Below are 51762 nucleotides of genomic sequence, written 5' to 3' on the forward strand. Positions count from 1 at the left end.
GAAATCAGCAACATAATCCTCTATCTCTTCCCCATCCCCCTCCATCAGGCTCCTTTCTGGCTGCACCTAGAATGGTTCCCTGCCCCTCCCCATTTTCTTGGAAATTTGCCATTTCTTTGTGTTATGTTTGTGCCTTGAATTCTGTGGCGACCCGCTTCATGAATCCACTCCGAAGGTGCAGCCTCCACGGCGGTATAGACCCGATCCATATACATCTTATTAGGTTCGAACCGAATACGAAGAGTTAAGTATTTTGGGGGTTTTCTCTCTTGTACACAGAGGCTTAGTCTTGTGAGAGACAAGTGAGACATTGGGTGTATTTGGGGCTTAGGTTTTTGCTGTGAGGGCACAGCTCTGTATTTCTTCTATATTGCCAACTTCATAGTGAATTTCTGTTCCTCCTTCGCCCGTGGACGTAGGCTATAAGCCGAACCACGTAAATCTGTGTTTTCTCTGTGCTTGTTTCTCTTTATCTCTACTTTTACTTTCAGTTTGGGTGCCATTCGGATATGCTTTCTTGGGTTTCTCCACAACACTTTTGTTTTTTTTTTTTTTTTTAAATCCTAAAAAAAGAACTAATTAGCTCCCAAATCTTTTCTCCATTTTCTTTCTCTTCCTCTACTCTCACCCCCTCAATCTCCACTACCTTCTTAAAACCACCACTTCCAAAGTTCCACCACATTTAGTACCATGGACTCTAATCTCAATGGAGCGGTTTAACCTTGGAGCACCTGTTTAAGGCAGAGAAGAAGGATTAGTACCACAAACTGAAGTGATTGGCATATCTGGAGGGGGGGGAGGGGGGGACCAGGAATTGCCAATAGAGCAGTCTTTGAGTTCACAACCAAATCAGGTTAAGGGGTGCGGCCTTCTAGACCATTTCGTGCACTGATAGGGGAAGTTGACATGTCCTTAAATGACCTTTGTTCACTTCCAGACCTCTCTTGTTCAGCCCCCAATAAGTGATCTGCGTCTGGCCTTTGGTTTACAACAATTGTCTTTTCACTAGATCCTGAACACTTCTGTAGCATGGCTCTGGTCACCTCTTTATCCAGAGCAGTGCAATTATCCTCTAAAGCCGTCCTTGGCACTATTGTGTCCCCATTCTCTTTCCTGTTCGAAACAACAGGGGTAAGGGTTGGAAAAGCTTCTCTGTTTTCTTGCCCAAATAATAAACTAGTATTTAGATCGTCAAGCTCTACCATAACAATTTTTTCTCCTATGATGCTGTCAATGGAAGACCCTTCTTCTGAAAAGGTATCCTCTGTATCTGAGTCGTTGCAACTCACCCAACCCACATTGAACTCTTCCTCATCCTCTGATTTGGTCCTGGAATATATGGGATTTGGTTTGTCTGCCCCTTGGCCACTTGGAAGTTGGTGCATCTGCCATTGCATGGAGCTTTGAGACTGTGAAGAGGGGCGGAAACCAGAGTTGTTTCTTCCTTGAGTCGAGGAGGAAGAAGATAGATCAAACTTTTGGTCTGCGGTCATAATACTCCCCTTGGACTGCACGTGTTCATTAAGCTTGGTGGGTGACTCTGATCCACCCGATCTTGGTTCAATTTGAAGTGTGTGGTTTAATGGTTGAACCGGTTCATTTGATTTTGGGTTCTTTAATTCACTGCCAGCATTTACACTTGCAGTTGGCTTGGTCAACATCTGGCCTGTACAGAATGCCTCACCTTACACACCACCGCGAACATAAGATTTGAATATGCCCATCAGATTGGCTTCAGGTTGTTGGGATTTCCTAATAAAATCGAGAATCTGCCCCACCCCTTTCTGACTTCTAGATCGTTGCTCTTCCAAACTTAAGTAATTTCTTTTTTCTCTTTGCGTAGCCTCTTGTTGTAGCCCACATATCATCAGATGGTCCACATCATCATCTTCTCTGGCCAGACCTTCCTTCCACCACTGAACATTGACGGAGGACACCAACCAGACGTTGAATATCAATCCATCAATGAACGCCTCCATTCCATGCGGAATCTCATATGGTTTTGCTTCCGCCAACTATAACCTCGCGACTCTAAGGTTGGAGATATTAAATGAATCTAACTCTCCTCCATAGAGTTTTGCAATCTTTATAAAAATATCCTTAGCCACAAGTGAAAAGGTAATCCCAAGACCAGGATCATGATACCTTTCACTGGTTCCACCACTTTTTCGTTGCTGGAGAAGGACCATCTCTGTAGTGTAACCAAGCCTTGTTTTGTCAGACTGAAGTCGTATCAAACCTCGATAAAGCCTATGGGGAAATTAGTAAAGCTTTGTTTGCTTGGAACAGACTGATCTTCATGTTACCTACAACCTAAAAGGCCCCTTTTATCTCCTCCCCCGGAACTCTCCAATCCTCCATAGCCTTACTGACTGAGATCACCAAAGCATTTTCCTTTTTAGAGCTCACCATGATGTCCTTCATCGTTTAACATATTGGAAGAGCCCCCTAAACGTATTACTTATTTCTTTTCTGGACGAGCTGCTACTTCAGCCTTTTTAGTGGGTTCTTGCATTTACAACTGCTCCCGGTGAAGAATTTCTATAGCTTTTTTGGTGGTTTCTTGCGTTTGCTAATACTCTTGTAACACTTCAGCCATCAAAGACCACCTAAACAGGTATATTGTTTAAGTCCTTCACTGTAATATTCATAAACTCCTATAAATCATCCTTTTTTGTTATCTTTCCTTTCCACCAAGTATTTCCTTCTACCTTTGATAAGACAATGTTTCCAAATGCATTCTGGTTCTACTGCCTTAGCTCCTTCCAGTATCCTCTGAAACCATCCTACTGTTTTCCCTGCCAATATTAGTGAAGCCTTCCTCAGCTCAATGATCCTCAGCGCCATTGCTTTCCTGGTCCAGACTTCTTCCAAAATGAAAGTCTTTGCTTCTGTTTGTAGAATCTTCTTCCATCTTCTTGCTGTCAAGAAGCCCTCTGTCCTTTGCTATCTCCATATCCTCACATAACATGGGCAAAACAAATGAGTCAGCACCTTGGAAGCTAAGATTCACTTTTAGACAGATTGACCAACTTGCAAAGAGAAATCAAAGAACATTTTGCTGATAAGGAAAGGTCTAGAGGGGCAATAATTGAAGTAATCACTACAAGGGTCATGCAATGGGTGAAGTCATTGAAGTTATTTGAAGATATTTCCACATCAGCTCTGCTGAACAACTGGATGTGGCCTGTTCAACTCCTAACAATAATGCTCCTCATCCATTGTGGACTTCCAACTCCTGGCTTTATAAAGCTGAACATTGATGGTAGTAGTGAAGGAAACCCCGACCCTTCAGGCATTGGAGGGTTCTTTAGGAATGAGGTGGCCGTGTTTATTGCTATATTCTCAAGCTCAATTGGGTAAGGAGATTCTCTCCGAGCTGAAATTATGGCTGTCTTGGAAGGTGCCAAAAATGCTTAGGAGCTTAACTTCAGGAGGTTAATTATTGAGGGAGACTTGAAATTGGTAATAGATTGGCTGAAAAAAGAGGAGAGTAGCATGTGAAGCTACCTAAATGAAAAATGAATCTTTAAATGGTTGACTTGGGATATGACAGTGAGGTTACAATGGGTGAAGAGGTGTGCCAATTCCTTTGCAGATGCCTTGCCAAACAAGGGGTGGGAAGAAATCATTTGTTCTGGGCTTTTATGTAATCTTTTACTTTTGGGGAGTTAGGAGAGTTTATCTCCCCATTGCCTTTATACCTATCTCTCATTTTTCATTAATGAAATGCTTTTGTTATTGATAAAAAAATGATCCTCTTACTACATTGTTAAAATCCTTAAAAGGTTGCACCACCGTAAGAGTTTGGTAGTGGTCTTTGAGTGTTTTAATGAAGGCCCTTACCATCATTTCTTTGGGCATTGGGTGTTGTAGCTTAGCTACCATCTCTGTCCATTGGTAGGCATAATTCAGGAAATTCTTGCCATTCCTCTGAGTCCTAGCCTAAGTCTTCTGTAGTGGGCACCAACTCCTATAAGAGAAGTGGTCAAGGAATGCTTCTAAAACCTTCTTCCAAGATTTCTTCATATCCTCCTCTAAATTGCAAACCAAGTTTGGGCAAATTTGTTGAACTCTTTTGCAACATCTAATTTAGGAGTCTCTCATTTAACCTGTTTTGAAACATGTCTCCACAGAAGATCTTCAGATGCCTTTCATTTTTCTTACCTCTTCTTTCAATCTATCTAGTTCCTCCTTGAACGGTGTATGAGTGGTCTAGGTTGACATTGATGCTTTAGTTCATCCTCAACTGTATTAACCATCGGTTGAAAAACTGGCTCGGAGAAGGGGTAGCCATCTGGTTTGGAAGCAGCTAGTGGGGTGATTTCGGTAAAGAGGAACGTGGTTGATGGGATGGTAGTATTAGGTGCAGAAGAAAGGTTTGTACGAGGTAAAGATGAATGGGATCCTTGAATTGTGTATGGTGTAAGGGGTTTCTAGAGCCTGACTAAGATGCAAGAGAGGTTTGTGGAGGTAGCAAGATGGAAGAGAGCTGAAGGTCGAAGCCAAGGAGTTACTATTTGAAGAAATGAGGATCAGAGGGCTGTTGATGGAAGGACTTAGAGCGGTTGAATGGCTTAGGGACTTTGTCTATGAGGCAAGCTCTAATGGTAAGCAACCTATATGGAAAGAGGTTAGTACAGGAGGAAGAAGGAAACCGGTTGATCAAATAAACAGCTGTGGGAATTGCATCTCCCAAAAAATGAACAGGATTTGAAGAACACACTATGAGGCTTCTTGCCACCTCCACAATATGTCTATTTTTCCTCTCTACTACATTTTGCTGCAGTGTATAAATACAGCTACTTTGATGAATCACCCCATTCTCTAATAAATATGTGCCTAGATCCTTCTCAAAGTTCTCTATACATTGTCTAATCTGAAAACCTTAGTCTTCACCCTAAACTGTGTGAGAACTATTTGGTGGAACTTTTGCACCAAAGTAGGTACCCCATCACGTGATTTCATTAAATATATCCAAGAAGTGAGAGTGTCATCCACAAACAAAAGAAAATAACAATAGCCACCCATGGAAGAAATATTATATGGCCCCCAAACATCAATATGAACAATATCAAATGCAGAAGAACTTTTTATCACTTGATTTAAAAGAATGTCTATAATGCTTTCCTAATTGACAACTTTTACACTCCAGATTGGATGATTGAATCAACTCAAGCAATTTTGGAATTAGGCAACACAAAGAACTAAAAGAAAGATGATTCAAACAGTTATGCCATAGCATAATCTGAGTTGTTGACTTTGATCCATTACTGTTACTTCCAACACGAGGACTTTGGTACCTTGGAAGCGCATCTAGAAGGTAGACTTCATGCACCTCACATCCAATTGTCCTTCTTGAGTCCGGATCTGTGCATTAGTTGAAATTTCACAAGCATGATTTATATGAAAAAGAAAAGGAAGAGGTACATGGAAGATATGTCTTTTGCGTGATCCTAGTGACTGCCGAAGTGACAAGGCAATGTCCTACTGATTTTCCTTACTTTTCAGCCTAGATTACTTTTTGGAAATAACTTTGGAAACTCCACAGTTTCCCCACGCCATTAACCTTGAACATGAAGTGATGTGAACTATGGAATGCCCTTCCTAATTGAGTTTTTTTCCTCACTAGAGGATTAAGAATATACAAGGGAATACAAAAAAAATTTAGCTCAGTTACTGAATGCCAGGTTATGTTTCCTCTTTCATTGAAGTGATAAACCTGAATTTTCTCCATTTTTTCCCACTCCTTTCCAAGAGGTTCCAAGATCTCACTGTCAGTGGTAGGGGTAGGGGAGCTTTCAATTGCAAGGGAAGAAGATTCTTATGCTGCACTAAAGTGAATCCTGGGTGAGGACTTATCATAGGAGTTGCAAGATGCCTGCATGGAAAACTTCATTTTTGCACATCAGTAATTGACTGGTGTCAATTTGACTGTGTGCTTGAAGAGTGTTTCTTAGGAAGTGGACTTGAGGCTACCTACTTCTGAAGAATACAGTATTGTATAGCTAAATACTGGTTTTTTCCTTTTTACTAATAAAATTCTTAGCACTTGTTGATATAAAAGAGAAAGGGATGACCAAAGAAAATGTGGGCTAAGGTGGTAAGAAATGATCTAATACAATTTGAGAGAAGACATGGCAGAGCAAGATTTATGTAGCCAAACCCAAATAGTTGGGGCTGTACTAAGTCAAAGTGGATTCGTTCCTAGACAGATTTTGTCATGCTTGTTTTTGCTTGTTTCGGAGACCCTTGGTGATACTTTTTTGTGAATAGTGCATTCAAGCTGCTGGTTCTCCATCATCCCTACCCCAACCCCCACCAAAACAAGAAAAGAAAAGAAGAAAAAATGTACTTTGGCCCCAGGGGCCTGGTCTTTCAGCACTACATCTCATTGGATTAGTTAATGAGATACCGATCAGCAGACCATAAGGGAATTGGGAGCATAGTTTTTGATTCGTGAGGGTATATATTATGTGCTGCAAGAGGGTTACATTATCCAGAGTTAACCGAATGATCGATCACACCCATGACAATGCTTGGTATGATGTCTTTTGTCTTCCAATGGATCTTTAACAAGAGGGTCACCCGTAAAGATCTCTTAGGACTTAAAAGTGCCTATCCGTGTCCAGGTGAAGAATGCTGGCTGTAGTGAGTTCTGCAATATGGTCTAAAACAGTTGTTCAGGGTCTAATCATATGTATTCAAGAGGATATGGATGATGCAGACAGGATGCTCTAATTAGGCTTGATAAGCATTATAAGGATCTAGTCATATTCATGCCAGACTGGATGACATGGGTAACCTATTGACTTTTTCCTCTTATGGATTATGAATTCCTTTCTGATATTAGAGCTTGTTCGGTGTAGAGTGCACCCACTTATAGATGGGAGTTTTAACATGCCGTAGTTATAACAGTATTCAGTTCTAAAATCTGAAGCTACTTTGGTTATCCATAATGTCTATTTCATTCTTTCATTGAGGTGAAATATGCTTGCCAGGTCTGTTCGCTTATTTTATATGACCGCTTGTAGATGTGAATAAATAACTTAATGCCATGTTTTTTCTTTATATTGCATATTTGGTAGACAAGTTGTTTTGCATCTGCCTCTATAGGAAAGATAAACATGATAGTATGCGACCTACTTTGCAATATTCAGAAATACTAATTTATTACTTCCAAAAGACAAGAAAGACATTTTGCAACAGAGTTGCTCATGTTCTTGCTAAGCATGCGGTTAGTCTGGATCTTCTCCCGTCTGTAACTGAAAATGTAATCAATGAGAAGATGCACTTAACTGATTCAGTTGAATGAAATGAGCCTCAGGCCTCAGGGCTATGAAAAAAAAAAACAGAAAAAGACAAGGCCTCTTGCATTTGTTCCCTTGTTTTCGGATTCTATACATTTGTGATTTTATGTTTTGTGCTTCCCCTAAATTTTCTAAATTTTCTTCTGGTGGTTTTTTTTTTTTTTTTTCAATTTCAATTTAATGTTACTTATGATGAATGCTCAGCCCAATTCCCCAAACCTACCCATGTTGGATGTATATTTTGGTCTCTAGCCTCTAGGCCTTCACTTTTTGGGGGCCAATCTCCTCACGTAAGGCCAATGGGCCTCCTATTTATCCGCACTGAATCCCAAATGTAACCATAATCAAAGATTTAAGTAGAAATTGTTCCAAGAATGTTCTATTTGGTTTGAGGCAAGGATTTCTTGTCTGTTCTTACATTTTGGACATAGTGAAAGAATGGAATCTAGATGTACCTATAAAAAAATAGTGAGTTTTGAGTCCTCTGTCTTTGGGATGTAACCCTACATCTAGGGGTGCTAATGGATCGGTTTTGGGTTGGACTCCATCCAAATCAAAATCCATTTGGACGGATTGGACGGACTAATATAATATATTGGATTGGATGTGGTCCATCCATAATGAATTTATGTTGGATTGAGCCAATATCTGGTCCATTTATAGAAGATAAGAACATAGTTGTCAATGGATCAGGTTTGAGTTGAAATCAATCTAAATTAACAGGAATTTGAACAGATTGAACAGTCTCTGCACCGGTCCACAATATTCATTGGACTGGATTGGAAAAGATCCATTTGTAATAAACTCACATTGGACTGAACCAGATTGGACCAGATCCAGTCCAATTGACACCCCTACCTACATCTACATCTTTGTTTTTCTTCCTTATATCAAATTTGATCAAGGTAACAGGCACAGGCACACAACATTAAGTCATTAACCATAACGAGGGGTGAAAAGATTGGAAAATACCCAAACTGAACTTGACATTAAGAGTGGAGTGGAGTTGAGCTGAGCTGAATACCTGGCTATTTGAGCAAACAATGCTAGGTTCGATTTGAGCTCGAACTCGATTTAAGCTAGACTTGAACTCGAATTTGGTTCAGTTCAAGAGCTTGCAAGTTTGAGCTTAGCTCAGCTTGAGTTCGATTGCGAGCCAAGCTTCCTATAAAAAATAAAAATTATACATATAAATATATATCTATATCTTATATATATATATATATATATATATATATATATATATATATATATTATTTTACAAACAAAAAATTAAGAATTATGAAAATTATTTATTATCATACATGTAAAAAATAAAAATATTATATATAATATTTATTATTATACATATAACAAATTGTTTTTATTTTGCATACAAATAATGACTATATATATATTAGGCTCACAAGCCTCATGAGCTAAGTTTCATTGGGTTTGAGCTTGGATGGATTAGCAAATGAGCCTATATATCGGACTTGAATTTGGTTCAAAATTTGATTTAAATCGAGCTAAATCGAATTTTTCACAAGTCAAATTCAAATAGCTCATGAAAAGTTCGATTTATTTCCATCTCTATTTGACATGATATTAACCACCCAAACTTCATCGAAAATGTTGATTTGCTTTGAAAAAAGTAAAGGGGAGAAAGTATGAGCTCTAAAGGATTTGAGTTGGCTGAGTTGGTATCCTTGAACTCTAGCCCAGGTCAAAGTTCTGGTCTTAGCAATTGTCCCCAGTATTTGAAACCTATATATGCTCGTGTCATAAATGGGCTTAACTATCAAAATGTCAAAACCATCTGGCCCCTAAATATGTAATTGAACTTATCGGTGGGTAACATGCATTATCATTTATCATTTAGCTTAAATACTGTACTACGGAATCAAGCGATCTGATTCAACACGCAATCCAATAAACCATCATTAACTCTCCCAATTATATAATGCTAATGAGCTTGTTTGGTTTTGAAATTCTAAATTCTGATGTAATGGGAGAAGTTAGTAATAGATTTGAATCTATTTTACTTGTTGAAGACAAAAGACAAATGAACTAGAGAAGGAGATGCTCAACCCATATTTGTTGACTTCCTTTAGGGCTAATAAACAATACATATAAACAATTGGAGTCCACGAAACACACGGACGAAAGAAAGTCCACAAAACGCCCACGCCCACCCATGTGTGACACATGCCAAGTCAATGGTGGTACGGTTTCATCTGGATCTGTACTTGATTTGATAAATACATTATCTTGTACAAGAAGCGAAAACAAATAATTAACAATTCTTTAACAAATAAAAGGGTAAATTATAAAGAATCCCTTATATACTATGGGGTCCCTTGAGTTCTTTGGCCTAAATTTTTACTTTGCCACAAACCCCGTTAAGTCAAACGACGGAATGCATTAAAATATCAAAATGCCCACCTTTTTTTTATTTTCTTTTTTCTTTCCCTTTTTCTTAAACTTGAATTGACCAAAAATACTTCCATTTTCTTCAAAGAAAATTAGCTAAAATAATAAGAATAAGTTTATTGGCATAGTAATCTTTTTGGGTATTGTTTCATAGGGGCTGTAATTCTTTTCTTTTCTTTTTCTTTTTTTTTTTTTTGCATAGAATAGCACTTCAGCAACACTAACAATAAATCTCCTCCAAAGCCAGTGGTAGCCAATAGTGGGACTTGAATCCACATCTCTACTAGGACAGCCCAGCTTATCTACCAATTGAGCCACCACTCATTTAGTTTTTAATCCTTGATTCATTTCACTCACATGAATGTCTCTCTTCATCTTAAAATATAAAATTATCCACTCTTTTCTCCAATAAATCAAGAAAATTCAAACAGAACCATAAATTATATCTATCACAAAGAAACCTCCACCATTTCATTTGAATATTAAATCTAGTCAAAAATTTACAAGGATTTACTAAAGCAATCGAGAGGGCTTCAATATCATACTTAGAAAAGTAATTGAATCATAAATCAATCAAATAAATAAGAAAATAATAGTTTGAAGATTGAAAAAATTTTAAACAGCTGAGTGGGAATCTTTTTCGAAGTTAACTTATAAAGCTCTAACTGAGGGTGTATTTGTTGTAAAGTGAAAGATCAAAGGGGTCTTTGTTGCAAATGAAAGTTCATGGATATTTGCCACTGATCCCAACACCATAGTGGGATTTTTTTTCATTTCCCCCTCCTAACTTATATATATATATATATATATATATATAATGGTTCTATGCCACCCACGTTAGGATGAATCTTTAAGTTCTTGGCTCTCTCTCTTTCTCTCTCTCTCTCTCTCTCTTGTAACAAAAGATGAAAAAATTTACCATTCGTATCCTTACAAGTAACAACCAAGTGATTAAGGCCAGGTTTGGGAATGCTTAAAAATAAGTACTTATTTGAAATAAGTGCTGCTTTGGGCGGGGAACACACCATTAAGCACTTATTGTTGTTTGGGAAATAAGCCTGAAATAAGTGCTTATTTTAAAAATAAGGGCTTATTTTTTAAGCCCAAAATTCTAGCTTTTTTAAGTGCTTATACAATAAGCACTTATTCAAATTTTTACTCCCAAAATTATCCATGGTAAATTTTTAGAATACCAATTATATCCTTTTAAAAAAGAAATTTTACAAAGGTACTTTTATAAAAGTAATTTTATGAAAAGTACATTTATGAAAGTAAAGCACTTTTGCAAAAGTACTTTTATAAAAGCATTTTTTGAAAACACTATAAAAGCACTTTTATGGAAGTACTTTTATAAAAACACTTTTATGAAAGCACTTCTATCAAAGTACTTTTATTCATTCACTATGGATTGCTTAAAAATAAGTACTTATTTGAAATAAGTGCTGCTTTGGGCGGGGAACACACCATTAAGCACTTATTGTTGTTGGGAAATAAGCCTGAAATAAGTGCTTATTTTAAAAATAAGGGCTTATTTTTTAAGCCCAAAATTCTAGCTTTTTTAAGTGCTTATACAATAAGCACTTATTCAAATTTTTACTCCCAAAATTATCCATGGTAAATTTTTAGAATACCAATTATATCCTTTTAAAAAAGCAATTTTACAAAGGTACTTTTATAAAAGTAATTTTATGAAAAGTACATTTATGAAAGTAAAGCACTTTTGCAAAAGTACTTTTATAAAAGCATTTTTTGAAAATACTATAAAAGCACTTTTATGGAAATACTTTTATAAAAACACTTTTATGAAAGCACTTTTATATAAGCACTTCTATCAAAGAGTCACAATTGCTTATTTAAGTGCTTATTAGAGAAATTCAACAAAATGCCCAAGATGAAATAAATGCTTATTTTTAAAATAAAAACTTGAAAAAACTGAGTGCCAAATGCAAATAGGTGCTTATTCGAATAAGCACTCCCGGCCATGTAAATGGGTCTTGGTTTCAAGAACTTCTGCCATCCCATTTTTGTCACAATACACTGTTGGGTGATTCACTTTAAACATTGAGTGTCAAAATTCAGCATGATCGCAATGGTCAGATGGCTTTAAGGTATTAACTATTTGGTTCGAGTGTTATTAATAGGATTCCTCTATTAACTTTTAGAGAAACTTTCTTGTAGTAGCTTTTCAATTAAATGAATTAAAATCAAATCCCTTGTAGGATTCGTAACTCATAGGATGCTTAAAAGTTAAAATATGGAAAAGGTGGCCGTCTTCCTCCTATTAAACTAACCTCTTCTCCCTCCATTTTTATCCACAGAAAGATAAAATCACTATGTTTTAGAATAAGTACCTAGATTGCTGGCTCGTTGGTGTGTCAGCTGGTTTGTTCCAATGTTGACATGAAATCAAATCTCACAACCCTCATTTTGGGGAAAAAGGGGTTACCTAGATTGCTACTTGAAGTTTTATCTTTTTTCCTGCTTTGGAGGCTCATCAGCTCATGGTATTGTTAGCTGGTGGCTTTGGCAATTCATCCTTTCAACAAGTAAGGGCCACATTCATATGGGGGCATGCTAGCCCAACGCCTAGTTTGATAAATACCATTAGAGCTTCAAGAATATTTCAAATATTTCTCTTTGTTTCATTTTTTTAGTCATGGTTTTGAAAACCAGACCGGATTGGTTGACCCGATAACTGGTCATAGGTTTGGGTCCAATTTTGGACCTCAAAACCATCCAACCCAGGTTTAGACCAGACGTTCGAACCGTTTGACCCGGATCCGGTGGCCAAAATGTTATTGTTTCTGGTATGGTTTTTAAAACCATTTTTTTTTCTTATTTGCATGAGATCTCTTGCGTTTGCTTTGGACCCATTATATATTTATATTTGATGATGCGCGATTTGGAAGCTCCTAGCTGGAGTATGATCTGGACCTTAGTTGTGTAGCGAGCTGGACCAAGTTGCAGGACAGAGGATTAGAGCACTTGAGGCGGTTAACCCGATGAGGTCGCTCCAATGCTTAAGTTAGTACTGTGTCGTGATTGCGAGCTAGAATCTGAATGCTAGAGACCTTGGATGCAAGTAATTGCGTGTACTTGGACCATGGAGGCGTTGATGCCTTTATATAGTTGAGTTATTGCGAGTTTCCCGGAACAGTTTCGAGATCTGTAGTCTGAATGGATGAGATCCATTTCCGCTTTAGTCGGGGAGTAACGTATCAGTCAATGAACTTCATTATCGCCGCCCGATTCGGATGGGGAGAAGATAAGGCTTGCCGTTATGTAGTATGATCCCGAAATATTCGAAGTCTACTAGGAAGCTATTGGGATTCATTATATGTCACTTTGGTTCCTGGGCCCTAAACTCGATTAGCCATTGAGGTGGCCTTATGCCGAAGTGACTTTATGCCGAGCTCCACATACCGTTGACTAGGTTCCCCTTGTTGAGTTGTCATCCTACATGTATATCGCGTCCACGTGACTTTTATTTATTAGGTCATGCCAAATTACTCCTCATCAATTGCCCCCCACTCCTCGTGGCAGGGGTCCTAACCCGACGCGGGGAGTTCACAATGAGCTTGGGTGGATTTGGCACGGAATCTAGGTGATGCGGAGGGGGAGTCATTGGTCAGACCTATTCAATTGTTCGGTTCAACCAGGAAGTGACCCATATTGCGTACCCGGTATGCGCGGACGTTAAGCTGATTATGGACTCCATGAACATCAAAACACGTGCTAAACCAATACCTCGGGGGTATGCAATTGATTTTCCTAGGAGCCGTCGGATCGTGTTGATCTTGACCGTTGATTCCCGAATATACTGACTATAAATAGGGACCAAAGGGCCCATTTTCTTCGCCACAAATCCACAAGTCCACAATCTTTGAGGTCTCGCTCAAGTCTTCCAGTTTGGTATCAGCCTTTTCTCGGTCCGAGGTCGCCTCCTTTTCTTTGGTCTTCCTTTTGGTGAGTCCACATTCCTTTGCTTTTTCCTTTTGATTCTGTTGTCCTTTCCTTTAATATGTCTAGCCTTAGCTTAGATAGTCTTCTAGATGGGAGCGGCAAGTCCATTGGGGCCAAGGTGGATACCTCGGCTCAGACCGTGGATCCTTGTCCTACCGAGGTGGTCACTTCGAGATAGGACGTGGTCCTCAGTCTGCTCGAGGTGGACTCACCTCGGCAGGTGCGAGAAGCTTATGGTAAATCGGCTTCCACCTCACACCGATGTTGGTTTCCAGACAACTTCGGCCCATCGATAATGATGGCGGACGAGCTCCTAGCCTTAGTAGCCTGGTACAGACTCCCTAACGGCCTTGTGTATAGCATATCCTTAGGCAACTTTTTTTGGGATCATGATCACAACGAGATCGTGTTCTTCGAGGAGCAGCTCGTAGCCGGTCTGTGTCTTCCACTTCACCCTCTTATAATCGAGATCGTTAAATTCTTTAACATTACCATAAACAAACTACACCCAAACTTTATCCATAATATCACAGGGACCATTTCTCTTTTCCATGATTACAACCGTCCCCTTGATCTTGACGTCTTTTCTTCGATCCTTTCCATTAAGAAAAACTCATCTTGTATTCTGCCCGAACACAGGCGAACTTATTACTTGTCTCCTCGTCCCAGGTACAAATTGTTGCATGAGCTCCCTAATAAGGTCTTGGCCTAGAAGAGGCGTTACTTCGTGGTCCACAACACCGAGGGGTGGCCCTTCCCAACTCACTGGAGGGCAGCCATCTAGGACCCTGACGTTAGATTGGATCTGAAGACAAGAGAGGAGGCCCGATCTTGGGTGGAGCTCGGCCTGAACTTTGAAAACTTCGTGATCGAGGAGAAGGTCGTGCAAGTCAGCCTAAGTCCTCCTGGTAGGTCGCTACTTGCTGCACTTTTTCTATTCGTTTTACTTCGGTACTGTATTTGACTTAGCTCATTTTTTATCACAGCTGCCATGGATGACATCCCTGCCGATGAGCTCTTTGGGAGCATGAAGAAGGGGAAGAAGAAGAAGAAAGCCTCCAAAAAGGCTCGTGTCGAGGCTGAAGCAGCCACAAATGAGGTTACCGTTCCTGAGCCTAAGCACCTACCAGTCACCGAGAAGCCTCCTGTAATCGATCTGGTCAAGGAGGACTCGGGCAAGGCCACCGCACCCTACATACCCGAGGAGGCTACGCCTTTAGAGCCCGTTCCAGCGACCACCACTTCTTCGGGCAGTGATGCTCCAATTCGAAGCATTTTTACTCCAAAGTTCGGCCTTCTCAAGAGAAAGGACGTGATGTTCACTGAGGAGACCGCTCATTGGGCCGACTTTCCAGTTGCTCAGCTCGGGGCCTGAGCGGCCACACACTATATTGTGGTATGCCCTTGAACTTATATTTCAAATTGTCTTGTACTTAAATTTTTTGTATACTGATACTCATTTTCTTCTCTTGGCAGGTGAACTCCTCCATCCACGCCTTGGCTTACCAGTCCGAGGTGAACCTAAAGCGGGCTCTTGAAGCCGAGGAGTCTTCCCAAAATGCCCATGTCGAACTAAACTTAGCTCGCAACGAAATCAACCAACTGAAGAACGATGCATGAGCTAAGAAGGAGCTGCTAACTTTGTTGATGTTAGAGAAGAAAGAGCTCGAAGAGCATGAAACGACATTGAAGATGGAGATCGAAAACCTCCAGTTTCATGTGAAGGAATGAATCGAACTCTTGCTTTAGGCGATGGAGGAGGCCAAGGTTAAGGCAGTTGAGGAGTACAAGTCCTCGATGGAGCTTCGGGAAAGGTTGGTCAAGGAAGGGACAATGTGCTACTACAAGAGGTTCAAGCTCAGCAGGTGGTTGACCCGACATGAATTTCTCCACCTCGATCTCAGTGCCATCATCACGCTGAAGATCACCAAGGAAATGACCATGGAAGCTGCCAAGGATCTGGACTCTGAAGAAGAAAGTGATGACGACCTGCTTGATGACGAGGGAGAGGAGACCGGTGTTGCTGAGGACCATATGGAGACATATCCTCCTGCTGAAGTCTCCACTAAGGATGAAGAGCCCCGAACAAATTGAAGCCTCTTTTCTTGGACCCCCCTTTTGTAATGCTCAATGTTCTAAGCCTTCGAGCTCAGTTAATTCTCTTCTCCTTTTTTTTTTGTACTTGAAGTTCTTTGTCAATGAAATACAAGTGTTTTGCAATCTTTGTGTGCAAATTTTTCTAAGTGTAGATTACTCCCAATCTAGCGAGCTAAACCAAATAGGAGTGAATTTTTTTCTAAGTATAAATTACTCCTGATCTGGCGAGCTAAACCAAATTGGAGTAAAAATTTTCTAAGTGTAGATTACTCCTGAGCTAGAGAGCTTGACACTAGTAGGAATAATCTAATTGTCATTGTATGCCAGGGTGGACAGATACTGTAGGGTACATACCCGACCTGTTTGTGCTTGGGTCACTTTACTTTGTCCATGCCAAAGTGACTGGGTTTTAAACTACCTATGTCGAAGAGGTGACTAGGACTTTTATCGTGTCGAGGTCTATTATCAGCTCGGCACCATAGCCCTTAGGCTTTTGGGAGTGACTTATGATCCTCTCATCATTTCATCATCTATTTAACCAGTTTGGTGATTTCGTGAGTGACTTATACTTGGAGTTGTGGACTCATACATAGTACCTTCTTAAGTTGTTGATGTTTCATGCTTGAGGTACTAGCTTCCCTTCCAAAGTTTCAAGATCATATGCTCCTTCCCCGTACACCCGTCTTACACAGTACGGACCTTCCCAGTTCGGTTCGAGCTTACCCACGCCGGGCTCAGGTACTATAACTTTCCATAGGACTAGATCGCCAATACGAAATTGCCGCTTCTTGACCCGGACGTTATAGTACCGAGCTACTTTCTATTGGTGTGTCGTAGTCCAAATGTAGGCCAGGTCTCCTACCTCCTCTACAAGGTCCAGGTTGGTAAGAAGCTTGTCATTATTTGCTTCCTCATTATAAGCCTCAAGTCACAATGTGGGCACTTCGATTTTTGCTAGGATCACTGCCTCTGTACCATATGTGAGGTTAAAGGGGGTCTCACTCGTCGCTGTCTTGATGGTAGTCTGGTAGGCCCAAAGAACGCTGGGTAGCTTGTGCAAGACGAGCTTTCAGCCCGTGGAGGATAGCTCTGTTCATTACTTCGGCCTGCCCGTTTGCTTGTGGATGTGCTACTGAAGTAAAGTTTTGCTGAATCCCCATTTCAGCACACCAGTTCTGGAATTTAATATCTTCAAATTGCTTCCCATTATCCAAAATCAAGATTTTGGGAAGTTCAAAATGACATACGATGTTTTTCAAAAGAAAATTTGCATGTTCCAGGCTGTAATGCTTACTAGTGGTTTGGCTTCCACCCACTTCGTGAAGTAGTCTACCGCCACGACAAAAAACTTCCTCTATCCGATTACCGGCGGAAATGGACTGAGGATGTCATTCCCCACTGCACAAAGGGCCACGGGATAGTAAGATACTTTAAATCGATAGTAGGCTGATGAAGGATGTTGGCATACCTCTGACATCTGTCGCATTTCTTGACGTGTTCGAGTGCGTCTGTTTTCGTTGTGGGCCAATAGTAGCCCTGCCTTAATGCCTTTTGGGTAAGGGCCCTACCCTCCAGGTGTCCTCCGCATAGACCTTCATGGATATTGCAAAGTACAAGCTCAACTTCCTTAATGCCTTAGGGAAGTGTGAATGATCTCCTATACAGCCGTCCGTCTATGAGGGCGTACTTGGCTGATTGTCGCTCTACCCTCTAAGCTGCATTACGTTTTGTAGGTAGGGTCCCGTGGAGTAGATAATCAACGAGTGGGTCAATCCAGCTCGGTTCCACTTGCAACATGGGAGCGATCTCTTCTACCCCCCCTGAGAATGCTGGGCCGAGGTAGGTCCTCTATATACACAGTTCACATAGTGTTGGCACTTGTACTTGCTAGTCGTGATAGGGCGTTGACCTTGGCATTCTTAGACCTTGGGATTTGTCTGTTGAAGTAGGAACGAAAGTTCGGCAGGATCTCTCTGACTTTGGTTAAGTAGGCTGCCATGGTTGAGTCACGAGCTTTGTAGTCACCATTGACTAACTACCAGTTGAGAGTCACTATCGACGATGAGGTGCCTTGTTCCCATCTCCTTTGCTAAGTTGATCCTGGCAATTAGTGCCTCATACTCCACCTCATTGTTTGATGCCTCGAATCTGAATCAGAGAGCATACTCCAGCTTCACCTCGCTCGGTCCATACAGTACCAGTCCTGCTCCGTTTCCTCGTTGGGTAGATGAGCCATCGACATGGAGGATTTAGGGCTCCTTGTCCCAAGTCAGTACTGCTACGACCAGGACCGGTGCCTTCGACGTGCGAGTGGGCTCAGTCAGTTCAGGGGCTGGTGTGCTAAATGTGCATTCTGCTACGAAGTCTGCCAAGACTTGGGCTTTGATCGCTGGTCGTGGCTCAAAATGAAGGTCGTATTCACTGAGCTTGATGGACCACTTCGTCAACCTCCCAGAAACCTCGGGTTTAAGTAGGATGTGCCTCAGAGGTCTATCCGTAAGGACAACAATGGTATGGGCTTGGAAGTAGGGGCATAATTTTCGAGCTGCTACCACTAGCACATATGCCAGCTTCTCGATGTCAGGGTATTTGGTTTCTGTGTCCTGTAGTACTTTACTTACATAATAGACAGGCCGTTGAACCCAGTCTACCTCCCTAATTAGTACTGAGCTGACTACCTCATCACTCACGGAGAGGTACAACTTCAAAACATCACCTTCTTCAGGTCGGTTAAAACTTGGGTGGTACTTAGATACCTTTTGATCTCGTCAAACGCGAGGTGGCATTGTTCAGTCCATTCGAAAGTCTCATTCCTTTTAATGGATTTAAAGAAGGGGAGGCATCGACCTGCCGACTTGGACATGAACCGACTTAGGGCTACTACCCGACTAGTCAGCCTCTGGACTTCTTTTATTTTCCAAGGTGGACTCATGTCCATAATTGCCTTTATCTTTTCTGGGTTGGCTTTGATACCACGCCGGTTGACTATGTATCCTAAAAATTTTTCCAAAGTGATTCCAAAGACACACTTATTCAGATTTAAATTCATATTATATTTTCTTAAAATTTGGAAAATAACGTATAAATCATTAATTAAAGATTCAGAGAACCAGGTCTTTACAACCATGTTGTCAACATAACACTCCACTTTATTTCCAATCAAAGGCTAAAATATTTTATTTATGAGCCGCTGGAAGGTTTCTCCAGCGCTTTTCAAACCAAAGGGCACTACTTTATAGCAGTATAGCCCTAGTTCGGTTACAAAGGCAATTTTGTCTTGGTCAGTCATGTCCATCCTAATCTGATTATTGCCAGAGTAGGCGTCCATGAAACTCAGCAACTTGTGCCCTAAGGTTGCATCTACTAGGCGGTCAATTCTGGGTAGGGAAAGCAATCCTTTGGGCAGGATCTATTCAGGTCGGTGTAATCGATGCACATGCGCCACTTTCCACTGGCTTTCTTCACGAGCACTGGGTTTGTGACCCAGCTGGGGTAATGGACCTCCTTGATGAAGTCTGTAGTGAGGAGCATCCTGACCTCCTCATCGACTACCCTCCACCGTTCTGGGGCGAGGTTGCATTTTCTTTGTTGGACTGGCCTAACTAAAGGGTCCACATTCAGTTTGTGAGTTATGACACGAGGGTCAATTCCGGGCATTTCTACTGCAGGCCAAGCAAAATCGTCTAAATTTTTAAGTAGAAAACTTACTAGTTTATTTCATAGCGGTTCAATTACGAGTGCTCCAATCTGGAGAGTCTTAGTTGGTTCAGTCTTGGACAATGGTATGTGGACCGCCTCTTCCATCGGGGCAGCTTGCTCCTCGTTGTAGTTTGCCGATCATTCCAGTTTGACGTCCTCTGCTATCTTTGCTTTTTTATTTTAAGAGTAGCCACATAACACCTCGAGGACTCGAGCTAGTCGCCTTGTACTACTCTCACTCTGTAATCTATTGGGAACTTCATCGCGAGGTAGTAGGTCGACACTAATACGCATAAAACATGCGTAATAGGCCGACCTATGATTAAGGGGATGGACAATATTTGACCACGTATCCCCGCCTCCACAGTACTGTGACACGACCTATAGGTCTAACTTCTTTTCCGTTGAACCCTATTAGTGGGGCGTCTGCTGGCGTTAGGTCGCTCTGTTGTAATTGTAGCTTGTCAAAGGTTTCCTTGAAGAGGATATCTGTCGAACTACCTGGATCCACCAAGATCCATTTTACTTCAAAGTCATTGATGACCATCTTCACGTTCAGGGCATCGTCATGAGGATACTGGATCTCGAGGACATCGCCCTCGATAAAGTAGATCGGTTCTTTGATCCGAGGTCATTTGGTTGGGTTCTTTGCTTTGTGCTTTAGCTCTCAGCATGAAGTTCTCACAGCCGCCACCATGCACCCTGCTACAATAGATCCCCTGGTGGTCATATTAATCACTCCACGGATTGGTCTCTCTTCTGGTAGTGGGCGAGGTGGTTCGTTCTGTTTGCTACTCTTTGGGGCGTCTTTTTTTTGATCTCCCTGTCGGTTCCCCTATTCCTTTTCTTCGTGTAGAATGTACTTTTTCAAGTACCCACGATGAATCAACTCTTCAATTTCGTCGCGAAGGTTTCTACAATTTTCTGTGCTATGACCATTGTCCCGATGAAAGTGACAATAGACGTTCGGGTTCCTGGTCGTTGGATCTTTGCTGAGTCTGGATGAACATCTGACGATAGGGGAATCCTTTATTGCCATTAAGATCTCTCCTCGTTTCATATTCAAAGGGGTCTAGTTCATCCTCTCGACTAGAGGGGTCCTGGAACACCGACCCAACCTATAACTTCGCGATGGGGATTTTCTTCTCAAGCTTGGGGGTTTGCTTCTTCACTTGGGGGACCTACTTTTCTTTCTTTTCTTGTTGCTTGTCCCCTCTTCATCCCTCTCCCTTTTGTTTCCTGGTTGGTTGTCAATTTTCTGGTTTATTTCCTCTTTAGTGCTAATAAACCGGTTTGCCAACTGGAGGAACTCGGTGATGTTTTTTGGTTTGTTGGCTACAACGTGCAACTTGAACTCTTTATGGGTGATGTCTTTGCGTGCTACGGTGGGACGTATAGTTGCGGATTGACTCTCCCTCCCTCTGCACCACGCTCAGAATGCTCTTCTGTGACTTCAGGCACTTCTTACTAGTGATGAAGTGGGCTATGAACATGTTTGTGAACCACGCCCAACTTCCGATGGAAGCCGGCGCCAGGTTTCTGTTCTAGGTCTGAGCTACTCCTTTGAACGTGGTGGAGAAACCCACACACATACAAGCCTCATCGGCCCCAGCGAGGCGCATTTGGTATTGGAATGTGTCCACATGATCATTAGGATCAAAGGAGCCATCGTACTTGTCTAGCGGTGGGACCTTGAAATCTTTCGGCATCGGGGCTACTAGGAGTTCGGATGTTAAGGGAGAAGGCCGACTCAAAAGAGTAGGCGTTGTTCCTGTGGCCACCGAGATCACCTCCTCTCTTTCCCGACCTTGGTCAGCCGGATGGTTGGGCTTTATTGCTGGATCATTTCTTGTTGAAGAACAGTGAGTCTTGCGACATCACCGTTGCTGCTTTTTCGGTGGAGCGATATTTGTACTACCGGCCTCCGTGTTGTTAGGCACTCTGATCTTACTTCAAATAGTAGGGCGAGTTGGTTCAGAGATTCTTCTCGCCGCCTCCTCTTCGTCACGTGTTTGATGCTGGCTGTTGCGAGGAACTAAGGGGTCTCTCTTGGAGCCCGCACCTCGGACCTCGGATCGGTGCTCCACATGGGAAATTTGTTGGCTACGCCTCTCAAGCTGGCTAGGTTCGGGTCTATTCCTCGGGCTTTCTCTTCGAGAAGCAGGGGGAGTACGTCAGTCACGTACAACACCCCGGGGCGGGGTTCGCCCTGAATTGGGGGCCGGTACTTGTGAAGTTCTCTTCCTGCGAGGCAGGGACTGGCACTGGTTGTTCATCGGCTGGTTTGGTTGCAGTGATGGGAACAACTGCTGATACTATTGATAAAAGTAATATTGTTAGAACTGATGAATCTGCTGCATCTGAAGTTGCATTGTTTGGACACTCTGGACGAGGTCGTTGAACTGGAAGTGTCCAATCCTAAGGGGAATCAAGGAAGGCTCCGAGAATGTGGCGCTCACCTGGGGGAGTGGGACACTCACTTGTTGGGCAGCGTGGGGTGTGGATAGTGATGGGACTCCAGATATGGTCAGATGAATGGTGAACTGGCCGATTGTCACCGAGGGTCCTTGGGGAGCGACTATCTCCTGCTCTTGCCCCCTAGTGATGTTCATGTTACCCTTACCGTTGTGGTCGAAAGATGCCATTGAGGTTGAGATTGAATTTGAAACTGTAAAGAAATTGGGATCACCTTTCGATCGTAGTCCTACAGACGGTGCCAATTGATGATGCGCGATCTGGAAGCTCCTAGCTGGAGTATGATCTGGACCTTAGTCATGTAGCGAGCTGGACCAAGCTGTAAGACAGAGGATTGGAGCTCCCGGGGCAGTTAACCCAGTGAGGTCACTCCGATGCTTAAGTTAGTTTTGTGTCGTGATTGAAAGCTAGAATCCGAGTGCTAGAGAGCTTGGATGCAAGTAATCGCGCGTACTTGGACCATGGAGGGGCTGATGCCTTTATATAGTTGAGTTATTGTGGGTTTCTTGGAACAGTTCCGAGATCTGCAACCTGAATGGACGAGATCCGTTTCCACTTTAGTCGAGGAGTAACGTATCAACCAATGAACTTCATTATCGCCGCCCGATTCGGATGGGGAGAAGATAAGGCTTGCCATTATACGGTATGATCCCACAATATTCGAAGTCTACTGGGAAGCTAATGAAATTTATTATGTGTCACTTCGGTTCCTGAGCCCCAAACTTGATTAGCTGCCAAAGTGGTGTTACGTCGAGGTGGCCTTATGCTGAAGTGACTTTATACTGAAGTGACTTTATGTAGAAGTGAGTTTACGCCGAGCTCCGCATACCGCTGACTGAGTTTCCCTTACTGAGTTGTCATCCTACATGTAGATCGCGTCCAAATGATTTTTATTTACTAGATTGTGCCAAATTAGATGGTGGTCCAGATCGTTCATATAATAGGATGCTTGAAAAACTGGGAGGAGGAGCCCCATCCGCATTTTATTCTTTTCAAAATTCAAATGCATGCATGTATTATCCTTTGCAAACCAACCCAAGTACCTAGCCACCCTCTGCATATGATTTTGATTTGTAAGAATGCTAGTAACAAGCTTGCTCTTTTCAACATCAGATTTCTTTCTTTCAGTAGATAGATACATGAAACCCTTACTTTTTAAAATTAATAATATATTGCTTTGTCTTCGCCTGCATCCTCCTATCTTTGAATGTGAAGGTATCATTGTTATTTGTTTCTCTATTTGCTCTTTCTAGTGCTATTAAATATAATTTCATCTTCAAAATAAAAAGTTTTTTGGGCTGTGTTTGGACTATCCAACCAACTACGTCTGTTTATGGCAGCCGCAGGCTAATTGCTCAGACAATTTCTAAAGGCATTGGAAAGTAGGTATCCGTGTTATTCCTTTCCTTGGATGAAACAAATATATATAATAATAAGATTGTAGGGTGTTGAATATATAAATTTCAGTCAACAAAAGCCTGTGAAAAAAAAAAAAAATCACTGTACTTCATTTCTAATAGGCATCGGAAAGTAGATATTGCTGTACTTGGTTACTTGACTTCATATACGTACAAATCCATGCTCCTACGTAGCTAGAATATATTGGAAGAACAATGGCATTTGTAGTTCGTGATGACTGATGAGTTTTCTTTTTCATTACAGGATGAAGATGAAGAATGTACAAAGGAGTATAAGTTAAGTTACTGTAACGTCAGATGAGGTATCATCTGGCACTGAAGTGAGTGGCTTCTCACTTTCCAGTCCTTTCCAAGAGGTTCCGAAGGAGATCTCACCATCAAAGGGTTCTCTCGCGATGGTTTTATTTTCGACCGTCTCCTCAATAATTTCAATGGTCGAAGAGTTCTCAACTCCAGGGGAAAGGAGATTCTTATGTTGCACTTGGTCTTCACTGAATTCTGGGCGAGGACTTGTGACAGAAGGGGAAGGTAGGTGTTCATATGGAGGACTAGGCTCTTGCACATCAGAAAATGAACTTTCTGTGACGTTAGTAGGATAGGGTTCCGATGAGATGGATATGTTCCTGGACAGACTTCGCCTTGCTTGGTTTTGCCAGTGTCTGAGACCCTTGGAGACGCTTTCAGTGAATACTGCTGCTTTGATGCTTGAACCCATCTATTCAATGGCAGGCAGGCAGAGGAGTTTGATCAGTAAAAGAAATCAATGTATTATATCACATATGCAGCTGCAGGAGAATGGCCATAGAGAGCTCAGACACACACTCCCGCGCTTTCTGGATTAATTAGAAGGATTTGGGTTTGGGTTTACCTGTGTGACAAGTGCATATAGCGGGAGGGTCACGTATCCACAGAGTAACTGAACAATAACGCCCATGGCAATCCTTATGGTGATGTCTTCTGTCTTCCGGTGGAAACAAGATCTTAAACCAAACTCGTACTGTTTTAGGCACTGTAGTCAGCCATTGGATCCAAAAAAATCTCTTAAGCTTTTTTACCAACCTCAGATACCTACCCATGTCCAAGTGAAGAATGCCAGTTGAAATGAGTTCTGCAACGAGGTCCGACAAGTTTGTTTAATTAGCATCTACTCGTATATCTACACAGCAGCTGTATGATATGGATGTGCAAAGAGGATGGGACTAATTTGGCTTTGATAAGCATTTCCAGTATCAAAAGACATGAGTAATTTATTATATTCCTTTCTGATTGTTAAGGTTGTTCATTCAGTGAAGACTGCAGATTGAAGGTAATTTTTTGCATTTATTTGTTCTCTTTTGTTTTGGATTGTTTGTACATTGTTTAATTTCCGAATTATGTATTTATTCCATACAGTATCTAGGTCCTCTTTCTCCATATATAGAAAGTATAACTAACACTGTAAATTTAAAATTACAGATAGATGCATGGCCAAATTACGTACAATGAATATTATTCATTATGATTATGTATCCTAACAAGGATTGATTGAGGTCAATTTCATCAGTTGCATTGCTACAGTAATGGCAGTGATATTTACCTGGAATAAGATGAAATGGATGAGATAGAGAAGCCATTGTGGTCGACCAAACCAGAAGAGGTCATCATTGGGCTTCACAAGAAAGGTCCCCTGAACCACGGTCGACTTGTTAGGACTCTCCAGATACATTTTGGTGATGATAACTTGTAACTTTGTCCCAATTACCAGAACCATCTGCAACAGAAAATTCACAGACAAACGATGGGAAGAAGTTATTCTTAGTGTCCGGCTTCTGTTATATAAAACCAAGAGTTGGGTTCACAACCTTACCATTAGAGGTACAAAGGGTAGCCAAAAATAGTTATAAAATTCTGCAAATATTAAAGGAGCTTTTGTGAGCAAGCAGAGTCATTTCTGACCAAGAAGATAAAGTAATATTGCCGTATTATTTCTAAAATTTTAATTGATAGAAAGTCTAATACCATGTGCACTGAAAAAGATGAAGAATATGGAGAAGATCCAGATCCAAAAGCTGCAATATAATAGACATGCAAGAAATTAGAGGACTCTGAAATCCAGTTCCACCCTCAGCAATCTCATATCACATGCAAGTGACTTTTACCTGATTCCCACCACCTTTTCAAAATCATGGTCGAAAGCTGTATTAAGGAATTTCCGGAAGTCGAAGTCACTGCCCTCAGCAATATTGTGGGCCTTAGTAATTCAACCAAGAAAAAACGAACTAGTTAATAGTCAGGAATGTGTCTGGATTTGGTTTTTATTGTAAACTATTTGATTCAGGCATTCCTTCAGTTCAAGACTAGACTGGGGTCTGCAACAGGACACTCACTCAGCATCTCATATTGAACACAATGTTTGGTTTTAGACTCCATCCACTTGGTACCACCATTAGTGGAACCTGTGTAAGGAATTTCAGGTTTAAACCATATCCATTCTAATATATAGACTCAGTCCAAGATTGACTGAGATGTACAGGCTTATGTGTCCTGGTCAAATGCTGATACTAGAAACTTTTATGGCCTTTGTCTTTCAAATGGAAAATGGTTGCTTAATAAACTTGCATTATTACTTCATTAGACAATAAACAACACAAAAAGCTTTCACTTAAGTTTGGCAATAGCTGTGTTCATGGGCTGGATTAGCCTGGCTAGTTAGCATGAGAAGACATATTTGGGCTTCATGTTGATATTACTTTAGCCCATTTCAGCGTTAGGACTTAGATTAAAGCCCAGGCCTGGTGGTTAGCTCAAGTTTTCAACTCAAGTTGTATATGGTCACTGATTAGAGGGAAATAGATAGGTTGGAGCAGTCATGAAGATTTGCTCAGTCTACGTGTACATCAGTAATTGACAGTTAGATGGGGTAGTCTTACCACAATAAACCCGTTACGGAGAGTGAAGTAATCCGCCTTAGTAACCGAGCCACTGAACTGCCTAAGGACACAAACCTAAAAAAAGGGGAAAAAAAACATAATAAAATTAATAGAGAAGATCCGAACCTCTTTGTTAATATGACTAAAGAGAATTTTTGGCTGTCATCTTGCTTGATAATGCACTTAAATGGCACTGAATGAAAGTCTAATTGGTTTCGCTTTTGTGATTTATTTTCTGTCGAGACAAAGCTCTTTCACATGCGATGCTTTACCACAGCAATCCCCTAGCACATAAGCACTTCCCAAAGGCTTATGCAAATGCACCAGAGCTAGCCCTAGTGTGAAAAAATGACTTAAGTCGCTGAGAATTTAAGGCACTTACGAGCCAAAGCATAAGAGGATTGTCACTCCAAAATTTTAGATGGCGTCGTCCGAATGAAGTGTCACGGGTGAGCCTGAACCTCCGTGGATCTATATTCACCATGAATCATTAGAAGAAGAAGAAGAGGAAGAAGAAGGAAAGACTTTTCAATATAGCAAGGTACCGTTAGCGATTTGATACTCAAGGGTCTTCGTCTCTTCTTCCCAGGCTTTCCATTTGCTCATCTGAATATAAAACAAAGGTGGGAAAAGGGTCACAAAAAAGAACCAGAAAAAACAAAACCCTTCTTTATTCATTGACTTGTTAAGCACCCTGCTGGCTTCTGCCTTATTTTCAGGAGTGTTAAATTGACATAGAAGCTGAGTTGACATGTGTTCATTAACGTATTGGGCGTGTCTTTGTCCCCCTTTTTTTTCTCTTCTCGGAGTAGGGGCTGTGGAAGCTTATATATAGTTCCATGAGTCAACTTTCATGTGGTTTGGCATTTGGGCCATCTATTGATGCATATAGGGCCGCTAGCTCCACTCTGGGGGAAAAGATACATGGAGAAGATAGTCTCAATCAGGAGAACCTGAACCTGATTAAGATTATCTGCTTTCTGGCCTGGGGTATGGGAAATAGAAAGGGTATAGGTGATGACTTGAACAAAATGTTCATATATTTGCAATCCAAATCGAACCAAAAGAGGGGTGTACGGTTATTAATTCTCATCACCTTGCCGATGACCCAGCAGTTGAGATGGTCACTCGGCGTCACTTCCTTAGTGAAGAGGCGGGATGGACCTCGTAGAACTGCAGGCTCTCCGTGGTCTAGCCAGTTGGCCTCATGTATACACCCTGCTCTGTAACCTCTGCTAACAGACTAACCCAAAACATTCAGATACCAAAAAGAATCACCTTAAAATCAAAATATTTCATTGAAATCTCTCTCTCTCTCTCTCTATTTTTTTTAGTAGAGGTCAATACGAAAAAATCATTTTAGAAGGTGCCAGTTATTGGCTCACTGGTAAAATCTGCACAGCTGATTGTAGCTGATGAGAACTGAGATAATTTCCCGTCTTCATCAGGGTTTGGGTTGTTCTGGGGCTACCCCTTTGTAGCCCATTTCCCTACTAGCACACAAATTAGTCATTTTGACATCACCCATGACGCAGATACGTACTAAAGATTCATTCCCTCAAGATTACTGAAAACATTGCATTTACCTTGGCCATTCCTAGAAACATGGTTAGAACACAGTATAGAACATGAAACACCGCCAACACAAAGATGAAGATGTGCAGTTGCTTGATACCTTCCTTTGATATTAGCGAAACCATTCCCTGCACCAATCATATCAATCAAAACAAATGCATGCTCAGCATCTCATCAATCCTCCAACCAGAAAAAAAGGTAAGTAGCTAGCTAGAATAAAATAAACTAAGTTTACTAAACTAAACAAACAGGTAGGTATCTTAGATTCGATGTTCTGTGTAATTTACTCTTCTATCTTCTCATGCCTTAATTAATAGCTTTTTTACTTCCTTCGGGGGAAACATATTACTAATTTTAGTTGAAAAATAATATTCATATTGATTCCAGTTGGGGATGGCTCCTCACCTTCGCCTTGCAGTTTTCATCTCCGCCTGTGATTTCACTTTGATGGCCAGTTGTAAGTGTTCCGTTGGAGCCCAGGATTTCAGTAGCGGAGGAAAAAGCAGGTTCATCATCATCGGTGTGGAAAGGGTCTTGGCAAGGAAGAAAGGAATTCCCCACAGCCTTGGTGACGCATATTTTTGATATGGGGCTTTCGGCAACGGTTAGAAGCAGTGACAATAAACCCAGAATCATCAATTCTACATTAACAGAAAATCAATTTATGTTTTTAGCCAATTACCAAAATATAGGTAGGTGGCCATGTCATACAAAGTACATACATATATATGTATCTGATCAGAGAGAGAGAGAGAGAGAGAGAGTCACCAGTCTTGATCTTCCCAAAAGCATGGCTTAGCGACTTTCTTTTCCTTCTTTTGAGAGCCTGAAATATTAAGTTGAGATCATTTACAGTGTATGACAGAAAACAAACATATATGATATATATCTTCATTAATTAGTACATACAAAAGACGCTTAGTTGTATGCATTGGCGTTAATATACCTTGGTGAGAAGGCGAATGGCACCCTCTATGAGGACAGAAAGGAGGGTGAGAGCCAAACAGACGATCGAAAGAGCCCATGTTGGTGTCTCCTCAAGGGAACGTTCCATGAAGATATTTCCTCTAGATCTCTCTTCTTGATTTTCTCTTTGTGATTATGTGTGTTCTGTAATAACAGGGGAAGCTAGCATTCTTTATATATACGTAGGAATGTTATTGTGAAAGGCCGGATGGATTTGTTTAACACGTCACCTTCTCTGACCCTTTGGCACTTCACCAGCACAACCTCCATCGGTTGAAGAAGCTGGAAATTAAGAAAATATACCAAGTATTTAGCCATCTTACCCACTACTCAATGTTCATGAAGTGGAGCAACATTAACCATTTTGACAGGGAGAGGCTTTGCAAACTGACCAATCTCAACTCTCGATCAATCCATTAAAATTAAAATTGATAATATGTTTATATAATATATAGTTTTATATATTTTTTTCTAAAGAGACCGTACGTGTTGGGTCAAGCTAATATTACTGATCATTACGTGTAGATTGAACCCTCAAGATAAGTGATCAGAAGTGACAACTTGAACCCTCTGGTGTTGATACTCTGAATTTTGATGAAGAGAGGAAATTAAGGCTGTTCAATTCCTCAATACCTAAGCTGGCTGCAATAACCATGCTCGCATGCAGAATTAAAGCCCCCAACACAGCCTATGAATTATCACTTGACAGTATATTCAACAAAGTTAAATTGCTCAGAAAATAATAACTTCATGTAGATATATAGTTCGTACTGGTTTGCGTAATAAAGATTCAAAATGTCAAACCTAGCTAGCTAATGGAGAGAAAAAGAAGGAATAGAAAAAGTCAATATCCCTATCAATATGTAATGCAACTTATGTGTGGGCAGCGAAGTATTATCAATTGATTAAATTAATAAAGACTATAGTTTGGAATCTAACCATCAATAAAACATGTAATTGGTGGCCTATTTAATTAAATTACTCTTATTTATTGTCGTAACCAAATTTGATGTTGGTAGAGATGATTATTTAATTTATTAGTATAGTTTTCTCAAGCAAGACTAATGGAGGCCGGGTTTATGAAACAGACAAGTGAGTAGTGGATTTAGATTTATTTTAAAGGGAAAATGAATGGATGACTTTGGCCAATGGTTAGCCTATTCATCACGGCTCCATTGAGTCCTCTCTCACCGCTCACCGCTCACCGCTCACCGGGGGAGAAAAAAAACAAGAGACTTACGCTAGACGGGGAGAAGAGAAAGCCACGACGGGCCCACCCCCATGTGTGAGACATGTTAAGTCAATGCCTGTACGGTTCCATTCGAATCTGTACTTGCTCTTATTTATGTCGCCAAAAGGTTTTAGTTGCTTGTTTATTCAGGATACACATCATCAATATATGTGAATTTCTCTCTCTCTTTATATATATCAATTTCAGTCATGTTTCAGATAACCATTTGAATGGGTGGCTACAAACCATTTGGACTGAGATATCATTCTATTTTAGTGTTTGATGCAGATGTTTAATTATATCGTTTACAGTTGATTCAATGTTTGAAGACTACAGAAGTTGAAGACGATTGTTTCTTGAAAGTTGAAACAACATTTACTAGTTATTACCGCCATACGAATGCATTAAACACCACACAGTAGAGGTGTCAATGGATCGGTTTTGGGTTGGATCTGTCTAAATTAGAATCAATTTAGATAGAGTAGATGGACCAATATCAATAAGAATATAGGCTCCAATAGATCGATCTTGGGTTGGAATCAATCTAAATTAAAACCAATTTGAACAGATACACAGTTCAGACATTGTATGGGACTGGTCCAAAATATTCATTGCATTGGATTGGACATGATCCATCTGCAATGGAGTCATATTTGATCAAATCGGATTAAAGCAAATCCAGTCCAATTAACACCCCTAAAACAACTAACAGTGTTATTAAAACAATACTAATTAAAGATTATTTAAAAAAAAATAACGAACACACCAAGCCACATATAATAAAATTAATAAGGTAAAATACAATAAACCCCCCTGAAATATCTAACAATCATAAAAATATCTCGTATAGTTTCAAATTAGCAAAACCCTCACTTCAATTTTTGAGAAGTTACGAAATTACCCCTAAACGTCATTTAATCAATTTGTAAAATATCATACCCTTAATCGAACAACTTATGCCTTTTATTCTCTTTGACAGAACAGACGAACACAAACAACGGCACTATTACTCGGAAGGACAAATGTTTTTGATTGTTTCTGAGGTTTTTTGGTGGCACACCCCCCCCCCCCCCAAGGATCATATATCAATTATCTTTTTAACTACTGTTATTATTCGACCTGCCTTGGAGTTCTGTTTGTTTGAGATTAGTTACATAGAAAGAGGTAGAAAGGTGGAAGAAAGAGAGAAAGAGAAAAGGAGAAAAGTCTGGTTCGAACTAGAAGTCAAAAAACCTTCCTCCCATTCGGCCAGACATGTGCTTTTATTATTAAAAATAGTGGAAAAGACATATGTGCCTTATTTAAGTAAGGAGCATTGGTTCTAACATAACATTACAAAGCAACAACCTTAATATAAGTATAAAGACAAAAATACCCCTACACTAACACTCCTCCTCAAGCTGGTCAGTATATATCATACAATCCCAGCTTGTTGCATATGTAGTCCACTCTTCCCCGACTCAACCCTTTTATAAATAAGTCTGTCCACTGGTTTCCTATATTGACGTATGTAGTGTCTAGCACTCCATTTAGCACTTTCTTCCTCACAAAATGACAGTCAACCTCAATGTGCTTGGTTCTTTCATGAAATACCGGATTAGAAAAAATATGAATTGCAGCCTGATTGTCACAATAGAGCTTTATTTGATTATTGATGTTGTACCCTACATCCTGTAGAAGGTTCCTTAGCCACACTAATTCACAAGCAGTATGTGCCATAGCTCTATATTCTGCTTCTACACTACTTCTTGCCACGACTGTCTGCTTCTTACTTTTCCATGTCACCAGGTTACCCCCTGGAAAAGTGCAATAGCCTGTGGTAGACCGCCTATCAGACACAAAATCGATCCAGTCAACATCAGAATACCCTTCTATTTTAAGTTTTCCACCACTTTTGTATATCAAACCACGACCCGGGGCTCCTTTTAAATACCTCACAATTCTCAGAACTGCATTCCAATGAGGAACCAAAGGTTTCTGCATGAATTGACTTACCACATTAACCGCAAATGAAATGTCTGGCCGAGTAAATGTTAGGTATTTCAATTTACCTACAAGTCGCCGATATTTGCTAGGGTCTTCAAGCACTTCACCCATATCACTGCTTAACCTAGTATTTGTTTCCATAGGTGTTTTAGTTAGTTTAGCACCCAACAAGCCAGTTTCTTCCAACAAACCAAGCATATATTTCCTCTAGCACAAATTAATACCATACTTAGATCTTGCTATCTCTATCCCCAAGAAATATTTCAGTTTACCAAGATCATTTTCTGAAAATGATCCTGTAGATAAGTCTTCAACTTGTCAATGCCCATGTTATCATTCCCGGTAATAACAATATTATCTACATACACCACCAACAACATTTTTCCTCCCGGAGAGTCATGGTTGAATACGAAATGATAAACTTGGCACTGTTTCATACTAAACTTCCTTACCACCTCACTGAACCTACCAAACCATGCTTGAGGAGACTGTTTAAGTCTATATATAGTTTTCTTTAATCTACATACCTTACCATCCTCCCCTTGAGCAAAAGCCCTGGAGGTTGCTCCATGTAGACCTCTTCAAGTAAGTCACCATGGAAAAAGGCATTCTTGATATCAAACTGATATAGCGACCAATCATACATAGCGGAAAGAGAGATCACAACATGAATTGACCCTATCTTAGCAACTGGTGAGAATGTCTCTGTGTAGTCAATACCATAGGTTTGGGAGTACTCTTTTGCAACTAATCGTGCTTTCAAGCGTTCAACACTACCATCAGGGAAATACTTAACTGTATAAACCCATCTACAACCGACAGCTTGCTTCTTAGGAGGAAGAATGGTGAGGTCCCAAGTATGATTATGATGAAGGGATAAAAGTTCTTCTTCCATCGCACGACACCACCTTAGAGAGGCAAGGCCTTCCTGGACATCCTTGGGGACAACAACTGATGATAACAAAGTGACAAACTGGCGATGGAGTAAGTGAAACATGATGAGAAATAGGACAAAGGGTGCAAGTGCATTTACCTTTCTGCAAGGCAATGGAAATATCCATATCAGATGCTGGGTTCGAGTCTAGAGTCGAATCTGTCGACGGTGATGTAGTCGGAGGAGTAGTAGCTGGTACATGTGGCCGATGTGTATACACTTGACGGATAGGTGGGTGTTCAGCAGGTGGTGGCATTGGAGGCAAGGACTTGGTCACGACTGGAACAAGAGGAAGAGGATTGGCAACTAGAAGGGGAAGAGGAGGAGGTGATGAGGAGGAAGAAGCATCACTAGACCCCAAAAAGAAAGGAGTAGACTCAAGGAAGGTGACATCAGCACACACAAAGGGCCATCGAGAACTAGGATGGTAACACTTATACCTTTCTGGGTCTGAGAATAGCCAAGGAAGATGCACTTAAGAGAACGGGCGTCGAACTTGTTGTTCCCGGGGCCCAGATTATGGACGAAGCAGACACACCCAAATACACGAGGAGAAAGAGGAAACGAAGACAAGGTGGGAAACAAGATCGTAAATGGAGAATGACCATCAAGGATGGACGTGGGCATCCAATTAATCAGAAAGAAAGAGGTAAGAATCGCATCACTCCAAAAGGGTTTGGGAACATTCATGTGATGCATGAGGGATCGTGCTGTTTCCAAGAAATGGCGGTTCTTTCTCTCAGCCACCCATTTTGTTGTGGGGTGTAGGTACATGAGGTCTGATGTATAATGCCATGTTGATCTAAGTATTCTTGAAACGATGAAGATAAATATTCACGACCATTATTAGAACGAAAAATTTTAATGTGAATACCAAATTGATTACGAATCTCAACATAAAATTAATGAAAGATGGTAAACAATTCACTTCTTTCTTTCATTAGGTAGAACCACGTCATCCTTGAAAAATCATCTACAAAAATGATAAAATATCTATATCCATTACACGACATCACTTTATAAGGACCCCAAACATCGGAGTGAATCAAAGAAAAATGACTCAATACAAGGTTATCAACCCTAGAACTAAATGGAACATGATAGTGTTTCCCAAACTGACACGACTCACAGTCCAAAACAGAAAGTTGACTCAAAGACAGAACCAAAGACTTCAAAACTTTCAGTGATGAATGACCAAATCGACAGTGCCACTGGAGTGGAAAAAGAGATGACTGGAGAGATGTTGAAGTTCTTCCACCAGCGTCAAGGTAATGCAGTCCAACCAGGTTTATGCCCTCCACTAATTTTCATCCCCGTCTTGATATCCTGAAAAACACACATAGAAGGATAAAAGGTAATGGAACAATTAAGTGACTTGGTCAGCTTATTAATAGATATAAGATTAAAAGGCAATTTAGGAGCATACAAAACTGAGGATAAGGATATAGGGTCTATGTCAACAATACCAACACCACAAATTGAGGATGTGAAACCATTAGCAAGGGTGACAGATTGTGATGTTGAACAATGAGAGAGGGAAGAAAACACACCTGGAGTTCCAGTCATGTGATCAGAGGCTCCAGTGTCAATGATCCAGGGATTGGGTGTGGATGCCAAACAATCCATACTTGAGTGTGCAAAAATAGCTGTGTTCTGCTGTGACGTGGACTGGATAAACCTCTCATACTCATCACGGGGAACACTCACCATCTCCTTTAGGGGACCATCTGTGGGTGTAGGAGGTATCTGATCAGATGGACGATTCTCCTGTATAAAATTGGAACTAGTGTCACTAGTCACGGCATGATTGACCTAGGTTGAGGGTGGACCATGTAGATCATAGCAATAGTTAATGTCCATCCATCACAATGAGTACACCTCCTTGGACTCGAGCCACGTCCTCTACCACGAGCTCCCCTTGAATCTCTACCTCCAGTACGACCATCACCATGGTTATAAGTAGGCCCACCACCGCCACTTCAGCCATACACCGGACCACTACTACCACCATGGCCAGACTGAGCTCCCCGAGCTCCACCTCTAGCACCATGGCCTCTCGACACAACAAAGGTTGATCTATCTGAGATATTAGGGTTATCAGTAGATCCAATAGAAATGCTCCGAAGTCGAGCAAATACCTCTTCTAAAGAAGGGAGAGCTGACCCTCCTAGTATTTGAGCCCGTGTTTATATTCAGATTTTAGTCCCACAAAAAATCGAGTCACATCAAACTGTTCTCTCTGTTGTTGCTGAATTTTGACATTAGAAGTGAGAGGGTGATAAACATTCAACTCATTACGGATGTTTCTCACATTGGCATAGTACTCCTTAAGATTTTGATTGCCCTGTTGTAGATTAAAGTATTCCTAATACAACTGATACACTCTGGTGTATTGTTCTGACCTAAATACAATTTTTAGCATGGTCCCACACATCTTTGGCAATGTCAAGAAACATGAAATTTATACTAATCTTGGGTTTCATACTATTCTATAACCATGTGATAATCTGTGCATCCTCTTGCTCTCAGTCTTCATACTCGTGAGAGTTAGTGGAGGGTTTCTCCTCTCTTATGTGTTTTACCTTCTTCTTTGCCTTCAGAAAGACTTCGACAGATTTAGCCCAAGGCACATAATTCTCTCCATTCAGTTTAATGGAGGTCATTTGAACGTTCAGGTAGTTAGTAGGCACCATCACATTAGGTTTACTATCACTGTTATCTCCCATTCTGTTATCACCGATTCTGCACACTTGTTGAATTCTGTTATCACTGAATTTTGCACACTGCACTCAACTAGATCACAGTAGTCACACTGATCTCAACACATTTTTTTTTTGTTATTGCTGAGAATTGTACTCTTGACACCACAAACCCTACCCCTACGGCTACCTGAAATCTCACCACTATATGATCACAACTCTTCCTTCGAATCACCCAAAAACAACATAAATCCTAGCACATTACTGTCTGAAATCCCAGCATATGATCTGAAACGTAGTTCCTATTTGATTCATAACAGAAAACATGCATAGAAATCTCTTACCTTATCACTGGAAGAACAACCACACGAGTAGAAAATCAGCCTACACAAGACAACCACTGCACCACACAAATCGGCCCTCTTCTCTTCATCGATTAGGGGAGGGCTTCTTAGAAACCATAGCAACCGACCACACAAGACACAACTGGAGGCATAGAAACCTCCAAGGGAAGAGGGTGATCACTCCTTTTCAGCCCTTTCCCTTATCTCCACTTGATAGCAAGAAATCAAGAGAAAACCCTAGATTGGGTGCGTAGAGAACAGAAATGTAGGCAGACAGAAATCTAGGTAGATTCAAGTAGTTTGATACCATGTTATGATTGGCCTGCCTTGGAATTCTATTTGTCTGAGACCAGTTACGTAAAAAGAGGTAGAAAGGTGGAAGAAAGAGAGAAAGAGAAAAGGAGAAAAGTCTAGTTCGAACTGGAAGTCAAAAAACCTTCCTCCCATTCGGCCAGACATGTGCTTTTATTATTAAAAATAGTGGAAAAGACATATGTGCCCTTATTTAAGTAAGGAGCACTGGTTCTAACATAACATTACAGATCAACAACCTTAATATAAGTATAAAGACAAAAATACCCCTACACTAACAACTACTAAAATAATCTTCACATGAGATGGACGGTGAGAGCGACTACTTTTTCTGATTTCATGAAAGGGGTCCCATTGCCATTGGACAAAATATTTCAAACATGATGACAAGTGATTTTGTCAATCTTTTCGTTTGGAGGTGGGTTTATCATTCCTGTTGCTAGGAGCGATGGGATTCTAATTTCTCACTTTTTCTTCTCAATTCTAAAGAAATAAGAAACAATAGAAAAATAAGTAAAAAAGCTAAAAGAAACCAAAACAGTTTATTTCTTTCTCCTCTGTAACTACTGCAACTCCATGTGCTCACTTCCCTCTTCTCCAAATTCATGTATATCTGTCTACAACTTTCTCCTTTAAGCCTTGTTATCCATTCACAGGGGAAACAAACAGGCTTGCTCAATGGTCTCCGGTGAAGAACAGTTGCTGGAAAATGGATGAAATATTTTGAAAAATAGAATATTCCAAGTAATAGTGCCATTGTAACCGTTAGGGTTTGCATATTCGTCTATTCTATCAAAGAAAATAGAAAGTGTACTAAGAAGTTGCTTGATTAAGGTTAAATATGGTATTTTACAAATTGATTAGATGACGTTTAGGGGTAATTTTCAAAAATAGAATGGAGGATTTTACTAATTTGAAACTATAAGAGAGATTTTTAAGATTGCGAGAAACTTCAAGAGAGATTTTTGTATTTTACCCAAATTAATAACAAAATGTTTGATGAATATGGCAGGATTTGCACAGCAGCCCGATAATTCATCTTGAAATCCAAAAAGGCTTAATTTCAACTTCTGCTTCCCAATGTAATATATATATAGTTCGAGTATTCAAGTGATTGTGTAAGTTCAAAGGGTCGTTTGACATGAATGATTTATTGCATTGTTTTTAGTGAATAAAATACTAAGTAGGTTGTGATGTTGAAGTTGGGTTAAAAAAAATTCATTCAATCCAGCAACCCCATTTCTTCTCAAATGCTGAAGTTACACTTAAACTACGTTTGGCTTGTGAAAAAAGTAGGAAAAGAAAAAGGAAACTTTAAAAATTTTGTATATATTTCCCTATCATTTCTTTCCTTTCCCTACTTTTTCCTTCAAATCAAATATATTAATGACTTATTACTTTACCTTATAGTGGGTAAATTCATTAAATGATAAAATATTTAAGGGTGTAATAATCAATCTAACTTCATTTTATGACCATGTCCATAACCCTTTCTATTTTCCAATGATTAATATTTGGATCTACAGGAAATGTAAAAGGGGATGGGCATAAATTAATTGCAATTTAACAGTATATATTGTGACCTAAGCTAAGTTGGTTAACAATAACTAGAAAAATTCCCATACAAAACACACATTGCTCTCTAGTTCAATAATAGCACCCATCATCATGGTGACATCTCCCTTTTATTTTTTTATTTTTTTCTTCTCTCAAGGATTTAGGATGTATTTGTCATCTTTTATCTTCTAACTTATCTCCATATGGATAAAGAGCTAGGTTTGGTATCTTTGGATAAAGTTGGGTTCGAGGGGTAATAGTGAAGGGATGCGCTGATAATATTAAAATCGAAAAATGGGTTGCCCTAAGTCTTTGGATAATGTTATGTATGAAGGATGTTAGATTTTTTTTCTGAATTGCATTAAAGTTTAATTGAATTCAAACTCCTTCAATAAAATTCTGGTTCATCTTAGAGTAGTGGGAAAAATAGAATAATATATATTAAGGACCAGAAGTAGGAGTACAAGAAATTAACTTCAGTTTGTATGTTTTTTTTTCGAAGCCTTAAGTTTGTATGTAGATGGGTCTTCACTCCACATCTAGTACAAATACTAGTTCGAACTTGATTCCAAATTTGACAGATGACCTTGAGTACACATCACAATAAGCACAATATTTCTTCGTCCTTTCTTGTTCCGTACCGAACTTTAATTTGGTAGTGTCACCATATATCACTATTCATCTTATTTGCCTTTTTACGCTGCTATTCCAAATTCTATGTCATCGTTTTCAATCTAATCTAAATATATTTTTAGGGCTGATCTTGGTCCGTCCACCTATCCGATTATATATCTCTCTCAAGTAACTGTTATATGATCTTGTCCATTCATTTTTGGGTCCACACCTTCACCTTCACCGACCCAACTTCTAACCATATATAAAATATATGAATGCATTTTTTTTCTTTGTATTGTAACATTTTTTTCTAACTTAGCCGAGTCAAGTGGCAAGTGCTTTGACACGTCGGCTGGGCTTGGGCTTATGTTTTTTTTTTTTTCTGTATCTTGGGTTATGAGTTAATAATTTTGTTGTTTGAGGTGATAGGTTCTCTCAAATGCAAGTGTGGGATTGAGTGGATGGACTTTCTTAAGTATCCAGAAAGGAAAGGAATTGACTTGTTAGGCATTCGTCGGGGTTCCAGGAAACTTCTTGTGATCATGATGACTGTAACCGAGGAATGCGTTTGGATGTTGTTTATATAATGGGCTCTCAATATGTTGGGTTTGAACATGGGCTTTGAAGTGGGCTTGGTAAAGCTTCACCTATTATGTATGCATGTAGAATGGGCTTTTGGTTCAACACTGACCAGTACTGCAGTTCTCTCTCTCAAATCGCAAGTTTCTCTGGTGTGCTCTTCATCAAAATGAAATATCCAAATCAACTTGTATCAAAGGAATTTTATGCACAACACCTTGATGAAACAACAACCAAAGTTATAAATTTTGGAAACTTCACCCATTTTAAACCCAAAATGAAATTTCTAAATTTTCAATAATTTTTGGTAGATTTTTTTTTAATTTTTTAATATTTTACAGTATTTCTTGTATTTATATTATTTTCTAATGATGAAATCTAAAATTTCAAGAAAGATTCCAGTTTTTTGTCGGAAATAAAATTATTATTTTTATCTTCAAAAAGAAATATTGTAAGGATTTCGTTTTGGTTAACTTAACTAAAGCTGATATATTCAAAAATTTCTAGAAAATTTAAAGGGTAAATTTCTTAAACTACCCTTATGGTTTAGCTATGTATTCTTGCTGTTTGAAAATTGATTAACTCTACTCCTATATTTATGGCAATTGACTAATACTTCCCTTGCCGTTAGCATCCATTCAGATAAAAACAAGAAAAAGACTATTTTATCCTTTATTCTTCTTCAAATTTTCAAAATAAAACATATAAACCTTATTAAAGAAAAGAAGATAAATAAATCTTTCGCTCCAGGAGCCTTGTTGGCACTTCTCTCTATCCTTTTGTAATCATCCATGTAAGCACATGGATGATTACAAAAGGAATTGTTAATACCTCTCAACCGAAACAAAGGCGGCAATGATTCTTTCCCACTGATTTCTTCCCTTATTCTCCTCTATTTTCTTTAACCAGAATTGTTAATATTTTCCTCGACCAGAATCAGTTAACAACTCCAGAAGGGCATTTGGCAACAACCTGTGCGATCGTAATATCTGCACACCAGACCCTCCAAATCCAAGATTCAGTCCTTTCAGTTTCAAAGGTTGAGTGGTAATACACTACCATTCGCGCACAGAATCTTTAATACCTCCAAGCTACGGGTTCAGATGTTTTCGCCTAAAAGGAATTGGAAATTTTAAACAATAATTAAAAGTGAAGAGAAGCTTACAGAATTTGAATTTGAGAGCAGAACACATGAAAAAAGGCCTGAAAAATAAAAATAGACCCAGAATATTCAGAGCTCTAATGGCGGAAATAGGACTTCTTTTTTTCTGCAATTTGTGAGAAGGACAGAACTAGAAACGACTTTGGTGCATAAACCGCCTCCCCCACCCTTCTTCACACCTCTCTCTCTCTCTCTCTCTCTCTCACGAAACAACGGCCAGCTAGCACTTAAGACCAGGCGGAGCAGAGGCTCTGAGAGAAATACTCTCCCTGAAGTCTGAATTGAGTTATTTACTGCAACTTGGTTCCCTTTGTTTATCTGCTACCAGATGCAACCGGCTATATTTGTACAACCTGCGGAGGGATTTCGGTATCCAACGGACGGAGGTGACAAGGAGGCTGCAGAAATCTCAGCACTCAGCACAATTAAGAGCCGGTGTCGGAGATGCCAGTGCCGGTGCCGGAGATACCAGTGTCAGTGTGTCAGAGCTGGTGCGAGGGGGGACAATGAGATATTCGGTCAGAGCCGGTGCTCGTGCGTGTGAGTATTTTAGTCGATTTTTAAACAATAAGCATACACTTAATTAACTAAGCCACAAGGGTAGTTTAAGAAATTTATCCAAATTTAAAACCATAATTAGTATTCTTACACTATTTTTTTAAGCGGGAGAAGTCCTCCAGTCTACTCCTCCCAATACCCCATATCCCCTGGACCAGCAACAGTTGCAGAAACTAGTATGAAAAGAATTCATATCAACCAAACATGAGTAGCTGCAAATAGTAACGATAACAATTCACTCCATAAATGTTCCTCATATCTGCAACAATGGAATTATGGGAAAATGCTAATAATAAATAATTTACTGGGAGTATTCACCATTCTAACAAAAATTGAATAATGGCAGCCATTCATTTAATAAATGTAGTTCTTGCCCAACCAATCTCCATACTCTTCTCAAATTCCCCAAAGAACACACAAACGCTTCCAGCACTTGAACTGCATTAATTCCGGAATAAATTCGTCGACCATCTTTCGATATCATACAGGAGCATAGGCTTTAATTGCAGGTCATGCCTGATTAGTTCCTCTCCACTCTCCAGTTGAGTATTGATCTTCATTATAATTTACAGAGGTTGCGTGGCTGATGACCTCAGAAATTACCCTCTGCGCGCAGAGTCAATAATTGCTAGTTTTAATTACCAGCCAAACGAGATCTCACCATCATAGCTTCTGGGGTTGTTCATATTTACATCAAACTTCTCTTCCCTGATTTCGACGCCTAGATGTCCAGCATCAGCATTTGGTGATGGATGATAAAGCTCCACCGTTTCAACCTCCTGTCCGTCAGATAATGAGGTATCAAGTGTTCGAGAGGGTGAAGGATCAGGCGAAGCAACGGTAGAATTGGTCTTGCTGCTGGTGGCTAGACTCCGCTTTGCACTACGGTGCCAGTTCTTCAGACCGTCAATCACCCGCTCGGTGAATACAGACTTCTTCATTGATGAACCCATCTAATCAAGGTGAAAGGTTGATTAAATGCTCAGAGAAGAAAGTGAAAGCATGTGATTATAACCATCTGACTAACACGTTACTTGACTTAATTTACCTGTGTGACTAGAGCATACAGAGGTAGCGTTGCATAGCCGCAGTAGACTTGCACTAACACACCCATAGCGAACCTTATAACAATGTCCTCTGTCGTTCTATGGAAGCATGATCTCAGCCCAAATTTGTACTGAATTTAGACAAAATTTAGCTGCTGAGTTTCACAGAATGTGGAAAATTACTTGCTCAAATTACACTAATAAGTTCCAATACCTACCCATGTCCATGCGAAGAATGCCAGTTGAAAGGCGTTCTGCGAAACTCAAATATTAAAGTCTGAGCGAGAATACCGATATAGAACGATGGATGCTTGTTTTCATAGAAAAAAGAAATGAAATTTCATCAAACAGAAGTGAGCCATATCATTCTTTGTTAACAGTTATGGTTTTACCTGAAACAGGATGAATTGGATAAGGTGGAGAAGTAATTGTGGTCGTTTGAACCAGAAGAGGTCGTCATTGGGCTTCACAATGAAAGTTCCTCTTACAACAGGAGCCTCACCATGGCTTTCCAAACCCATTTTGGTTATCACAACTTGCAGCTTCGTCCCCACCAACAGAAGCATCTGCAACACCAAAGAAATTTATTAATCAATTTCCTCTTTCTTCTACCATTTCACAATAACAAGCCATATGAAATGAAGGGCTCACCACTAAAGGAATAAATGGAAGCCAGAAATAATTGTAAAATCCTGCAGATGAAAGAAAGTTAGTTGACTTTGCCTAGTTTATTAAACAGAGTGGTGTTCATTGAAAACTAGAACCATTAGTGTTACCATTTGCATTGAAAAATATGAACACCACCGAGAATATCCACATCAACGGGCTTCAGAAGAAACAAAAAAAAAATATAATAAAATAAAAAATGCGTCCAGTAATCAGTTAATTGGATTTTGAAGTGCACCATGACAAATATATAAATCTTCCTCTAGATAATTACCTTACTCCGACCACCACGCGAAAATCTTCATCCACAGCTCGTCTGAGAAACTTTTGGAAGTCGAACTCACTACCTTCTGCAAAGTGAGCCTAGGAGGAGAGAAACGACAAGAAACTTAACTTGTTAGAATCAAAATCAGGTGAAGCATTCTTCTGTGTTAATTTATTGAAACTAGTCTTGGAATTACCATAATGAATCCATGGCGAAGAGTGAAATAATCTGTTTTGGAGACAGACGCATTGAACTGCCGAAGAAAACAGACCTACAAAATTGCAGGTATGATTCATATGATTAGAAGACCAGACAGCAGGTACGTAGGTACAGGGAACTGAAAATCTTGCTTCTTCTGTGCGCAGAGCTTACAGGCCAAAGAAGTAAAGGGTATTCACTCCAGCACTTCAGATGTCGTTTGCCGAATGATGTTTGATGGGTGAGCCTAAACCTTCTTGGATCTACATAGTTCAATAACTCCTATAATTAGAAGATTTTGCTGAATTATACATATTATAGTCAGAATTAATGTTAGATTCTTTTGTTCAGAACCGACATGTTGTTACATGTTAGAGCAAAGCAGCTGAAGCCCTTAAATCGCAGGACAAAAGGTGAAGAGGATTTACTACTGCAACACTGCAACTACAATGGTTGGGTTATCCTTTTGTGACTTAAGAGCTCCAGAATAATGAACACATCCATGGTGCTAGCATTTGCTTAATTGTTATCTCCAGCATTTAATTAACAGCCACACAAATGCAAGTAGTTCTACTGTCTTCAATCTATATTTTCAGAACAACCGTTAATATTCCAACCAAGTCCTAAGCCCCCAGAAGCATACCATTGGTGAACTGATATTCAAGAGTTCTTGTTTCTTCCTCCCAAGATTCCCATCTCTTCATCTGGTGAATCAAAAAAGAGAGACATTAGTCAAAATAAACAACACCGGACACAATTTCCTCGAGAACAATCTGCAAATAGAAGCTTCCCTTAAACTAATAATATTTTCAGGCTACTACAATTATTTATATATTTTTGGATTGACTGCTTACATTTGTTGTTTAAATTCTAATCGTGAAATGTCAAATTTGTTGACAAATATGGTGCAAAACGGGAAACTAAGCAAGATAATTAACTAAAAGATCAGAAAAGGTAAGGTCCATGATGTAATAACAGAGCTAATTACCTTGGCCATCCCAAGACCAAAGGTGAGAACGCAGGAAAGAACGTGAAAGAAGGCCAAGACAAAGATCAAGTACTGGAGTTGCTGAACACCGTTTCTAGACAAAATTGAAACCTTTCCCTGTTCATAAAAATCAAACCAAGGAAAGATCAGGAACAGCCAAATCAGTATTACATCACAAACCCATAAACAGGAGGCCCATCAATCATGATTCAACGGCAGTCATGGGGGCATGTTTTATAAGAAAAACCAATACAGCAAAACCTATGTATTGATTTTGCTTGCTTTGAATATATTTCATACCTCCTCTGCACATCTGGGTTCTTCCTCAATGTCATTTGAGTGAATTAAGTTCTTGCATGGAAGGAAGCTCTCGCCGACATTCTTGGGGATGCAGATCTTAGAGATGTGCTCTTCGCAAATGGTTAGTAATAAGGAGATGAAGCCCAAGAGCATCAGCTCTACATTCAAGAGAGAAAGACAAGGTTACACAAAAGGAAACAGAAAGAGATTAATTATTAACATTGAAGGAAAAGAAAGAAGACCGGTCGAAGGACAAATATTATAAATTGAACGAAGGTTATCTGTACTATACCTGATTTGATCTTGTAAAGAGCCAATCTTAGAGACTTCCTTCTCCGTCTTGTAAAGAACTGAAACAAACACCAACAAATGGTATCATTACCATTAAGTAAAATGTACGCTCCACAGATATGCACCAAACCCATGAATATACAGAAACTATATGTACGTTGCTTATGAGATCGAGAGCATGTTCGATGAGAATAGAGATGGAAATTAACACAAAACAAACAACAGCAATAGCCCATGTTGGTGTTTCTTCAATAGATGATCCTATCGCTTCTGTTTCTGCCATATTCTCTCTCTCTCTCTCTCTCTCTCTCTCTCTCTCTTTTTCTCTATCAACTGTTATCTTTTAAATCAAGTATCGCGCTAGTTCTCCCTTCTGGTGTAAGCAAGACAAGAAAGCGTTAAAAGCATCAGAAGATCTCTCTCTCTCTCTCTCTCTCAAAATTAAGGGTGGTGGGTATAGTCAAAACACATGCAGGGGAAATCCCTCATTCTGTGTACCATTTCTGACCGTTGAATCATCTAAGAATCACATGTACGGATGCCATTGACGTGTTAGGGATGGACGAGTTAGACTTAAGACCCGAGAACACACTCGCCCTAAATGTGGTAGCTAGGGACCCACCACCAATCCTCCGTGAACAGAACCGGACCTTTCATTTGATGAGATTCATTGATGGCTGATGACTGTGCGTCTGATGGAATGACTCAGTATGGACTCTTGTCTTGTGTGTGCTTTTACGCCTACGTAAGGCGTGATAAAGAAATGTGGTGGTCGTGCCCCATGTGTCATTGAAATTTTGAACAGTGGGATCACTTGGTCCCTGCTTTCCCACTTTAATGGGACGAAGATGCGTTTTAGCCATTAGATTGGCATCATATATACGACATTTATGTGGGTTTTAGACTTTTACTGGTGAGGTGGACCGAGAGAATTAAGAGGGTTTTTCAAAAAAAAAAAAAATCGACCCTAAAATGCCTTGCCACGTGTTTAATATATAAGCAGTTCTAGCTGACAAAATAACAAGTCATATACATGTGCCGGTAAGCAGCAAAGCTTAACCTAAGTACCTAACCAATAAACACTTGGCAGAAAAACAAAAATTACAAGACATGGCATGGGCAAGAAACCAAGTGACCAACCAATAAACGATGAAAGATAACCTGTTCAACCAAGTGACCAACCACCCCCTTCAAATAGCCAATTCAAAAGTAGAGACCAAAAAAAATCAAGACCATGTTCACTTCTCCTTAATTTAATTTTAATAATTCATGGTAAAGTGTCAAAGTGAGAAAGCAAAGTTATAATCTATGAAATGATTTAGAAATCTCCATTAGAAGGGATTATCTATGATGCCAAAGAGTTTATGGTATGTATAGCTCATAGTTTCCAACAAACAGGTATCAATAGACTAACAAAGTGGAGATTAGATTTTTTTGTATTTGGTGATATATTCGAATATTCTATAAGAGCTATTTAAATAGCGCAACACCATACTAATAATAACACTTTTTACATAACGAGTCCGGTTCTTCTGCTCACGAAAACTCTGTTCACTTTTACCCACATAACATGACAATTATATATGGAGAATATCTCATCTTTCTACATAATATTATGCAAAAGAAAATATTTCCAATTCACGGGAATAGTATGTTGTATGTAAACATGAGCAAGAATAATCAAATTATTAATATCAAAAAAACAAGAATAATCAAATTATTAGGAAATTTTTACTTTTGAAAATATTTCCAATTCACGGGAATAGTATGTTGTATGTAAACATGAGCAAGAATAATCAAATTATTAATATCAAAAAAACAAGAATAATCAATTATTAGGAAATTTTTACTTTTGAAAATTTGTCTATAAAAATACATTATATAATATTTATATGTAAAGATGGTTGGGCCAAATTGTCAACCTTTAACCCAACCTAAACTTCAACAGGATCCAATTAGGTTTAATGCAGGCTAATCTCTATCCACACCGTCATGGGATCTGCCCTTCACATTGACCTTACAGGCACATCCCATCATGTATTAAAAATATCTCTCATAAATAATAATATATAAATACGAGAGATATTCTCAATTAATAATTAATATAAAATCGGTAAAAGAGTACTACATGATAAACAGATCCGGATTCATCCACTCTACAATTCTCCAAATAGACAATCAATTATAATATACTACAACTTATAAATCTTGTACATATATACATAAAAAATATCTTCCATATACATGCATATTAAATTCATACGAAGTTTCCAACCAAAATCACTAGCAGTAATAAAGTCAATCAATATGATGTTGATGCAAAGGCGAGAATTAAAAATGAGAGATTTTGATCTTTTTTCCTCTTTTACTTTTTTTCGTCCTTTGATTTTGTTATCACACGTAAATGTCAAATTGAGTAAGCTTGCTCAGAAGCGATCTGCAACCATCCAAAAACAATATTTTAAAAAATAAAAGGCTACACCCTGAAGACCAACCATAGTCACGATAGGGTTGACTGAGATACAATTAACTTATTCACGAAAAAGATACAATTTCACTTCCCAAAACAGAGATACAATTTCACTCATCAACCCACACCCACTCTCATTAGGGGTGCAATTTGAAAATTTTGAGTGGATTTGTGTTTTGCCAAAATGCTAATTTGGGCCAACTCTAATCCAACCCAATTCTGTATCCACTATCCACCCATTTAATTCAATTTGATCATTAGATACGGAGATTTAAAGCCAGTCCAATGGGTCTAATACTCTAATTCAACCCGAGTTCACCTCCTCTGCGCCCCACGGAGGGTGCTCCGCAGATCTGAATTCATTCAACCCATCTAGGCGGATAAAGTCAATTAGGTGTATCCGTTTGGAAATGGGGTTTCTGAAAATTGGAGAAGCTTTGTGAAGACATTGTTTCTAAAATGTTATTTGCTTCCATTCATTTTCATCAGTTTTCTATTGGATTACCGATAAATTCGTTCATAGGATACAACAGATCCTTATGCAAGCATTTACAATTAGTAAAGTTCAAGAGTCTCTGAAGAAACTGAAGGGATAGGATATCTATCACATAGATGCCCAAAGATTGCGGAATAAGGGAGCAAATTTCAAAAATTTTTCTCTCCCTTCAATTGGGAATCACGATCCCTATTTAAAAAATCATATTTTCAATGATCATTCTTAAACCATAAACTAAACCAGATCTGAACCAAAAGGAGTAGTAGAGGATGTACCTGATACAGAGAAACAATATTTCCCAATGGAGGTGTTCACGCCTAAGGAAGGATCCAAAATCTGCTCCCACTGAAAATGGCGCAGTGCAGGATGGAGCAGAATCAACAGTGTTCTTCCAAAAGAACTTGACCCTTCGCAAGAATCAACATGATGGCTTGTGAATACAGCTCCAATCAAACTTTTCCCCAAAAGATTGGTATCAAGATCAAATCTTGATTACTCTTGTAGAGTAGGAGATCGAACTGTTGGAAGCGGCGGCTGCAGAAAGGAGGCGGCAAGAGAGTATTCGCAGGGAGCAGAAGTTCTCTCTTCTTGTGATTTCAGCTCTAAAAACAGGAGTTGTGTATTGCATGTTGAAAGGCTACAGCCCCCTCCTCCTTTTATATTCTTAAAGGGATCAACTCCTAATCCTATTATGAGTTGGAGATCCAAATCATATTTGGATTAGAAGTCCCCTTAAGTGATAAGGGATAACCCTTATCTTATCTGCAGATCAGATCATCTATCTCTTAATCAAATTAGGAGGCTTAGCCCTCCAAACTACTGCCCAGTTGGGCTTCCTTGTATGGTGTGGGACCCAAGCATTGATCTACACATCAGCCACATGGGTTCAACCCAGCCTTTGTTACAAGGCCTAGCCGAATACACTGTTATTGACAGTGCACCCCCTGAAACCCAATTCATGGGTTCTATGGGCCCAACAGTTACCCTAAGTGGTCCCTAGGCCAAGCCACCTTGTAACACCCAGGGACTGTGGGCAGATGCAAGATTAGCCCATCAGGTATTATCCTTAATGATCTTACACTTAACCTCTCAGCCCATAATGATCATACACTGCCCAACAAGAGAGAACCTCTCCCTCCGCTGCAAGGAACAGTGTTGCACTCTCTGTTTATATGGATCTCGGGAATTAAAACCTTTAGCAAATCATTTCGAAACCATAATATATATATATATATACTTTTATATCTCATATAAAATATTTTGCAAAACAAATCTCAACGATTGAAATCAGCTGCCAGCAGTCTTGGTTTCCATTAGTGAGAGTGCATCCCTGATCATTACCTTTGTCCGACAAAGGGGCTGATCCTGTCACTATGATTACCCACTCAGATGAATTCTCAGACTGTCCCAACATACCCAGGTTTTGACCCCCGCTAAGGATCTCACTGATTGGTACATCAAAGATAGTCCAATCCGGCACCAAGTGCAGTATCATAATCGAGTCTAGGGGTCGGGTGTAACTTTCAAGTTTTGCCTATCAATATCCAAGGTCCAGGGCAATACTGGAAATCTGGTCCAATTCATAGATTCAATTAATCCTACACTGTATGTGCCTAGGGTCTCACCCTGGCAGCTGAGACAGGCCACCCCAACCGATTTGGTGGCACCACAGTGTCAACCTTGTCAGGATAGGTCTCCCTAGACTGACCCACTGACTGTGAACATTCTAAACTAACATGAGTCTCATTAAGTGTCCAATTTAAGGGTATTACACAGAAACATACCAAGGGAACATGAATCAAACATGCACTTTAATTCATTTACAATAAACTCATAAAGTACATCATTATGATTGAAGCTAAGGGCATACAAAACTGTCTAACAGCTCCCACTTGCACTTAGGTCCAATCAGGTACAAGCCGGAGTCTCATGCTTTCCACATATTTCTCAAACACTTTCTGTGATAGTGGCTTCGTCAATGGGTCTGCTACATTTTTCACTGACTCTACCTTCTGAATCAAGACGTCCCCTTTACCAACAATCTCCCGTAGTACCTGATACTTCCTCTCGATGTGCTTCGACTTCGAGTGGGCTCGTGGCTCTTTAACCTGAGTAATGGCTCCATTGTTGTCACACAACAATGGGATGGGTGATGTGCTGGACGGAACTACTCCCAACTTGTGAATGAACTTTTTCATCCACACAGCTTCTTTGGCAGCCTCACTTGCGGCAATGTACTCAGCCTCGGTCGTGGAGTCTGTAGTGGACCCCTGTTTGTTGCTTTTCCAACAAACAACAGACGATCTAATCGTGGAAACATATCCAGATGTAGACTTTCTATCATCTGGATCCGACTGAAAGTTGGCATCTGTATACCCTTGGATCTGTAGTGAGCTACCATCGAATACTAGACAAAACTCTTTTGTCCTTCGAAGGTACTTAAGTATGTTTTTCACAGCAGTCCAGTGCTCCTGCCCTGGTTGGCCTGAAATCTGCTTACTACACTCACTGCCTGAGCAATATCAGGATGAGTGCACAACATAGCATACATGATGATTCCTACGGCAGAGGCATAGGGAACGCCTTTCATGCCATCAATCTCCTCAGAAGTCTTGGGAGACATCTTCTTGGAGAGAGTGAGTCCATGCCTGAAAGGAACATTTCCTTTCTTGGAGTTCTCCATGCTATATATTTTGACTATTTTATCAATGTAAGCAGATTAGGATAATCCTATTATCTGCTTCGATCTATCTCTATAGAGTCGAAGACCTAGTATATAGGAGGCTTCTCCAAGATCTTTCATGGAGAATTGCTATGAAAGCCATACTTTCACCGTAGTTAACATTCCTACATCATTCCCAATGAGTAGAATGTCATCTACATATAGAACCAAGAGGGTAACCTTATCTCCACTGTACTTCCTGTAGACATAGGGTTCATCCGGATTCTGCTCGAAGTCAAACGATTTGACAGCAGAGTCAAAACGGATGTTCCAACTTCTAGAAGCTTGCTTAAGTCCATAAATGGATCTTTTAAGTTTACATACCATGTTTTCCTGACCTGTAGTAATGAAGCTTTGCGGCTGTTGCATATAGATATCTTTAGTAAGATCTCCATTCAGGAATGCAGTTTTGACATCCATCTGCCAAATCTCATAATCATGGTATGCTGCTATATCTAGTAGGATCCTAATGGATTTAAGCATGGCAACAGGCGAAAAGGTTTCCTCATAATCAATGCCCTCTTTCTGAGTGTACCCTTTCGCCACCAGACGGGCTTTGAAGGTTTCAACCCTACCATCGGGGCCCTTCTTCCTCTTGTAAATCCATTTGCAACCGATTGCTTTTACCCCGGAGGGTGGATCTACTAGAGTCTAGACTCCATTGGTCTCCATTGAGTCCATCTCTGCTCTCATCTCCTCCACCCACTTCTGGGAATCTATGTCCAACATAGCTTCCGCGTAAGTTACGGGATCCTCCTCACTAGTCAGGTTTCCACCAGGTAACTATCCTAGTCATAATCATAACGGATTGGTGGCCTGGATACCCGAGTGGATCTTCTAGGTTGGTCACTACCTGGAACTTGTGGGACATCTCCCACTGCTCCTCATCAAGAACAACTTCCTGATGATGAGTGTCCAGGATGAAATTGGTTTCCAAGAATTGTGCATTTCGACTGCAGAACACTTTTTGCTCACTTGGGTCATAGAATAGGTAACCTACAGAGCCTTTTGGGTAGCTTACAAACAGGCAACGACTGGTCTTGGATTCCAACTTGTCTGCACTCGTTCTTTTAATGTGTGCTGAACAACCCCAAATCTTCAAGTGTCTAACACTTGGTTTCTTTCCAGTCCAAAGTTCATATGGAGTGTTCGGAACCGATTTGGTTGGAACCCGATTCAGCACGTAAATCGCAGTCTCTAATGCGTAACTCCAAAAGGATGTGGGTAACTCTGAGTGTATGAGAAGTGACCGGACCATATCCAATAAGGTCCTATTCCTCCTCTCTGAAACACCGTTAAGTTGTGGTGTAGCAGGAGGAGCTAATTGTGATACAATCCCATTGTCCTTTAAGTAGTCCTTGAATTCGTCATAGAGATACTCACCACCTCGATCTGATCGAAGGGCTTTAATTTCTCTCCCTAACTGTTTCTCTACCTCTTGTCTAAACTCTTTGAACTTTTCAAAGGATTCAAACTTGTGTCTCATTAGGTACACGTAACCATATCGTGAAAAATCATC

The 51762-nt window shown here is 40.0% G+C and overlaps 2 protein-coding genes across 4 annotated transcripts; both read right to left on the minus strand.

The window, feature by feature from the left end:
* Positions 1-23561: 23561 nt before the first annotated feature.
* Positions 23562-29236, minus strand: LOC148876010 (MLO-like protein 12). Of its 3 annotated transcripts, none has more exons than XM_088964842.1 (15): positions 28805-29236; positions 28627-28684; positions 28264-28450; positions 27870-27986; positions 27380-27526; positions 26829-26889; positions 26666-26754; positions 26284-26358; positions 25513-25604; positions 25373-25422; positions 25221-25261; positions 24951-25124; positions 24447-24482; positions 24243-24371; positions 23562-24089 (listed from the first exon to the last, which is right to left on the minus strand). In XM_088964842.1, exons 1-15 carry the CDS (start codon positions 28881-28883, stop codon positions 23652-23654), a joined length of 1773 nt encoding a protein of 590 aa, XP_088820968.1. In that variant the 5' UTR covers positions 28884-29236; the 3' UTR covers positions 23562-23651. The 3 variants fall into 3 exon arrangements, with proteins under 3 accessions (XP_088820968.1, XP_088820967.1, XP_088820970.1); XM_088964841.1 differs by having other exon boundaries at positions 28264-28499; positions 28805-29234; XM_088964844.1 differs by lacking the exon at positions 27380-27526 and having other exon boundaries at positions 28264-28499; positions 28805-29234.
* Positions 29237-41086: 11850 nt separating this feature from the next.
* LOC148876011 (MLO-like protein 12) lies at positions 41087-44838 on the minus strand. The gene is made up of 14 exons (XM_088965783.1): positions 44713-44838; positions 44557-44614; positions 44265-44422; positions 43965-44081; positions 43620-43680; positions 43151-43239; positions 42975-43049; positions 42788-42876; positions 42624-42673; positions 42499-42539; positions 42240-42413; positions 42066-42101; positions 41850-41978; positions 41087-41754 (listed from the first exon to the last, which is right to left on the minus strand). Exons 1-14 carry the CDS (start codon positions 44836-44838, stop codon positions 41440-41442), a joined length of 1518 nt encoding a protein of 505 aa, XP_088821909.1. The 3' UTR covers positions 41087-41439.
* Positions 44839-51762: the final 6924 nt, after the last annotated feature.

This window comes from Nelumbo lutea, chromosome 1, assembly GCF_056320005.1.
Source record: "Nelumbo lutea isolate HS-2025 chromosome 1, American lotus-T2T, whole genome shotgun sequence".
Classification (NCBI taxonomy): Eukaryota; Viridiplantae; Streptophyta; class Magnoliopsida; order Proteales; family Nelumbonaceae; genus Nelumbo; species Nelumbo lutea.

Coding starts and splice junctions, on each gene's coding strand:
- LOC148876011 (XM_088965783.1), bottom strand. CDS start 44,838: ATGGCAGAAACAGAAGCGATAGGATCATCTATTGAAGAAACACCAACA. Junction 43,681..43,964: donor TTGGTCTTGGGATGGCCAAG/GTAATTAGCTCT, acceptor TTGATTCACCAG/ATGAAGAGATGGGAATCTTG. Junction 41,755..41,849: donor TGTATGCTCTAGTCACACAG/GTAAATTAAGTC, acceptor CACCTTGATTAG/ATGGGTTCATCAATGAAGAA.
- LOC148876010 (XM_088964841.1), bottom strand. CDS start 28,912: ATGGAACGTTCCCTTGAGGAGACACCAACATGGGCTCTTTCGATCGTC. Junction 26,755..26,828: donor TGAGTATCAAATCGCTAACG/GTACCTTGCTAT, acceptor TGGTGAATATAG/ATCCACGGAGGTTCAGGCTC. Junction 25,605..26,283: donor TCCGTAACGGGTTTATTGTG/GTAAGACTACCC, acceptor TGAATTACTAAG/GCCCACAATATTGCTGAGGG.